Here is a 72,089-nt window from a genome sequence, read left to right on the forward strand (position 1 = left end):
CTGCATCAAAGGTGTAGAAACTGTTTATGGGAGCTGCGGGGATTAATGTGCCATTAGTGCAAGTGAAGCAAGTGATAAGGAAATGGTGGAATGTAAAATGTTGTTCAAAGCTAAAACCATTATTTCAGGCAGCTCCAGCCATCATTACATGGGAGTTATGGAAAAAAAGGAACACGGGCAAGAATGGGGGAATTGTCTCTGCTATTAGAGTCATTCATGAAGTCAACAAGACATTGCATTACTTCGCAAGGGTTAGATATCCATTGTTATATTATATACCTTTGTTGTGGCTAGATATGATCCAATTCTTCGAAGCTTATAAACCAATATTAATCACTAGGAGAGTTATTTGGCAGCTCCCATATCAAGGATGGTACAAGTGTAACACTGATAGAGCTTCAAAAGAACACCCTGTGCTTAGTTCACTTGGATTTTGTGTGAGAAATGATGCTGGAGATCTAGTGTATGCAAGGGCAGTGGACTTAGGAGTGACCACAAATGTTGTAGCTGAGGAAAAAGCAATTCTGCAAGGTTTGGAGTATTGTGTGGAGCATGATCTTCATCCACTCATATTGGAGACTGACTCTTTGGTACTAAAAAAGGTTATTGAATAGGAATGGGATCCACCTTGGTCTATAGTACCAGATGTGCAGAAGATTAAGGAGATGAGGGATCACTTTAATGTGATCTTTTAACATTTGTTCAGAGAAGGTAACTCAGTTGCAGATTTTATAGCTAACATTGTTTTTTTCTTTTACAGGTACAATTCAGTTTCAATCCTTTTTTGAACTGCCTAGTGCAGGGAAGAGACTGATCAATCTTGACAAATCACAAATTCCTAATCTTAGGGTTAGGATTACCAAATGAAGAGCTCCAGATTGATGATGACTCAAGGTCTGTTATTCCAATTGCCTACTTGTCACTTGATTAAGCTTAAAGTCTACACACTATTAGAGTATTTTCCAGTAGTATTAGCATGTTATCATGCTCATTCTGGAGGTGCTTTAATAGTGAATGGATGTTTATATACAAGCAAGTTGTGGAAAGTTCATTATATAAGGTTTCTGTCTATTCTAATGTCTAACCATAAGTCCCAATATGCATTTGGCATTGGCTTCTGGTTATGTGTTAAGTTGGAACATATTCTTGTCCAATGGATCAGGATTTTCAAAAGCTGGGATCAAATGATATTCACAGAACTGGTAGGGGTTCGTATGTATATGTGTATTGCTAGGACAATAGCTAGTGGTATTGGTATGTTCTCATGCCCAATCTGGCAGTGTAATGGTAGTATACATAGTAACTTTGAATGGTGTATCCACTGGCTACTTCTGATTGTATACAGTTTATTACTTTTAGCCTAGACTACATATGCAGGAGAGAAAAAATGGATACCTACATTGTTCACGGATTTGGAAACTTACATGGACTCTTGGTCACTTCCAATTGATGGAGTTGGTTGGAGATTCACATTTGCCTTGTCTTTTGGAACGCAAAACTTGGCACCTGGTGAGAGCATTAGGGGTGCTACATTGAGGTTTTGCACTTGGCTTGTGGATACACACACTATCATATGTGGGGAGTTGGCTATGACACATTTTGTAATAGTTAGCACTTCATTTTTCATTAGCTTTAGCTATATATTAGCTTTTTTGAGATTTGCTTGGACAAATTGTAAACTTTGGATACTGGTTTTTGTGTTTTATATATATTAACCACTAGACAACCTGCCTAGTGGTATATTTTCTAAAACCAATTTTAAAAGTCTTAGTATGGAAGGACTTCTTGCAAGCTGCATGTGTGATCGTGAACTTGGTGTAGATTCATCAGGTGATTAGGGCATGGTGGAGTGTTGATTCTTGTTTAAGCTCAAGCCACTGTTCCAAGCTGCCCCAGCCATTATTTCTTGGCAACTTTGGAAGAGGAGGAATACTATGAAGCACGGAGGAGGTGTTGTCTCTTTTAATAGGGTGGTGCATGAAGTTAATAAAACACTACATTACCTTGCTAGAGTAAGGTATCCTTGGTTGCCAAATATCCCTCTACTTCGGCTAGATATGGTTAGATTTTTTGAAGGCTATAAGCCTTATGTTGTTACTAAAAGAGTTACCTGGCAGCTGCTTTATGAGAGATAGTTCAAGTGCAATACTGATGATGCTTCTAGAGGGAATCCTGGGCCAAGCTCATATGGTTTTTGTGTGAGGGATGATGCTGGAGATGTGGTGTTTGCGAAAGCAGAAGAGATAGACCTTTCAACTAATATAGTAGCAGAGGCAAAAGCAATAGTGGAAGGGCTTTCATATTGTGTTCAAATACATTTGCATCCTCTCATCGTTGAGACTGATTCACTGGTGATGAAGAAGATTATTACGGGTGAATGGGAGGTACCTTGGAGTATTGGGAAAGAAGTGAAGAAGATTAAAGAGATGAAGGAGCATTTCAATGTGATTTTTCACCATGTTCTAAGGGAGGGAAATGTTATGGCAGAATGTTTAGCTAACCTTGTGTTTTCTTTTGCAGGTACAATATCATTTCAATCATTCTATGAATTCCCTAATGCGGGAAAGACACTAATTAACCAAGACAAGGCCCAAATCCCTAATCTTAGGGTTAGAGTTGCAAGAAAAAGAGCACCTGATTGATGATTGTTATCATGTGTATACTACCTGCCTATGAGGCTTCAAAGTTGGTTTCTTCTGTATAGCGTCAAGCTATCATCCAGTGGTATTAGCATGGAAACATACTCAACCTGGAGGTGGTTGGACATTGTATGGAATCTCTACTGCAGGCAGGCAACTCTTTAGGTTATACACAATCCTACAAGGTGAAGTATTCTTAACATATAGGTACAGTTGGGTGATTATCTTTGGACACGGTTGTATATAGGTGCTATCATAGGCTTGTACTAAGGTATTCAACCATGAAAGACTAATTGACCTGGACTGGTTTGCACAATTTAAGTACCGTATGGGGCTATATCATTTCTCATTGGTATTAGCATTCTATAATGTTCATTCTGGGATGGTATATCACCATATGGGAAGGTATTATCCGGCTTGTTCTGGATTATAAATAACCTGATGTGTCAACTATTTGGTTGTTTGAATTTGACTATGCACGACTAGGTTACAAACTATATTGGATCCTGTTGGTGTGTACTGTCTCATGCCTATTTCTGAGGTTCCTATTTATTGCATTGAAGATGTCCTATATGTTGTGGTGTAGCTGTTGTGTATTCATCCATGCCTTCTCCTTTGGATTGCAAAAACTGGCGCCTGGTGAGAGCTTTTTAGGTGTTACTTGGAGTTTTTTGCAACTGGTGTGTGGATACATATGCATCATTATCATCTAGAAGTCTTTGGTTACATCGTCTGTAATAGTTAGCTTTCCTTTGTTTATTTCTACAATTGTAACAGTTAGCTCTAGCAGGATGCTCTCTTCTATTATTTGGACAAATTGTAAGACTTGGAATCAGAAAGGAATTTATATATATATATATATATATATATATATATATATATATATATATATATATATATATATATATAGTAGCTACTAGGTGCATAGCCTAGTAGTATATTTGCCCAAAAAAAAATCTTGAATCCATTAGAACTTTCGCGAGAGTCATCTACCCTGCTTAAATCTCAATTGCACCGCCCAGATGGGCCGAACGACCCCGTGCCCCATTAGCACAACAACACCCAAAGAAGTAACCCCGCCTTAATGCAATCGAGTAAATTCCTACTCCATGAGCACTACATCCGTCATGAATAACCTGTATCCGGAAATTCCCTTACGCGAGTCATCCTCGATCTCAACCTCTGCAAGTCATAACTGATCCACAAGTATGCCTCAAATCGAAACCAGTACAACATATAACCATGCAATCAAATTGTCGATAGCAGGCTCCCCCACTTGGCTCAAAGCCATAGATCAAACACTTGATAACGCACAATACCCATACCCTATTACTACCATAATACCGCAGGGAGATTCAACTAAATCCTTCAAAAGCTCACATAACACAAACCATATAGTACCTCAAATCATCTACTAAGCTCGCATGCATCCACGTGACGGTCAGATCAACTATTACAACCGATCCAAACTCTAATCGCACAAATATAACCCACTGGCAGAAAAGAAGGCCTCCACACAACATCATAAGGATCATACATCTGTAGATTACCCCGCATGTGATAACCCACCCGTTTAGCTTCAAACTGACATTTCTCTATAACCTTTCACAGCCACAACTACTACGCCATCACTTAATCTTCCTGAGTCTAAACTCACAACAAGACATGAAAATCTACTTCGTCCCATAATTAAACAACATGAAAAATCTTCCAACACACTCATAACTTGAAACTATACGTTACATCAAGACAAAAATCAAGCACCTAATAGTCCTTTTCACATCCCAAGAAAACTCTTCCCGTCACATTCAAACCATCTGAACACATCCCCCAGTCACATCATACTCATCATATGGTCATCCAACAACTCATTGAGTCACAAATTCCACTAATAGGTACACTTCCATACTTATAAGTCCAAAATCATGTGCTCACACAACCGAAATCCCCGTGCTCGAGCTACAGTCAAAACCCGGCCTCATGTCCTCTAAACTAGCCCATCATCAGCATACAGAAATTATATCTCGCACCTCATCCATGGAATCACAAGCCGCCGATGCATAGATGATACCGAGCACTTACATGCGCATACGAATGCGTGGAAGGAATTCAAAGAGTTACGCTTCAAGTTGAATCAATGTCGCACGATAAGGAAAGAAAGATGGGAAGTTTATCCTAAATGCCCTGTAACCTCTCGAAGATAGGTATGGACGTCATCCTACCAATCCGCACGACTCTACTAGACACTTGCTCATGACTCATAGAACCTATGAACCTAGAGCTCTGATACCAACTTGTCACGATCCAAAATCCAACTAGCCGTGATGGCACCTAACCCAACCCGCTAGGTAAGCCAGTTAACAATAAACCAATTCAAATGAGATTTATTGAGACAAATAAATGATAAAATAACTAAATCTTTATACATTCCCCAAGGACTGGTAGTACAAATCATGAGCTTCTAAGATTTAGAATTTACAAATCTGGTATGAAATAAGATACATCATCTGTTTGAAATGTACATAAAGAGATTTTCATAAGTCTAAAGCTACCATGAGCAAGAGGTAGCTAAAACCGGAATGTAGGTACGTCTTCAATGTTAGCTCCCCCCATACACAGCGACATCAGCATCAAAAATATGCACGCAAGGTGCAGAAGTGTAGTATGAGTACAACCAGCCATGTACTCAATAAGTAATAAACCTAACCTTAGGTTGAAAGTAGTGATGAGCTTGAACAAACGGTCAGAGTCAATAGCCAATATCACTCACAACAAGATAATGAAAGTAGTACAAGAATCAACTCAAAGATGTGATGCTCAACTCGTTCACAGTTACGGAAAAAGTAGGCATGCTTTTCAAGTATAACAGTAAAATCCAAATCCTTCACCGAAATCACCAAAATATGAGTAAGTGTGAAACCTTTGATTTTTCCCAAAAAATTTCAACAACAGGTAAGATGAATCAATCTCAGATAGCATGAGAAAAATACATCTCTATGCCTACATGTCAATGTGCATGTGAAGTCATAACTGTCACAAAATCGTGTATCATGAGAAAATGCACCTTTATGCCTATATGTCAAGTATGCATGTTAGATGCAATGTGTCACAATGATGAACTCATGTACCACTCTCAGAGTACTCAATATCACAGTCTCACACTCCCACTCCTCATGCTCAATCACTCCGCACACTCAGTCACTCAGCATTGTATGATACCTGATGTGGCGTGCAGCCTGATCACATCATAAATCAACAGTAATTGTGCTCATTGTGGGTGTGCCAACTCTGGAGGGGGTGGATCCTGCCCAAGCGGTAATATAACCTGATGCGGCGTGCAGCCTGATCCATATATAGCCATAAGACCTATTGCGGCGTGCAACCCGATCCACATATAGCCATAATGCATGTTGCGACGTGAAACTCGACCCACATATCTTACTCGCAACATGGCTCTGAGGCCCTAACTCAGTCAACAATCTCTCAATTCTCTTTGGCTCACAAATCTCATGACAATCAGCCCAAACAATGATAACATATTATGACAACAAATGATAACAGAGACTGAGATATGATATGCAAATGAATGAATATGATTGAGTATGTAACTGCAATTAAAGCAAATATCTCAACAACAGAAATGACCTCAGCGGGCCCCCAACAGAATAAGTTTATAGCCTAAACATGGTTTCTAACATGGATCACAGCTCAATTACTCTATCACGTAGAAATTTCATAGATAAAGACAAGATTAAGTAACTACATAGTACCACAAAATTAACCGAGCCATAATTCACATGGAGCACGCCCACACGCCCGTCATCTAGCATGTGCGTCACCTCACACCAAACACATAACACGTATATTCGGGGATTCATACCCTTAGCACCAAGATAAAAAGTGTTACTTACCTCCAACAAGCCAAATCCAATATCGAGCAAGCCAAACGATACTCCAAAAATGCCATCTTGTGCGAACTGACCTCCGAACGGCTCGAAACTAGCCAAAAACAACTCAAATACATCAAATGAAGCCCAGGGAAACAATTCCAAATGATAAAGGTCGAATTTTTTATCAAAATACCAAAGTCAACCAAAAAGTCAAACCCGGGTCCGCACCTCGAAACCCTATAAAACTCACAAAATCCACAACCTATTCAATTACGAGTCCAACCATACTAGTTTCTCTCAAATCCGACTCTGAATCGATGTTCAAAACTTAAGAATTCTCTCTATGAAACCTTTGTCAAAAACCCCCAACTTTCTCTTTTGAAATCATCAACCAAATGCTAAAAATGAAGATAGATTCATGAAATATAAATAAAACCGAGTAGAAAGCACTTACCCCAATCCATATGATGAAAATCGCTTCAATCCGAGCTTCATAGCTCCAAATATGTAAAAATGGCTGAAACCTCCAAAATAGAGTACTTTATAATCGCTGGGCAAATTAATGAATCGCGATCGTGGAACAACCTTCACGATCACAATGAATAACCTACACTGCCTCCATAAATATGTTACGTGATCGCGAACCAAGTCATGCAAATGCGAAGCACACAGGTGCCCACACTCCACGACTGCCTTTCCTCATACGTGAAGGCGATGAACAAGCTCCAAACTCTGACTCTCAACTCAGCCCTATGTGAACGTGATGGCTCTTATGTGAACGCAATGCCCAATCTCCAGAAACCAACGCGAATGAGAACATCTACTCGCGAATGCGAAGAAGGAACTACACAACTCCAGATTTTTCATCTATGCGATTGCACCTCTAACTTCGCGATCACGAAGAAGATTTGGTGCACCAGACACCAGCAAGAACCAGCAAGGCCAAAATGAAGGAAACTGATCTGAAACACGTTCGCAACTCACCCGAGCCCCTCGGGACCCCGTCCGAGCATACCAACAAGTCCCATAACCTAACATGGACCTACTTGAGGACTCAAATCATGCATAACAACATCGAAATGACGAATCAAACCTAAATGAACTTTGAACTTTCAAATTTCCAATTTTTGCCAATTAGCGTCGAAACCTTCTAGAATTATCCAAATGCAAATCCGGGTATACGCCCGAGTCAAAAATCACCATCCAAACCTAACAGAACCATCAAAACTCTGTTCTGGGGTCTAATAAACAAAAGTCAAACTTGGTCAACTCTTCCAACTTAAAGCTTCAAATACAAAATTTATTCTTCCAAATCAGTTACGAGTAACCTGAAAACTAAAACCGGCAATTCACACAAGCCATAATACATCATACGGATCTAGTCATGCACTCAAACTACCGAGCGAAGTGCAAATGCTCAAAATGACCGGTCGGGTCGTTATAATATGTCATATATATGGATGATTGTATGGCCTTATTGGCCTATATTTTAAGTGTACAAATGATCATTTCGGTTGTATAGGCCCGTATGTCATATGTATAAGTTTCTATATCGTGTTGGGTCGTCCTATGTCTAGTATTCCCTTATATTTTATTCTGGTTATCTCATGACTGCCCTTTTGGCCCACTTACCCATGATGGTATGATAAGAAAGATATGTTACATTGGTACTCGGTTGAGAAAGGCACAGGGTGCCCATCGCTGCCCTACGGTTTGGGTCGTGAAAAAAGTGGTTTCAGAGCAGTTCTTTCCAAGGGAGTCTACAAGCCGTGTCTAGTAGAGTCTTGTTTATGGGCGTGTTGTGCACCACACTTATAAGAAGGAGGCTACAAGGCATTTAGGACTATCACTCTTTCTTCTTACTCTAGATCGTGTGGTAGAGCTCAGTTGTAAGAATTCAAACTCCTAAATTCTACTTTATTCATAATACAACGATACCTACATCCACAAAGACAGTTGGTAAGAGATTAAATGTGGATGTGGAAGAGTCTCCTAGAGATCTCCACTACCTGGTGGTATGCGATGTCCATATCTAGCTCTCGGTCCATGCTAAATCTGATATCAGGGTTGAGCCCCTCGATAAATCGACGGACTCGCTCTCTAACAGTAGCAACCAAGGCTAGTGCATGCCTGGACAAGTCACTGAGCCAGACTTCATACTCCTATACGATCATAGAACCCTGGAAACTGCTCAAACACTACGCGCCATGCATCCGTGAAACTCTGGGGAACAAAATCCCTCAAGAACATATTTGAGAACTAATCCCAGGTAAGTCTAGCCGCCTCAGCCGGACTACCCAATACGCTCGCCACCATTGATAAGCCAATCCCTTAAGCTGGAACATAGTGAAAGCAACCTTACTAGACTCCATAATGGTACGGAGGATACTGTGGCACTCCTCAAGAAAACCCTGGGCATCCTCTGATGCTAAATCGCTGAAAGTAGGAGGGTGGTACTTCTTGTACCTCTCGAGCCTGATCTGCTCCCCCTCAGAAGCTGTTACCCTAAGCTCAGGCTGAAATGGACTACCGGCAATACCGATATGACCTCTGGGACCTAGTCAACTTGTTCCCACTGCTCTAGGGTACGGGCAGTGGGAGTTTGTGCTCCTCCCCGGCCTGAGATGTAGCAGGAGCAAGTAGGATCAACCCTTCCTCAGCCAGAGTGTCAAACATGCTCAGAAACTGGGCGAGGGTCTCCAGAAATGCTGGGGCAGTAACAGGCATCTCAGGTGCCTGCTCTCCAACTGGAGCTACTGGTGGCTCCTCTGTAGCAGCTCGGGCAGGTGCTCTGGCTGCACCACGTGGACGTCTTCGGCCTCTACCCTGGCCACAACCTCTCTCGCCTCTAGTAGGGGGCGCGGGTGTCTGGTCATCCGATCCAGTTGTATGTGTCCTCTCCATCTGTGAGAGAATAGAAAGACAGAAATTTAGAATCCCGAAGTCAATAATTTTGCACGATAAGGAATCAAAGAAGTGAAGCTTTTCCTAACAGTTCCATAGCCTCCCGAAAATAAGTACAGACATCTCTGTACCGATCCGCGAGACTCTACTAAACCTGCTTGTGACTCATAACACCTATGAACCTAGAGCTCTGATACCAACTTCTCACGACCTTAATTTTCCTCCATAGGACGTCGTGACAGCACTTAGTCTCTAAGACGAGGTAAGCCCAACAACATGCAGAATTATTGAAATAACAATAGATATAAGTCTCAAACTCAATAGCTATATAAAAACAACGTTACAACTCATCATACACAAATCCCGAGACCCAACATAATACAAGTCACAAGCTCTAAGTGTGAATACTGGATAATCCTATACAGTGTGTCTACATATGAAGGATAATGAAATAAGAGATCTATAGAGAGGGGGACTCCGAGGCCTGCGGATGCCGGCATGTATACCTTGAAGTCTCCGCAGTAGAATCCCAACTAATGCCTGGGCTGGTAAAAAGTACTTGAATCTGCACAAAAAGATGTACTGAATAGTAGCATGAGTACACCACAATGGTACCCAGTAAGTGCCAAGCCTAACCTCGGTAGAGTAGTGACGAGGTCATATCAGGATCCTACTAGAAATAATAAAAGACTAAACAAATGTAGACAGTGTATAAATACAATAAGGAAAATGAAACAATGAATAGTACAATAAGATTAGCTACACAGAACTAAGCAAATAGTGCAATACGGAGAAGGAAAATTAATAGTATGTTAAGGAAACAACGATCAAAGACAAGTACAAAAGAATGGGAAAATGTCAAAAAGAGTCACTATCGAGGTACCACCTCGTACTCTCAAATTACAAAAATAAATCACAATCTTTCCTTATATCACCGCGGGAGCCTTTACATTTAGTTTTGAAAATCATTTTTTACCGAAATAGCATCTCGCGTTTAGCCCACCTTATCACACCGCATGACTTCTAGTAGTTCTCCTACTAGTCACGCATATCAAGCTAACCTTATCTCACCGCACGTGTTTCAATACCCAGACCTTATACCACCACATGCATATCAATATCATAATGTATCAAAAATCGTACCTCAAGTGCCCAATATCACAGATTGCTATAGAAACCAAACAATAACAGTTTTTCACAATAAGGAGCCCACGGCTCAACCACAATGTACACAAAGTCTCCACAATAATAACCAGAAGAATAACTCAATCGAATAATATTTCATAACTTAACACTTTGCCTCAATAGGAATCAGGGCTTTTGCAACTCAATACCAATTTAAACAACAAGATATTCCAAGAAATAGCAATTTCAAGTAAGAATTCAACAGTTAAATAATGAATTTGAAATAAGGAAACAAGAATCTTAACTAAACATGTATAGAAATTAGCAAGTCAAAGACAAGACAAGTAGACATGCGAAATTAGACCAAATATGATGACTATGACATGTTAAAGTATCTCAATTAAAGCTAGAAAGGAATCTACATAGCTAAAAATCGACAATTTTCACATTTAATCCGTGTACACACTCGTCACCTTGCATACACGGCTTACAGATAGCACAATTATCACAACACCAAATGCTAAGGGGTAATTTTCCCATACAAGGTTAGGCAATCTACTTGCCTCAAACCACGCTAAATCAATCAACTAGAAGGTCTTTCCCTCGATTATCCAACTGCGAACGACTTGAATCTAGCAACTATAGGAAACAAATTCAAAAAATAAAAATTACGATCATTGTGAAGAATTAAAAATTCAACCCAAAAGTCAAACCTAGGCCCGCGTCTTAGAATCCAACCAAAATTATAAAATCTGAACACCCATTCGATATCGAGTCCAACGGACAAGAATTATTGAAATCCGACCTCATTTCATCTTTCAAAAACTTAGACTAAGAAGTTCTACCACTTTTTCCTAATTTTTTCAACTCCAATCCCTAATTACATGATAAAAACAATGATAGATTCGAGTAATTTAACCAAAATCGAGTTAGAAATTCTTACCCCCAATGTTCTCTCTGAAAATCCCTTGATATTTCGCCTCAAACCGAGTTTTCGATGTCCAAAGTGTGAAATATGAAATAAACCCTCGATTTTGAAACTTAAGTCTGCTGCCAAATGATTTACACATCGCGATCGCGTAACACAATTTCTGCCCAGCTGAAATTTACTCTCCGCGATCGCGTGAAAGTAACCGCGAACGCAATTAACAAGTTGCCTCAACTTCGCGATCGCATCCTAGGCCACGCGATCGCGTAGCTCAATCTGCCTCAGCCGCAACCTCGCCTTTCCTTCTTCGGTAACGCGACTTACACGCGTTCGCGATTCACTGTAAACCAACCTTCTGCGATCGCATACACCACCTCACGATCGTATAAAGCAAACTCCCTCCAGTGCCACACTACTTTTCGCTATCATATTTTTCCACTTGCTATCGCGTATAAGGAAATCAGAAGCACCAGATTCAGCAATCTTCAATGTTCTGAAATGCGCCGAACATGATCTGAATTACACCCGAGGCCCCCGGGACCTCAACCAAGCATACCAACAAGTCCTAAAACATCATACCAACACTCTCAAAGCCTCAAATCACATCAAACAATACTAGAATCATGAATCGCGCATCGATTCAAGCCTAGGAACTTATGAACTTCCGAATTCTAAAACTAATGTCGATTCATACCAAAACAACTCCGATTGACTTCAAATTTTACACACAAGTCATAAATAACTTACGGGCCTATTCCAACTTCCGGAATCGAGATCCGACCCCTATATAAATAAAGTCAACTTCTGGTCAAACTTCCCAAACCTTTCAAACCTTAATTTTCCTAACTTCGCCAAATCGCGCCGAAACCACCTACGGGCCTCCAAATCTACATCATATCGTGCTCCTAAGTCTAAAATTACCATACGGAGCTATTGAAACCGTCAAAACTCTATTCTGGAGTCGGCTCCACCAAAGTCAAATTACGATCAACTCTAACAACTTAAACCTCCAACTTAGGAACTATGTGTCCCATTTCACTCTAAAACTTTCCCGACCCCGAAACCAAGCACCCCGGCAAGTCATGTAACTACAATATAATACAGAGGAAGCAATAAATAGGGGATCGGGGCTAATACACTCAAAACGACAAGTCGGGTCGTTACACCCCCCCCCCCCCCCAAATACCCAACGTTTTTATGACTCTATTTTCTTCAACAATTTAATTATTCTTCTAAAATTCACACAAACCCAAAGGAACTAATGTGTTACTTTAATTCTTTATGCAAAATATCATTGAAATTTATGCTCCATAACTAAAAAGAAAATACTCTTTTTTGGTTGAAAAAAAAGTACTCTTTCTACAACATGAAAATAAAATAATCATTTTATTGAAATAAAAGAAAATACTTTTTCTACATCATGAAAAGAAAATACTTATTTTGTTGAAATAAAAAAATTATTTTTTCTAAATCATGAAAAGAAAATACTTTTTTATATCGGGAAAAGAAAATACTCATTTGTTGAAATGAAAAAATAATCTATCTATAACATGAAAAGAAAGTATAATTAATAATATTTTTATTAAGGGTGGGGTGGGGGTTGGGGTGGGGTAGGGTAGGGTGGGTGGGGTAGGTGGGGGTGTAGGGGTAGGTTAGTGGGGATGGGGAATAGGATGGGGAAGGTAGAAAAAGTATTTTGGGAAATGTTTTCCCTTCTCTTGATAGGGAAAACATTTGGAGGGAAATGGGGTCATGAGGAAAATATTTTTCAAAACATTTAAGCCAACCAAACATGGAAAAATTGAAAAATATTTTCCGAAAAATATTTTTTTTCATCCCAAACATGCCCATAAGGGTAGTAGAATTTCCAAAGGCCAAATTGGTGCAATGAATAAAAAGAAATAATCATCAAGCCGAAGGGTTTGAACTTTGAACTCTTCTATAAAAATAGAGATCTTCTATAAAACCAAATGACACATAAAAATGCACAAGAAAAGCAAGAGAATACTCTGAAGAACAAAGTGTTTGAACTTTGAACTCTTCTTCAAATCCTTAAAATTAAGATTTGTATAGTCTGAAAAGCTAAAAAGATAGCTATAACTTTTTAGCATTTAAGAAAAGATATAGAAAGAAAATAATGAAACATATATAGTCCATTTTATAGTGAATTTGAACAAACCTTTTGTACACTTCAATCACATGCATCTAAGTCAAAGGACAAAGTGTTCTCTGAAGTATCAAAAGTTAATCCTACTGCTTGGAGTTGATTAGAGCCTATTAATGTTAATTATTTATCCCATCCCTTAAAATCTAGAAAATACTGATCACCTATGAGAAGTACAACTCGTTCTTGCGCCAGAAATAACTGTTTACCCGAAAATTCGGATAACGTTAAATTTATGTATGGTTCTAAGGATATGTGATACCCTTTGATACAAATCGTATAGAGAGATAGCAATACGAATATTCTTGACTATGACAGTGGGAATAATGAATCAGAAAAAATGAATAAAATGAAGTAAAACAAGCACAAGGAGGTATCTTTTGTTCCAGTGTATACAGTGTGTCCATAGCTTATAAGGATCCCCCTTTTATATTAGAAGGCCATTACTTTATTTATAACAAAAAATAATAAAATAAAGCATATAGTGGAGGACCCATGATGATTTGTCTCTTCCTCGATTCCCGCCAAGATTCTTTCTCTTGGTGCGGTTGCAACGGCTCTTGTCTGTGAGCTCGATACTGGGTCGAACTCGTTACTAGGTCGAGCCCTTTAGTCTTGGCTAGAGTTCAACCTTCGGGATGGGCGTCGCGTATTTGTGACCTCGAAGCAATACCTTGCGGATCGATTTGATCAAGGGCTCGATAATGTTATCGAGCCGACTCCTCGAGCAGCCTTCGGACTCAAGGCTCGTTAGTACTGTCTTCGGAGCTCACTCCCAAAATCCCACTCTGACTTCTTACCACTTGAACTCGATCGAACGTAAGAAGGCTGAAATCTATTTCGACCATATACAGATAGTCTCATCGTTTCTACGAAGGATGCGGTGAGAATCGATATGATTTTCGACGGTTCGATCGGGTTATAAGCTGACGTTTTAACAGGGATCGATTATGACATATGTGATAGTTTTCCCATCGATTTAGTCTTTCAAGGTATTTAATGCTTGTCAGATGGCGGTCGGCCACCTCTGATATTAAACCGTCATGATGCGAGCCTATAAATAACCCTTCCATATAACATTTACCACTTTTACGCATTCACTCCCCCAAATTTTCTTATCTTTTCTCTCTATCTCGTTGCTTGCAGAGCCATCTACACCAGAGTTTTGATGTCATCAATTTTTCACTTTCCTTTGCCTTTCTTCCTCTCATATCAATGGCCAGAACTTCGCAAACTGTACCTCAGAAGGAGAAAGCTTCTTCTTCACGGCCGTCCGGCGACAAGACACCGGTGGAGCCGTCCACCTATGACTATGTTCTCGGCCCGTGTACTCTGAAGATCGATTTTAAGGTTGAGAATCCTTCATCTGTTCCGAGTCGATGCGAGCACGTGTCGATGTGCATGTGCTCTATAACGGAGGGTCATCTCGAGGCCGTTAGGAAAGACTGCAACTGGGGTTCCGAGGTTGTGTTGCAAATTCCATCCCTCGAAGAGAGCGCCATCACCCATGTGGAGGGGTTTTTAAGTGTCTACACTTATCCCTTCACATTAGGTCCCGTCGACCCGGTGATCATTGATTTTTGCAAAAGATATCAGGTTACCCTCTGTCAAATTCATCCCTCTCTATGGCGTATAGTAATCCTACTTCGCTTCTTCTCCATCAAAGCCGGAGGGCTGGATTTTTCCCTGAATCACCTCATACGATTGTATCGGCCTCAAATCTTTTGAGGACTAATCAGACTTCATCGTCGGGCATCGAAGGCTTTGATGTCGAGCATCGACAAAGACAAGGATCGGGGTTGGATGGGCCATTATATTCGTGTGAGGACCCGTGACCTTATTCCGGAAGAGAAGATGCCGTTCCCTGAGGAATGGAATTTCGACCATAAGTGGTTTTCATAAGACGTTGCTTTTCATATCTTTTTCGGATGTCTTTCTTCGATATACAGCTGCCCCTTGGATGCCACAAGCGGTGCCCGACCTCAAGGATTGGGTTCATAAGTTAGCCTCGGCTTCCTCTTATGCCAAACGCGCTTGGCATGATTTGGCAAAAGGTATATGGGAGGCCAGGAATCATGGTAAGGTTTTACTTCTCGTTTCCTTCAAAGTGTTCTTTGTTCTCCATTCGTTACCGATTTCCTTTCATGCAGGTGTAACCAAGGATGCCTCTTTGAGGCCTTCGAGTGGTGAAGAAGGAACCAAGTCCCCGGTCCCGAAACCGGGGAAAGATAAGAAGTGAAAAGTTGCCTTTCGGTCAGAGGACCCTAAGCCCAAAATTTGAAGGGTGAGGAGGAAGGAAATTGCTCTTCCGATTGACTCAGTCCAACGACTGAGAGAAGAAGAAGAAATAGAAGAAGAAGAAGAAGAAGGTGCCTCGGCTTTGGTGATCCGATTTACGAGAGCTATCGAGGTCACCAAAGCTCCTGAGCCGATGGCGGTTGTACCGGTTGGGGTTGGCCCCGAGATCCCAAGTCTTGATTAGAGCGCCCCGAGTGATTCGCTTGGGGCTATGACAGTGGGTCATTTTCCTTCCCTTCCAACCTTTTCTGAGGAGGCATTAAAGGAAGCTCGAGAATTGAAGACCCCCGATGTGGGCGGAGGCTCTAGTGTAGGGGATCCCTTTTGGGATTGCTTTACTGGAGTCGATGATGCTTCCAATATTGGTGACACTTCTCTTCTACTAGAAGAGGCCCAAAGTTTCATTACTCAGGTAATGATTTTACTATACTTGGTTTCTTTGTTCTTTTCCAAACTTGACTTGTGTTCTTTCCCTACTGTGCAAGCCATTAGTAGGTTTAGAGTCGACCTTAGCTAGTGTGAGGTCGAGCTTCAGAAGGTCTCAGGGGATAGAGATGCCCTGTGGCTTCTATGCAGCCAAAAGGACGAGGATATAAAGGACCTCCAAGCGGATTTGGCTAAGGCTCGTGAAGAAGAGGCCGAACTCGATAAGCAGGTGAGCCTCATTCTGTTTAAGTATGGGTTTTACTCGACTGGGGAAGTTAACCCTTCGTTGTCTCAGCTGCAGCAAAAGGTTGAAAAGATCGGGTCACTTCGGGAAGAAGTTGATCAAATCAAAGCTGAATGTAATCGGTGGAAGGAGACAATCGACTGCCTGGCTACGGAAAAAGAGACCATTTTGACCAACTTATTATCGGCCGATGTTCATCTTTGAAATGTCAAGCAAAAGGGTTCGGCTCAAGCTAAGAGGATCGATGAGCTTGAAGCTCGGCTTGCTGAGGCCAAGGCGGAGGTTGAGTCATCAAAAATCTTGGCGGATAAGTCCATTTCCGTGTATCGGGCTGATGCCGAGGCTGCTCAGATGGAGGCACGAGAGGCGGCGGATACTTCCGACACTCGAGCACATTGGATTGCCGAACTTGCTAAATGTAGGTCTCAGAGGGAAACCCTTCTAGGATGTACACGCTCGAGGTTTCGACCTTACGGCAGAAATAAAAAAGGCTAAAGAGCTCGAAGCTGAAGCCTTGGCTTCTCATGGCGATTATGATGATGGTGACAGTAGCAAGAGAGGATCCGAGGACGGGGAAGAGCCTGACAGAGAAGCAAACACCCCTAAGGATGATCAGGAAGCTTAGTTCTTAATTTTTTATGTTTTGTAATCAATCATGTAGAAATTTTTGTATATAGACAACTTGGCCGACTTGTGAAGACTTTATACGTGCCTTACAGTTGTTTTCACAAGGATCTTAACAATTTAATCAAATTTGGACTCCGTAGTCTCTATGATTGATTGTTTTTTTTTCAGACTCGAAGTGACGTAGCCCTTAGGCTTACTAGTTGAGTCAATGATTCGAACTCGAAGAAATATAATCCACAGACGTAATAGTCGAGTGACTGCTTGCTTGAACTCAAAATAAAAGTAGCCCATAGGCTTTAGTCGTCGAGTGAATGATTCGAACTCAAAGTAATGTAGCCCATGGGCATAATGGTCGAGTGAGTGCTTGCTCGAACTCGAAATAGAAGTAGCCCGTAGGCTTAGTCGTCGAGTGAATGATTCGAACTCGAAGTAATGTAGCCCGTGGGCGTAATGGTCGAGCGAGTGCTTGCTCTAACTAAAAATAAAAGTAGCCCGTAGGCTTAGTCGTCGAGTGAATGATTCGAACTCAAAATAATGTAGCCCGTGGGCGTAATGGTCGAGTGAGTGCTTGCTCGAACTCGAAATAAAAGTAGCCAGTAGGCTTAGTCGTCGAGTGAATGATTCGAACTCGAAGTAATGTAGCCCGTAGGCGTAATGGTCGAGTGAGTGCTTGCTCAAACTCGAAATAAAAGTAGCTTGTAGGCTTTAGTCATTGAGCGAATGATTCAAACTCAAAGTAATGTAGCCCGTGGGCGTAATGGTCGAGTGAGTGCTTGCTCGAACTCGAAATAAAAGTAGCCCATAGGATTTAGTCGTCGAGTGAATGATTCGAACTCGAAGTAATGTAGCCCGTGGGCATAATGGTCGAGTGAGTGCTTGCTCGAACTCGAAATGAAAGTAGCCCGTAGGCTTTAGTCATCGAGTGAATGATTCGAACTCGTAGTAATCTAGCCCATGGGCGTAATGGTCGAGTGATTGCTTGCTTGAACTCGAAATAAAAGTAGCCCATAGGTATAATGGTCGAGTTTATCTTAATTCTGATTGCATAATAAATCTCCAAATAGAGGCCTCGTTGTTAGTTAACCTGGTAGTTTTAATACATTTCCTAATAGTGTTACTCGTGGGTGGTTTCAAAACTATGCCCAATCCGGACCCCTTCATGTTCGAAGCCCCATCCATAAAAAGGATCCATACTCCCGATGATGTACCCGATTTCAACAGGAGTCCGACTTTAGGTACGAGGGTTGGTGTGAAATCGGCCATGAAGTCTGCTAAAATTTGAGACTTGATGGCCGTACAGGGTTGATATTCGATAACGTACCCACTGAGTTTGACGGCCCATTTGTCCAATCAGCCTGATAGTTCGGGCTTGTGCAAAATATTACGAAGCGGGTAAGTAGTTAATACACATATGGGGTGACATTGAAAGTACGGTCTTAACTTTCTAGAGGCGTTTATCAGTGCAAGTGCCAATTTTTCTAGGTGCGGATATCTAGTTTCTACTTCTTCTAAGGTCTGACTTATATAATAAACGGGAAATTGCGTACCTTGCTCTTCTCGAACTAGGACACCACTTACGACGATTTCTGATACTGCCAAGTACAAACAAAGTTTTTCGTCCAGTTTTGGAGTGTGAAGTAGTGGTGGGCTCGATAAATATCGTTTTAGTTTCTCCAATGCTTGTTGGCATTCCGGGGTCTAAGCGAAATCGTTCTTCTTTTTGAGTAGAGAGAAAAATTTGTGACTTCGATCTGATGATCTCGAAATGAATCGGCATAAGGCTGCAATCCATCCCGTTAGTCTTTGTACAGCTTTCACGCTGTCCACGATGGTGATGTCTTTGATGGCCTTTATTTTATCGAGGTTAATCTTGATTCCCCGGTTTGACACCATGAAGCCGAGGAACTTGCCCGAACCAACCCCGAAAGCACATTTTTTGGGGTTGAGTTTCATGTTGTATTTCCTCAAAATCTCGAGCGTTTCCTGCAAATGGGTCAAATGGTCCTCTGCGCGCAGGGACTTAACTAGCATGTCGTCAATATAAACTTCGATTGATTTACCTATTTGTTCTTCGAATATTTTATTTACTAGGCGTTGGTAAGTAGCCCCTTGCATTTTTTAGCCCGAAGAGCATCACATTATAACAATATGTTCCATATTTGGTGACAAATGAAGTCTTTTCCTGGTCCCCCGGGTTCATCTGGATTTGATTATACCAGAATAGGCATCGAGAAAAGTGAGGATCTCGCGGCCGGCCGTGGCATCGATCATGCGATCGATGTTGGGCAGCGGAAAGGAATCTTTGGGGCATGCTTTGTTCAAATCCTTATAGTCCACACACATTCTAAGTTTGTTCCCTTTTATAGGCACTACAACTACGTTGTCTAACCATTCGGGATATTTCACCTCCCGAATGGACCCTATTTTGAGAAGTTTGGTTACCTCGTCCTTTATGAATACATGCTTTCCCTCGGACTCGGGTCTTCTCTTTTGCTTCGACGGTCTAAACCTAGGGTCCAAGCTTAGCCGATGCGTCGTTATGTCCGGTGGGATCCCTATTATATCTAAGTGGGACCAGGCAAAACAATCAATGTTATCGATAAGAAATTGAACAAGTTTCTTCCTGAGTTCGGGGCTCAACCTCGTTCCCAAGTATACCTTTCGCTCGGGCCAGTGCTCGATTAGTGTGATTTGCTCTAGTTCCTCAATTGTTGATTTGGTGGTTTCGGAGTCATCGGGAATCATGAAAGATCGAGGGACCCTTTGACCATCATCTTCTTCGATCTTCTGGTTATCTGGCTGGGTCGAAGCCAACATATGTGATTCCTATTTGGTGTCTCGTTCTCCTTCTGATCCTGATCCCTTTATCGGCAAAGGCAAGGATATTGATTTCTCTTCCTCGACGGCGAACATTTTTTTTGTGGCCGGTTGTTCTCCGTACACTGTTTTGATATCTCTCGATGTTGGGAATTTGAGGACCTGGTGTAGGATCGAAGGTACAGCTCTCATGCTGTGGATCCGTGGCTTTCCGAAAAGGGCGTCGTACCTCATGTTGCCTTCGATCACGTGAAACTTCATTTCCTGGATGGTTCCATCCACATTTATTGGTAAGATTATCTCGCCTTTGGTGGTTTTACATGCCATATTGAATACGTTTAGAACTAGAGTTGCGGGTACGATCTGGTCCTACAGGCTGAGCTGTTTTACGACCTTCAATCTGATGATGTTGGCCGAGCTACCTGGATCGATTAACACACGCTTAATTTTAGTTTTATTCATGAGTACTGATATTACTAGTGCATCGTTATGAGGTTGGATGACTCTTTCTGCATCTTTATCATCAAAGGACAAAGTCTCTATGGGTGCGTAATCTTGAGTCCGAGATCGCTTTTCCCTCACAATTGATATTTTAGCGCGTTTAAGCATTGGTCCCTGACGGGTATCGGCGCCGCCGATGATCATGTGAATGACGTGTTGCGGTTCTTCTTGCTTGTTTTTCTTGCCGAAATCCCTGTTTTTAAAATGGTTCTTCGCCCTATCCCTCAGAAAATCCCGAAGGTGCCCTTTGTTAAATAAGCGGGCTACTTCCTCTCTTAGTTGCCTGCAATCTTCCGTTTTGTGATCATGGGTGCCATGATATTCGCACATTTGATTGGAATTCCTTTAGGCAGGATCGGTCTGCATGGGTCGAAGCCACTTGGTGTCTTTAATGTGTTCGATAGCCGACACGATGGCGGATGCACCAACGCTGAAGTTATACTCTGATAACCGAGGTGCTTCTATAGGATCGGCATATTTATCAAAGCCGCACTTGCTCATAAGTCCCCGAGAATTTTGCCCTCGATCAATCCTTCGATTGTTCCGAACTGTATTGCGTGTTGGACCATTGTTCATCCGATTTGTGACGTACGGTTGATATCGGTCTCTGTTCGACCTTTGTTCTCTGTCGATCTCCCTTTGGTTTTTAGTAGCTATCCTGTTCTGCTGCACGAGTCTATACGGAGCTGCCAACTGGTCATCTTCGGCCCTAATTTTTGATTGATATCAGTTGTGTATATCTGCCCAAGTTATTGCTGGATACTCGATCAAATTTTGCTTCAGCTGACGTGATGCTGTCGAACTCAGCTCATTCAACCCTTGGATGAAAGCTTGTACAGCCCAATCGTCTGTGACCGGTGGCAATTCCATGCGTTCCATTTAAAATTGGGATATGAATTCCCTCAGTATTTCATTGCCCCCTTGCTCTACTTTGAAGAGGTCTGATTTTCTTGTTGCAACCTTTATGGCACCAGCATATGCCTTTACGAACGAATCTGCTAACATGGTAATAGAATCGATGGAATTTGGCGGTAAATTGTGATACTAGATCATTGCTCCCTTTGAGAGGGTCTCCCCGAACGTTTTCAACAACACGGATTCGATCTCATCGTCCTCCAAATCATTACCTTTGATGGCACATGTGTAAGAGGTAACGTGTTCGTAAGGATCGGTCGTACCATTATATTTGGGAATTTCGGGCATACGGAATTTTTTGGGGATTAGTTTTTGGGCCGCACTCGAGGGAAAAGGCTTTTGTATGAATTGTTTTGAATCAATCCCTTTTATCATTGGTGGAGCCCCGGGATTTGATCGAACCTGGCATTGTATGTTTCCACTCTCTTATTGTTGGCTTTGACTCATTTTGTGAGTTCCTCGAGCAATTTAGTAATTTCGGGAGTGGTCCCTGATTCTTGCTCGTTTGATTTCACTATGGCGGGCTCCGTTCTGGGGGTGATTTCTCGAAGCGGATTGGGATCCGGCCTGCTTTGTATATGAATTTGGCTCTGTAACTGGGCTATCACTACTTGTTGGGCTTGTAGCATCTCGAAGATCATGCGTAAGCTGGCCCCGATTTCCCCCGCGTTATGGGTATCTTGGGCTACGGATCGAGTACCGCCCTGAATGCTTTGTCCGGTTTAGAACGCTGATTCGCCTCCAGAGATATTCGTGAATTGACATCCAATGGTACTTCGGCTCGAATTTCGGGTACTTCGATTCGAGCCTCAGTGCCATCGTCAAGTGGCCTTCCGCCCCCGGGTGCCAAGTTGTTGGTTTCATCTTGAAGGCCGGCTTCGTGGTCGATAGGTAAAGCCTTTGCTGATTTGAAGTTGTAAATTGGTGTGTACTGCAGATTTATGTCAAACAATCACTGTTATCCTTAGCCCCACGGTGGACGCCAAACTGTTTACCCGAAAAATCGGATAACGTTAAATTTATGTATGGTTCTAAGGATACGTGATACCCTTTGATACAAATCGTATAGAGAGATAGCAATACAAATATTCTTGATTATGACAGTGGGAATAATGAATCAGAAAAAATGAATAAAATGAAGTAAAACAAGCACAAGGAGGTATCTTTTGTTCCAGTGTATTTAGTGTGTCCATAGCTTACAAGGATCCCCCTTTTATAGTAGAGGGCCATTACTTTATTTATAACAAAAAATAATAAAATAAAGCATATAGTGGAGGACCCATGATGATTTGTCTCTTCCTCGATTCCCGCCAAGATTTTCTCTCTTGGTGTGGTTGCAACGGCTCTTGTATGTGAGATCGATACTGGCTCGAACTCGTTACTAGGTCGAGCCCTTCAGTCTTGGCTCGAGTTCGACCCTCGGGATGGGCGTCACGCATTTCCGACCTCGAAGCAATGCCTTGCGGATCGATTTGGTCACGAGCTCGATAAGGTTATCGAGCCGACTCCTCGAGCAGCCTTCGGACTCGAGGCTCGTTAGTACTGTCTTCGGAGCTCACTCCCAAAATCCCACTCCGACTTCTTACCACTTGAACTCGATCGAACATAGGAAGGCCGAAATCTATTTCGACCATATACAACAACATTGAACCCGGACTTTTGCTGCCAAAGTACAACTTCACAACAGGAAAGTACACTTCACTACCATCCATGTCTTTGTAGCAAGTGTCGAAATCTTCGATTGGATTATCAACCATTGGAATATCTTCTACCTCAGATCTAAATATATCGCGAAATAAGATGTAGAAATCTTCAGGAAAATGTGTAATGGTGGTCCCTGTATCCTCAACGACTCCACCATTGAACCTTTTACCAAATTGCCACCATGACGGTTTCATTGGAACTTCCTTATCATTAATAAAGATTTTATAAAGATTGACAAAATGCAATTGAGGTAACTTGTAATTTGGTACTAATTTTGCCATTGTTGCTCCTGGCCATGGGGCTTTATTGAAATTGAGTGTAGATGATTCTCCTGAATCAAAACTTGGTAGACAAAAAGCAAATAACGTCGCGTTAAATTGTGATGGTAAAGAATATCCACCTGGATAATTCGGGTTTACTCTACGTCCAAGGCCAACGATCCCAGAATATCCACCACTAAACCTAACTTTCCCACCAATTTGATTTTTTCCACATCCAAACATAATCCTTTGTAATTTATGGTCTAAAGTAAAAGTAATCACCTCAGATGCCATGAAACCTACTGATCTGATACCACTTTCGTATGGTACATCATAGCGACAATAACGCATTTCTTCAATACATTCAAAACCTGGATCCTCAGTAATGCAACTCGAATTATCTTTAGTGCAATCAACATTTTGGAAAGTTTTTGATGCAGTAGAATTATAAATAGGATGATATATTTGCTTGTAGCATTGCCCACATGGTCCACATTGCCACCAAACCAAATCAGTGCCAGTGTCTACTAGCAAATAAGTTCTGCTGAATTCGCTACCAATTAAAAAAGACGCGACAAGCTCACCTTCTGCACTGTGTGTAGTTGTTAACCCTATGGCTCGTCCACGAACCATCCCTTATTTAACATTGTTACCATTTTCAAAAACCGAAGCCAAATAACTTGCTCTAGTATGCCCTCGAGCAAGACGAGCTCTGAGCATGGAGTCGTAGTCTTTGAAGTTTGATTTTTCAAATACATCGCGATGGTAAAGAGTAAAAGTATAAGATGGCATTGGAGGATCTGGAAGATTGGATGAATCAATATACATAAATTCTTTTCTAGTTTGCATAATGGAAGTGTAGTTAAGGGGTATTAAAATTGATTTTTCATTGCCAGAAACTACTAAAAGAATTGAGAAAATCATTGACATCAAAAGATGAATATAGATGAAGTTTTCCATTGGCATAAAAAGAAAGATGTTGTGCTTATTTTTCTTGATTTGGGTTGATATTTGTGCACTACTCCTAATTACAGTCATCTATATATAAATTTAATACAGATTAAAAGAGATTTGATTGATTTGTTTGGTATTTACTTGATTTTGGTTAAACATTAATTATTTTTCCATGAAATAATCTGAAATACAGCATGAAATCTCATAAGATATTTCAAAATAATAACTAGATCTAGCATCTATATTATTTGGGATTACTTATTAATGTAGCCATCACAATAAGAATTTGTGTTGTATTAAACATCAATTAGCTAATTAAGGAGCAGAAAATTACGCTTGATGGACCTTTCTTTTTTCTTTTTCTTTTTTCTCATAAGCTATCATATTTCTCAAGAAAGGTTCCAATGTATCCTTTTGTTTTTTTAATCTTAAGCCATTAACCTCCGGCAGGGTGCCTTTGGTTATGGGGGGTTTGGGTTGACCCCTACCATGTCAATATGTACCAAAAAAGTACAAAGCTAGAGGAGGACATGGACCTAACCTCCAACACAAAAGAAAGGAAGAGTTACATCTATACTTATGCTCTTCCATTAGAAAAGTATATACAAAATCAACTAACAAAAAAATTAGTCTTGTCATATCTTCTTCTAATGTTGGGAAGTTGTCATTTGTCTAGTTGAAATGGTCCTTTTTCCTCTTTAGGAAGTTGATTAAAAGAGGTATAGAAAGTACTATTTCCACTTGACGAGGCTAACTTAGCCAAGTAGTCGGCCACTTGATTGGCTTCCCTGAAACAATGTAGAATTTGTGCATATGCAATTTCAGTCATCTGCACAATTTCTCTGATCATCTTCCTTAGCTTTATATTGTTGGTGTCTCCACTTCTAATCATGTTGGCAATGTCTAAAGAATCCATTTCCAGGTCATATCTCGTGTACCCATTTTGGTTGCACCATCTAAAACCATACAATGCTGCAAATGCTTCAGCTTAATTGTTAGAAAAGCATTGAGTTGTGATAGAGAAAGCCATAATTAGCTCTCTTGTATTATCTCTAACAGTGCCGCCAATTCCTTCTTTACCGTTCTCACTCAAGAAACTACCATCTGTATTTATTTTGACTCTATCCGCATCGGGTTTGCTCCATGTCACTTGCCTCCATAGAACTATAGGTTTCAGTCTTTCAATGGCATCACAAATCTGTAACCAAGTACCTTCTATTTTGCATTTTGGGAATGCAATATACAAGGCAGCTTTAATACTTCAATGAACCTATAACTCTATTTTTTAGAATGTCATTTTCTTTTGATCTCCAAATTTACAAGCATTCCAATTTTTCTAAATTTCCCAACATATGCATATTGGAGCAACTTGTAGAAGCATTTTGTGGACATTATTCATAGGCTTAACATCCCCCTATTCCTTAAAAACTCTTCTTGTAGGCAAGTTTTGGTGCCTAATTCCCAGTGGAGCTCCAAATTTCCTCCAAGTACGACTAGCAACTTCTCCCTCGACAAAAACATGATGGATGGTTTCACATTTTGGTCTCTGACAGCAAGTGCATCTAGAAACCAATTGGTTCCCAAAGTTTGATATTATCTCATCAAAAGGTAATTTCTTTTTATACAACCTCCAGAACAAGAAAGACATTTTAAAAGGAATAGAATTATGCCATACCTTGCTTAGTTCAAGAGATTACTGTTTAGAGACTCTAATGCATTGCCAAGCAGACTTGTTAGTTGCATATTCCTCTTGATTAGAATGTCCTATGCCAATGTTATTAATCTGTTGTACTAGTTGTTCCGGCATCATGCTTCTCAGTTTGTCCAGATTCCATGCTCCATTCCTAATGTAATCCTTCACTTTGACCTTGGAACTTCTAGTAGAGCCTGAGACCATTCTGGCTAGAGCACCACTCTCAAACCAGTTATCCCACCAAAAACTACAATCTCCTCTATTAATTTTTCATATCATATTCGTCTCTGCTCTATCCCTTACTTTCATAAGATGTCTCCATGCCTGTGAGCAATTTGAAGTTCCAATCTTAGCTACTGGATGTACATTTTGACAATATTTTGCTTGCATAAACTCTGCCCATAGAGAATCTTGAGTTCTCAATCTCTACCATCTCTTAATAGCTAAGGTAGAGGATATATCTTCCATGCTTCTAATGCCTATACCACATTCATCGTTTGGAAGACATAGGTTCTTCCAAGAGCTCCAGTGATATTTGCCCTTGTCCCCATTGGTTCCCCAATAAAACCTGGCAAAATATCTTTCTAATAAGTCCAGAGTGGTTTTTGGGGGATTGAATGCACTGAGAGTATATGTAGGAATAAACTACAATACACTTTTAATTAGCACTGCTCTGCCTCCATAAGTTAGCATCTTGCCTAGCCATCCTCCGAGTCTCTTGACTTCTTTGGTAACCATGTTGTTGAAATAAGATATCTTTTTCCTTCTCACATATATAGGACACCCCAAGTAAGTGAAAGGGAAGTTCTTCTCCATAAAGCCAGTACATTCCCTCAGCCTATTGATTCTATATGCACAATTATTTGTATCTGTAAGGAAGAAGCTTCTGTCTTTGTTAACTTTTTGCCCAAAAGCCTTTTCATATGCCCTCAATTGTTTCATGATGAGTTTGACTGATTTCCTGTTTCCACTGCTGAAAATGACAATGTCGTCTGCATATGATGAGTGATTTATAAGTGGACCCCTGCGATTTATAGAAAAAGGAACAAAGTTTTCGTTAGTAAGTAAATTGTTTAAAGACCTAGAAAGAACCTAAGCTGCCAAAATAAAAAGAGAAGTAGAAAGAGGATCTCCCTGTTTGAGCCCATGTGATGATGTAAAGAATCCATTCCTAGATCCATTTATGATAACAGAGTACCATACATTATATATTAATCTCCAAACATGATTAGTCCACTCTTCTGAGAAGCCAAAATTCTTCAGTACTTGAACTAGGAATTCCCATGACAACCTATCATAAGCCTTTTCCATGTCAAGTTTTAGAACAATATGACCTCCAGAATTCTACTTGGAAATTCCATGAATAATCTCTTGAGCAAGCATCACATTTTCAGTGATGAGTCTACCAGTAACAAAACCACTTTGGTTCTCGAAAATTAGCTTGGCCAACATTGGGTTAAGTCTTCTAACCAGAATTTTGGAAATGATTTTGTTAGTAAAATTACTAAGGCTAATTGGCCTTAGATTAGAAAAAACAAGTAGGAGACTCCACTTTAGGAATTAAGGCAAGACAAGTGTGAGTATAAAATTTGGTCAGATTCTTTCCTTTGAAGAAATCAGAGACAAAGGCAATCACATCCTCTTTAATAATATCCCAACAGTTTTAAAAAAAATTACCATTATAGCCATCAGGTCCAGCGCTACTGTCAGCACTCAAACTGAAAATTTCTTCCCTAATCTCAAGACAATCAGGCATTCTGTTCAAAATCTCATTATCTTCCTCAGTAATTTTCCTAGGAATACAATCCAACAATCTATCATTCATAGTAGCTTGAATCATGTTGAATATCTGTTTTAAATGCTTAACTGCATCCCTAGCAATTTTATCATCCACTTGAATCCATCTATTCCTTTGGTTCTTGATTCTGTATAAGTGAAGTTTCTTCCTTTTGTTCCTTAGGACACTATGAAAATACTTGCTATTGCAGTCACCATCTTTAAACCATCGTATCTGAGTTTTTTGTCTCAATAGGGATTCTTGCATACCAAGCCATTTAATATATTCAGCATGTCCCTTATTGAGTTCTTCTCTTCCTTGCTCTGTATTGTTGTCCTGATCAATATCTTCCAGTAGCTGCATTTTAGCCTCCCAAATCAGAACTTGCTCGTTGACATCACCTATGATATCTCTGGACCACTTACTAAGCCTCTTACTTAAAGCCTTCAACTTGCTCTGAAGCCTCCACATTGCATTCCCATCTACCTTCATATCCTATACTTCCTATACTACCTCATGAAAGCCATGTTGATCAGTCCAAAAATTTAAAAATCTGAAGTACTTAATGTTATCCACCTGCTCATTGTGATATTTCATAAGCAGAGGCCTATGATCTGATCCAGTCCTGCTCAAGTGTTTGACAACAGTAGATTGAAATTTCTGAGCCCATTAATCATTGATCAATACCCTATCAAGTCTTTTCCAAATATTATTACATCATGTGAACTTTGGACCAATAAAGCCAATATCAGCTAGCCCGCAATTCTCCATCGTGCTGATGAAATCAAAGCTCCTATGATCTTTATGAGGTCTTATCCCCAACTTTTTCATCTGAATCCATAATCACATTGTAATCACCTCCCACGCACCAAGGTCCATCAATGATATCATTCAAATATTCAAAGTTGCTCCAAAGATCTCTTCTCTCCACAGAAGTGCATTTAGCATATACCGTGGTGATCACAGTTCCTTTGTCTTGTGCAGTCTCTTTAAAGTTGATACTCAGTTGTTGTTCTTCATTAGCAATTATCTCAAATTGATCAATGTAACTCCAAAAGCACCAGGTCTTGCCATTTATATTTGCCTTGCGATATTGAAAGCCAAGAAATTTCTTATAGCCTTCAATCTTATTCATATCAACAAAAGGTTCAATAATAGCAGCAAACGTTATTTTGTTGATGTTGATAAGATGCTTAAGTCTGTGAATAGCCTTTTTGGATCTTACCCCCTTATATTCTAAAGAATTATACTAATCATGGAATATAAGGTTGGGTGTAGACTGTTTTTGTGTTGTTCCTTTGTTTAAGGAAGTTTTCTTTTCATTTGTCTTCTTTCCTTTCCTTCCCTATTAAGATATTCCTTTTATTTCTTGGGGATTGTCTTGTTTGTCTTCATTTCCTGTATGTTGTGTTTGTTGACATTCTTCAATTTTGGTGCCGCTCAAAGTTTCTGTTTGGGAAGAATCTGCAGATTCACTTTGGTGTGCTACTTGTTTCTCAATTTTGTCGGGTGGTTGTGCAGGTATTCCTTCTAATTGATCACCAAATAACTCCACCACTAACTGAATTGTTGGTTGATTCTTGACTCTTGAGGATAGACTAGTGGATATTCTATCTTCATTCAAATCGTCTCGTCTCTTGTCTTGGTATTCCTTGTTTGTTGACGAATTTTGATCATTGATTTTGTCTTCATCAATATTATGAATATGATCAGTATTATTGTTGCTCATACTTTCTGTCATCACCTTGTCCCCATTGTTCTTTTCCATTCCATTCTTCACCTTGTTGTTGGACTTATTTGTATTAACATCATTATCTTTATTTTGTTGGCTTCCTTGCAGACTGAATGCTATGAAATTCTGTGGAGGTATGTATTCTCTGAAATATTTTTTTGCTCCAAAATTATTTTGGAAAAGGACTGGTTTGAAAATAACTTTACTCTTCTTTTTGGGCATGCTTTTCCTTTTGCTTTTCTTCTTCTTTTTCCTGTTGAATCTAGTTGTAGTTGTTTATTGTTCATCTGGCGGATCCTTTTTTTCCTCCATAACCTCTTTTGCCTGCACATGATAGAGCACCTCCTGATTTTTCATCTTTTTTGTTTTGTTATGATTCTTTTGTATGTTGATTTCTTGATTGACAACCTGTTTCTCCATGTTTTTTACCCAGGTTCCTTGGCATTATCTTTTGGCTCATGATTGATAATCTTCTCATTTTTATTACTCTTTGTCGTGTTTTTTTCCTCAACACCAGTTGACTCAAAAATCAATATTTCTTGCTTATCATTATCATTCCTAACATCCTCCTTGCTTCTACTACTCCCTTCCCCTGCTTGTAATTGTGTCTCCTTCATCTCATTGTCGTTCACCATAGTAGTTTCTGCGATTCTCTTTTTTTCAAGTACTCTGCAATTAATCATATTGTGACCAAGTTTCCTACAATGTTTGCAATACTTCGGAATGTTCTCATACTCTATCTTTTGCGTGTAACCTTTCAAAGGAGATTTCTCATCTTCCGAACCTACCCAAACACTATCTGGTAGAGGTTTTGTTAGATCTATTTCAACTCTAATTTTAGCCATGATAGGCCTAGTTTTACCAAAAGTAGCAGCGTCTAGAGCTAAAGGAGTCCCAAAATTGCTAACAACGTGTTTGACATAATGCCATGTATGCATATTGAATGGAATACCTGGTAAAAGCACCCATACTGGTACAATAGGAATGTCTTCATCCGGTTTGAAATCCGGTGACCATTTTTATAACCACATTTGTAGCCCTTGAATTTCAATCACCCTTCTGAACCATAAAGAGTTGAAATCGTCTTCATTAGTAAAGTCAATAAACACATTGTATTTGTCGTAGACTCCAATCTTGGCGGAACCCTTGATCGAAAAAAGTTCTCTGAAGGTTGATCTAATTCTTTCAATTTGGGGACGGGGCTTCAAGAATCTGCCCACAATTGTTAGCTTACATTCACCAGCCATAATTCCGTAATAATCCGAGGCCTTAAAAATCACCGCTGGGATCCCATTGTTGGTAGTCTGTCTCGCTATTACCGATTCTCTAGGATGTCGGGCGTTGGTTGTCTGAGTTGTGGTGGCAGTGGTTATAGTGGTTGCGTAGGTTTGTTTTTATGGAGTTCCTTCAGTAGGTGGAATCTCCATTGCAGGTGGGTTAATTTGGTTACTGGTACGCGCCGATTGGACTCCGTCCGACGGCGCCATAGGGTGGAGCGTGACAGTGACGCGCGTAAAAGGTTACCGTTATGACTGAAAAGTGCTTTTTAGACCTTTCATCAGCCAATGGACCTTTTTAGAACGGCCATTTAAAATTTTTTCCCGCTAAGAAAAGTCTTTGTGAAAGTAGCATCCGGGTAGAATTTGGGAAGTGCTCCTGGCGATCGCCAGAACTTTCCATATAACAAATTTAGAGTTTGCCATGTTTTGTGGCAAATCTTGGTGATCAATATTTGAAAAATTCTGGCGATTGTTTACACCACACCAATAGATGTATGTCATGTATTTGTACATTCATTTCTATCACTTAACCACAGTCAATTAATGCATATTTTTACTTCATGAAATCATTTGACCGTGGCAAATAAAATTGGTTTGGTGTAAGCATCTCGCGCGGATAAATATTTACCTATAAAGAGTTCTAGATGTATCACTAGGATTGTCAAGAATGAAATTCCAATTTAATGTCATTTTTTATTTTAAATAAGTTTTAATTATCTCGTATAATTAATACACATATTTTTCATTCCACATTATATCCCGTATTAACAATAAAAAATAAAATAAAAATAAAAAAATTTATATCCCGTATTAAATAATACAAAAATTACAAATATGTTATACCACTATATTGGTAATACACATTTGGTTTGTCGTATAGATCCCTGCATAACTTTTGCGAGTTTAATAGTAAAAGGGAAAAAACGCAAAGTTAGCTATGCAAATATCATATTAATCATACAAGATATTACACTAATAAAATATTGGATATATTATTTTGGGCAAATTTAGATAACAACCTTAGAATGTAAAGATTCTAAAATTTCTCTACATCAATCACAAGCATCTACACTGAAAGTTAGAACATTATTTTTAGTATCAAAAGTTAATCCTGTCCCTTGAAGTTGATTGGTGCCTATAATTGAAAAGTTGTGATTCCAACCAAAAAAACCTAAGCAATAATACCCTGCATTTTCTATTACAGCTCGTTCTTGTACTAACATCAGCTCTTGACTTGGAGAAAAGTTGCCAAAGTAAAACCTCACAACTGGGAAATATAATTCAGCACCAAATGGATCATCTTTGTAACATGTATCAAATGGACCAACTCCATCTTCAACTATTTCATAATCTTTAACCTCAAGTCTAAAAACGTCGCGAAATATAATGTAAAAATCATGAGGAAAACGAGTAATCAGTGTCCCTGTATCGACGATAACTCCTTGATTATCATTATTCCACCACGAAGGATCCACTGGAACAACTTTATCGTTAATCACAATCTTGAAAATATTGACGTTGTAAAAATGAGGGTTTAATTTATTTCTTACTAATTTCACCTCGGTTCCATATGACAACGGAGCTTTATTAAACGTGAGAACAGATGGTTGTACCGAAGTAGAACTTGGTAGACATAATGCAAATATTGACGACCCTAATTGAGATGGTAAAGAATATCCACCTATGGCTTTTGACTAACTCTTCGACCAAGTCCAGCAATTCCAGAAAATGTACCACTGAAATCTTGAGCACCACTTTTTTGGTCAATACTACAACCAAAATTAATCCTAGCTTGTGTATTGTCTGAAGGAAAAGTAATAACCTCGGATTGCATAAAACCTTTTGTTGTTTGTCCACTTCCATATGTTGTCTCATAAAAACATAAACTGCTACTTAAAGCACAATGAAAATGTGGATCTCCAGATATACAAACTGAACTATCCTCAACACAATAAAGTCTTTTGAAAGTTTTCGACGTGGTACGATTGTATATAGTATTAAAAACTTGTTTGAAACACTTATCTGCAACACAAGGTGCACATTGCCACCAAACTAAGTAACTTCCAGTGTCTATTAGTAAGTAATTTCTTATTCTTTCACTCCCAAGCATAAATAGGGCAACATAATGACTTTGATAGTAGGAAGTAGGTGCTACCTTTAGGACTTGGTTATGGATTTTACTCCAATTATGCATGTATTTCTCTTGAAAATCGGTCTCTTTTTTTATTTCAGTATCGCGGTATTTGAACTTTGATGCCAAGTATGTAGCTCGAGCATGATCTTGAGCAAGACGATTAGTAAGAAGAGACTCATAGTCTTTGAATTTTGATTTTTCAAAGATGTCGAGATGGTAAACACTAAAAGAATAAGACGGCATTGGAGGATCTTGAAGTCTGGATATATCAAAAGACATGAAAGCTTTTCTAGCTTGTTTAATGGAAGAAGAATTAATCTTGAAATATGATTTTTCATTGCTTAAACTAGCAAAGGATTTCCAATGAAGGATTGACACAAGAAGAAGAAGAATAAGGAGGAGGTTTTCCATTGGTAATTAGTTTAATTTTACTATTGATTTGGTTTGGAATTTGTGTTGACATCTTCAATTATTTATAGTATTAGTATGCAAATTACACGAAATCCCATTAATTAAACATGAAATCCCGTTAAATATATTTACGTATTTGCAATCTATATATTAATTAGGCTACTAATTCTAGGGTCAATAATCAAATTTAATTCTAGGGTCAAATAATCAAATTTATATCTCATTATGTCTAGCAATATCATAGATAAATCTTGTACTTCCCTTTTTGGTTCCATACTTCCATTCTCCTAAAATTGCACTATTGGTTTCCGTAATTATTTCACAAAAATAGTTTGAATGATTTTCTTTACACGTAATGAGATATGCTTTTTATCATTTGAGCCTAGTATTGGTATCCTACTTCATATATAGATTGCAAAAAAAAAAAAAAAAATACCTTAATCGCGATTGGTGCAAAATAAAGTTTCCAAATAGTATAAATTTCATATTTAATTCTTGTTAAGTAATGTTACAAGATTTTATGCTTTGTTTGGACATTACCAAACAAGCATAGGTATATTTTAATGATTTAACAAAAATAAGTGTGAAATGATTCAAACTTGTATTTACATTAAATTCTCTTTTTTTTATCCAAATTTGTACACAAAAGTTGGAAATATTTTAAAGATAAAACATAAACCAATGTTATAAATGATTGAAGCAGTTTGCTCAAGCTTCAAACCAAATTAATACTAAATCAAAATTACCAATGGAAAACCCCCTCCTTCTTCTTCTTCTTATATCAATCCTTCATTGGAATTCATTTGCTAGTTTAACCAATGAAAAATCATATTTCAAGATTAATTCTTCTTCCATTAAACAAGCTAGAAAAGCTTTCATGTCTTTTGATATATCCAAGCTTCGAGATCCTCCAACGCCGTCTAGTTCTGTTAGTGTTTACCATATCGACGTCTTTGAAAAATCAAAATTCAAAGACTATGAGTCTCTTCTTACTAATCGTCTTGCTCAAGATCATGCTCGAGCTATATACTTGGCATCAAAGTTCAGATACCGCGATACTGAAATAAAAAAAGAGACCGATTTTCAAGAGAAGTACGCGCATAATTGGAGTAAGATACATGATCAAGTCCTAAAGGCAGCACCTACTAACTACTTTAAAGGTCACTATGTTGCCCTTTTGTTGCTTGGTAGTGAAAGAACAAGAAATTACTTGCTAATAGACAGTGGAAGTTACTTAGTTTGGTGGCAATGTGCACCTTGTGTTGCATATAAGTGCTTCAAACCGCTTTATAATACTATATACGATTCTACCACTTCCAAAACTTTCACAGAACTTGATTGCGTTAAAAACAGTTCAACTTGCATAAGTGCAGATCATGATTTTCATTGCGCTTTAGGCAGCAAACGATGTTTTTATATGGAACAATATATAACTGGAGAAACAACAAAAGGTTTTATGGCATCTGAGGTGATCACTTTTCCTTCAGACAATACACAAGCCAAGATAATATTTGGTTGTAGTATAGATCAAAAAGGTGGTCCAAATTTCAGTGGTACATTTTCTGGGATTCTTGGCCTTAGTAAAAGAGTAAGCTTGACAACTACTGGTGGATATTCTTTACCATCTCAATTAGGTTCATCAATATTTGCATTATGTCTACCAACTGCTACTTCAGTACACCCATCTTTCCTCACCTTTAATAAAGCTCCGTGGTCATATGGGACAGAGGCAAAACTAATAAAAAATCGATTAAGTCCTCATTGGTACTACGTCAATCTTTTCAAGATTGTGATTAATAATAAGGAAGTTCCGGTGGATCCCTCGTGGTGGAATGGTCAAAAAGTAACTCATGGAGTTATAATAGATACAGGCACATTAATTACTCGTTTTCCTCATGATTATTATATTATATTTCGCGACATTTTCAGAGAAGAAGTAAAAGATTATACAATGATCGAAGATGGATTTATTATATTTGACACTTGCTATGAAGATGATCCAGATGGTGCTGAAGTATACTTCCCAGTTATCAAATTTTACTTTGGCAATTATTCTGAAAGGCAAGAGGTGCTGCTAGTAGACGGACGAGTTGTAGTAAGTATTGGGGGCTACTATTGCCTAGCTTTTATGCCATGGGATGATAAATCTACACTTATAGGCACTAATCAGCTTCAAGGCATAGGTTTAACTTTTGATACTAAAAATAATGCTTTAACTTTCAGTGTTGATGCTTGTGATTGAGATAATAAAAGTTGAACCTATACATTCTAAGGTTGTTATTATGGTCTTTTATTTTTTGGTTTCCCGCCCGGTGTCCGGTACTCGCATTGGAGCCCGACTATATTTGGATTCGCGCTACTTAGGGGCCCATTCGGGGGGAAGCGCTTCCTACCAAGGATTTTTCCATACCCAGGACTCGAACACGAGACTTCTGGTCAAAGGAAAAGCAGCCACATCCCGTGCACTACATCGATGACCACAAGATGGTTCTACACGGCATCTTGTGTAGAGGGATCTTTGGGAAGTTTATTATATAATATATATATATATATATATATATATATATATGCCTTTTATTCTTTTCATAAAATTATTTATATCTCTTTTGATTACTAGTTACTAGCAAAAAGTATAAGCTAATGGTGGAAATATTGAATTTTCTTCTTGAGGTATGGTGAAATGAGGTAAACCTAACTTGTTCTAGTTGAACCGTTTAGTTCGACTTTATTTTTCCGTTACTTATAAAAGATATTAAGTCTGTTAGAATAGAAGTTAAAGAAGATATTTATACTCATTATCTTGGATCCTCTGAATATTGGGTAAATGTTGTTAAATTGGGTCAAGTATTTCATGAAATTAAATGGAGTAACAGAAAACATAGCCAGAAGGCTGGCTACTCTACTAACAACATCCAAAATTTTGACTATTCTATGCCTCATTCGTACCAAAACAACCGACGAAGCTACATCAATCAAGAATGACCGCAACCTATAAGCATTAATAGCCACAAAAGTGTTTTGTGGCACGTTTAAGACCATAACTTTCAAAAGTATTCTTATCTTCTTAAACTATGTGCCAGTCAAACTATGTCCCATAAATTGAATTGGATGAGATACTACTGAATCAAACTTTGATTATAGAGAAGAAAAATAATGTTCTAATGGTAGATATGTTATTTTCCTCAGATTTTAAAGCTGGAAAAGATTGTTACAAGAATGAGTTTTATGGAACTATCAAAAGTGACTTCATACTTCAGCCAATACAATGAAATTGGGAAGGGAATGCTAGGAAAAGTGTACAAAGCAATGGTCCCAAAGTATTGGAAACCTTTTTTAACTGGTACTATGCTTCAGCTATGATCTTTGTTCTGATTGCTATGACCGGTATTGTATATCTTCAAGATCACATGGGATGGAAAGTTGGCTTTGGAGTTCCTGCTATTATTATGTTCTTCTCTAGTCTGCTGTTTTTTGTTGCTTCTCCACTTTATATCAAGCAAAAGGCTAGCAAAAACTTGTTTACCATATTAGTACAAGTAATTGTGGTTGCTTATAAGAATAGGAAAGTTGCTTGTCCTTCTGAGAATTCTGGTTACCATCACAACAAAGGTTCAGAATTTTCCGTGCCAACAAACAAATTGAGGTGTGACAAAACTCTCCCGTTTATCCTAGGATTTATTATCTTTTTGTTTTTCCTATTTAGGAGAGTCTTGGCGTAACTGGTAAAGTTGCTGTCATATGACCATGAGGTCATGTGTTCGAGTCTTGCAGAAATGCTGGGTAAAATTGTGTACAATAAACCCTTATAGCCCGGCCCTTCCCCGGACCTCGACCATAGCGGAATCTTAGTGTACCGGACTTTCCTTTTTTGGTTTTTCCACAAAGAGGCTCCAAGTTTCAGAAAATTTGGAGGAAGAATTTGTTTCTGAGATTACAACTCTGTGTAGTCTAAGGCAACATAATACTCTTAACATGATGTGATATTGTCTGTTTTGGGCCAATTTTTCACGGTTTTCTCCAAAAGACTCACACCATTAAAAAGAGATTCTTACATCATATATGTATATTCTCAATCATTTTAGCTAGCAATGTAGGACTTTATTCGCATACCCATGCCTAAATAGAAACTTATATGAGTGGTTGCATTCAACCGACGACAAGGCAAAACTCTTAGACTTTCCACTAAGGGTTAAAAATGTTGTTGGCGTCGCGAATGCCCTGGATTGGCTTCATCACGATGGAAATTTCCATGTTGTGCGTAGTAAAATAAGCATACAATGCATCTTGCTTGATGCAAATTTCGATCCCAAGATATCCAATTTTTAGGAGGCGACGCTTGCAAAACTAAATGACAGAGTTCAAATTTGAGTCTATTGCCAATAGTTGAATCTTTAGACTTTACAAATTATAATAGTTGAATGAATCATTACTGATCAAATGCCAATAATGCTACAAGTGTATAGACTGTAGCTGTGATTGCTTGAATCCATGACCAAACAGGACACCCTGAAATAAAGTTGAACTGATGTCTAGAATGCAATTTGCTGATAAACCATAATCTTAATCACTTAGCATAACCGCCTCCAAGTTTGTCTGTGTCAGCCTTTTTTTGCGAAATAAATCAAGTACTAGAATATATCAACTATGCTGCTTAAGTTAAAACCAATTTTGAATATACTACTACAACTATAATTACCCGTAAAATAGTTCAGTTGAATTTGTAACGTGATTTATAGATAAGCGAATCAATTTGATCCTAAAATAATAAATAAATTAAATAAAATGTAAGACTTAGCCTTGAAATCGAGATAAGACGGTAAATAGCTTGGTTCATGTAGTAGAGCTTCCGAAGGCAGTAATACGAATATCAATAGACAAGAAATAAAGTATTATTGAGCTTTTGAATAGTATATAGCATAAGTTTGTCAGAAAATTCATTTTCCCTACAATGATTGTTGAAGTCACTATTTATAGCTGCACCTAAGGAACAAGGTCCTAGGATCAAGCCCCTCTTAAATGACATTATGGGGGAACATTGATGAATGTGTAATGGCAGGCTATGAATGACAAAATTTTCTATAACGGACTGTGTATTTAATACTACAGAATATTCTTCATTGAATGCTATCGGGTGGCAGCCATTCGTTTGTCTTCATTAACATTGTTCCCTTCGGGGTCTTCCTGGTGACAATCAAAACTGCTGCCCCCACTCATGGTTTCCACTTTCCTCGTTTTTTGTCTGTCTCCAGTTCTACATGTCGCTCAATTATACGAGTATTTAATACGAACATATTTTACCCTATACAGATAGTCCCCCTGCTTTCCGGTAGAATATCTTTGTGTCATCATAAATTGGTGAAGATACCTTTCTCGGCAGAAATTTTCTGATCTCCTCTGAAAAGATTATGATGCTTGATTAGACACACGTCTCTCCGCATTTAATGTCCAGAACACGTGTCACTCCACGATTTAGCAATACTTTCGCCAGTTTTCGAGGTAATCTTGGCCACGATTTTAGCCGACTATTCCTTTACTTATACGCCTTATTTTTATTCTTTTACACTTCACAATTTTTCGAACTCTCTCAACTACTCTTACTGAACTCTTTCTTGCTTTCACTCTTCCTTAAACTTCTTCTTCAAAGAATTCTTACTTCCTCGTACTAACCATGGCCTCCTCCTCCAAGTACTCAATCTCTTCAAAAAACAAAGAAAGCACCGATGATGCTGCCTCTCCTATGGTGAGCACCATTATTCCCGTGAGGCTCAGTACAACCAAGAATTTGGAAGAGCAGATTCCTTCTGCTAACTCCCGCACATGGTTTGTGCCCTTCTTTCATCCGTCCTTCTACCATTCCTGCTATGAATGAGGATTGTGATTTACATGATTTGAACATCATCGCTATGCCGATCTGGAGGAGCGAGTAACCTTCCCTAAGAAGGGTTTTACGTACGTTTACAGTTGCCTCTTCACTTTGGGCCCATTATCATTGAGCGGGGGACTTGACCCCGTAATCTTGAAATTTTGCTACTGGTATCAAGTTTTCTTGGCACAGGTGTTCCCTCTGTGTGGCGGACAGTAGCTTGTCTACGGCGGCTATGCCAGGAGACGGGGGAAGACCTCTCCTTCACCCGCATGATGAATCTTTACTCCCCCAAGATTTTTCGTGGGGGAATAATAAACTTTAGCAAACGTGGTCACCATGCTTTGCTCACCAGCATGGATGATGAAAATGACCGTGGATGGATGAAGTTGTTCATTGTAGTTGTGACCAGGGACATCATCACGGCCACAACTCCATCTTTCCTCGAGTCATAGACTCGTACACGTAAGTTCAACATCTGTTTTTTCCATGATTAAAGGTTGTTTCATGTTATTACTGATCCTTCTCTTTACACTATTCAAGCAACTCGGTGGACACCACTAAGTGTCGAAGGTTTGGACTAGTAGGTCCAGAATATTTTGGATATTACCACGCTTGAGACCCGCCGGTGGAAAGAACTGGCTCTCAAATAATGGTAGAAAGCCAAAAATCATGGTAAGTTGATTCTCGAACTAATCTTGTTTTTACCTCACGTATAAGAAAATTGGCTAACTTCTCTTTCCATTGAATTCAGGTCCTCTTTATCGTCCCCGAGGAGGAAGTTTTGGATGATCCTACAGATGCGACGAGGTTGTTGCAGGAGGCCTTCATTCGAACAGGCGCTATCGGACCTGCTTCCGGTTTAGGTGCTTACTCTCGGAGTCCTTAGCCGGAGAACAAGAAATAAAAAAGGTGGAGGGAAAAATAAAAGGGTGAAAAATGTCGCGCTCGAGCCAGCCACAAATACTATGGTGATTGATATTGATGGGGAAGCCAATGAAGAAGAGGCTTCTCTACAGAGAAGACAACGATCTTCATCAGCTCAACATAATGCTCAATCAGAAGAGCTTATAACGCCAATCGAGAATAACGTTCAAGCGCTCTGGGGAGAGTGTGACTTAGTGTAGAATGCCAATTCTCGCTTTCGAGTCCCATTCACTGCTCCCGGTACAGTGAGGCTGGGTATCAGGACTCTTCCTTCTTTAGTTGATGAGCAACCAATAACTAGAACCATTTTTTCCGCAGCTGCTTCTCAACCCACAATGCGATCGGCTTCATATCCTTCTACGCAAACCATAGCTTCATCACCAGCAACTGATACATCACCTCCACCGGTCGCAGCCACCGGAGATGAGGATGTCCCTAATTTCCAGTCCCCAGACCATAAGGAATTTGGGTCACAACTATTCGCCCCCTTCTGCAGATCCCTAAAGGAGGAGGATCGTCTCCCTCTTGGTTTCCACCGAGGGCTATATATTGTCCTGGCCAGTAAAAATCGCCAATTATCTAAAGTCACTGGCTTCAGTTAAAGATAATAAGAAAATACACTCTCTTTCGGGGAAGTGTATGGTAAACAATTCCATGCACAACGCAGCAGCAATACGATATTTGTTCCTTTTACTGTTACTTCAAGTCTTGTAATGACAGGATTTTTGATTTGAATTTTCGCTTTGCAGGCTAACGTCCTTGCTTCTGAGGGCCTGTAGAAGTTGATCCTCAATAAAGAAAAACTCACATCAAAGCGGGATCCACTATTGGCCGAGCGGGATCAAATTGATGCTCGCTCCCGGCACTAGAAGCACAAGCTACCGAAGCCGGTGAGTTAAAGGCTCAGTTGCAGTAGAGCGAGCAAGAGGTGATGGCCCTTAGCTAAGCGGTCGTCCTATTAAATGTACAATTTTAAGAGGCTAAGTCTAAATGGTCTGAGGTCCAAAATGATGTTCTTACTGCTGCCGAGCGCGAGGCTGCCTTTACTGAGAGACTGTATAATTTGGAAGCGGCCTTGAACTCCAAAGCTGAAAAGGTTGTTGCTGCTGAGGAGATGCACGCCCAGATGGAAGAGAAGTATAAGAGGGTCATGGAGGATAATAATGTTCAAATCTGCCTACTTCTCTTGGGGACGTAGACACTTCTCTTTCCCCAAGTTCTGGGGACGCAGTAGTTTAGTTTTTTGCTTTCCTTTCCCTTTGTTTTCCTTTTCATACTTTTGTACTCATGTTGCTTGGCACATTTTTTATATAAAAGTGCTTTTTCATTTAAGCATTGCACAAATTTTACTTTTTTGTGTCGAGTTAGCAAGACTTCGGGTGCATTTTTCTCTAATGGCATTTGGATTACGGGCATAAATTCTTTCGAAACCAACCCTTTACTGTGAAGGTTTCATAATAGAGGGCCCTATTATGTTTACGGTGCTCTTGAAGAGGACGTCTCATATTCATTCCGGCTCTAGCATTTGAAGTACTTGATTAACTTTCAAATGATAAAATTAATTCATCATTCGGGCAAGAAAAAAGATAAAAATAAAAGGACTTTATTTTATTCCTTCCATTTTCAAAAGTACATAAGCATTCGTTGTGCTGAAAAGAAATTGCCATTACTTGTGACTAATTTGTACAACATGTTTCTACGGGGCTGGCCTCGCAGTCCCCGGCCCCGATGATACATCTCTGTTCCTGAATTTCGTAGTCCCGGTTTGTGTAGCAGTCAGGTTGTCGTTTTCTCATATCATTCCCCCAGTGTTCGAATGCGAAGAATACGATTTTGAACATTGGAAGTCTTGTTCCTTTGATGATTCTATTAGTGAATGGTCGGATAGCTATTGGTCCGATATCAAGCTTTGTTTCCCGTCAGGAAGCCAAACACTATCTAACTATCCCGTAGTGGTTTGTTGTTTCCATGCCTTGTTGTTTAAAGGTATTATTTCTGCTGATGGCGTTCCTTTGTAGTATGCTTTTCGTTACAGCACATACTTTCAGTATAAGGGGTTCTTCAACCCACTTAAAGAATAGTTACTTAAAATCAAAAAAAGTCTTACGTTACCGGGAGTCAGCGGCAGCAGACTGACTATGTCCATGCCCCATTTCATGAATGGCCAAGGCGACAACACCGAATGCAATAGTTCTGCTGGTTGATACACCAACGACGTGTGGCTTTGACACTTATCGCATTTTCGAATAAATGCCTTAGCGTCTTGCTCCATTCGGGGGCAGTAATATCCTGCCCTAATTAGCTTTAATACTAATGAGTCCGCACTCGAGTGATTTTCACATATTCCTTCGTGAACTTCTCTCATGACGTAATTAGCCTCGGAGGATCCTAAACATCATGCCAACGGGTATTGAAAAGACTTTCTATACAACAGGCCTCCCCTGAAGCAGTAACGAGTTGTTTAGTTCGGAGTTCCCGGGATACCTTAGGATCTTCGGGTAGTTTGTCGGGCTCAAGATAGTCGATGATCTCATTTCTCCAGTCCCAGACCAAATTTATAATAACCGTCCACATCCAATACTAAATGCATGAGCTGTATGACCGTACCACAGTCAGATCCCTTTATTTCTATGGACGAGCCCAGGCTGGCAAGTGCGTCTACTTTCGTGTTTTCTTCCCTCGGGATGTGGGTGATTGACCATTCCCTGAACCGTGCAAGCAAAGTCTATACTTTCACTATATATTGCTGCATGCGTTCCTCTTTGGTGTCGAAGATCCCATATACCTGATTTACTATCAGTTGGGAATCGCATTTGATTTCAATGACCTCAGAGTCTAGTCCCCGATCCAGTTAAAGTCCTGTAATCAAAGCCTCATACTCGGCCTCATTGTTAGTCAAGGGAACAGTTCTTATGGCCTACCTCAGGATTTATCCCGAGGGAGTAATTAGTACTACCCCGAGCACGGACCCTTTCACGTTGGAGGCTTCGTCCGTGAACAAGGTGCAGACTACCGATATCATTTCTAACACCATCACCGCCTTTTTGGTGGCCAAAGGAAGCAGTCTGGGACTGAAATCGGCCATGAAGTTGGCCAAAACTTGTGACTTGATCGCAGACCTGGGTTTATACTCTATGTCAAATTCACTCATTTTGACTGCCCATTTGGCCAGTCGACCTGAAAGTTCAGGTTTGTGAAGGTTATTCCACAGGGGAAAGGTGTTCACCATGGCTATCGGGTGGCATTGAAAATAATGCCCAAGCTTTTGAGAGGCAACTACGATAGCAAAGGCCAATTTTTCGAGATGTGGGTAGCGAGTTTCCGCTCCCGTTAAAAATTTACTAACATAATAAATAGGATATTGCATACCTTCGTCTTCACGGACTAAAACGGTACTTACCGCTACCTCTAAGTCCGCTAAGTAAACCAACAATTGTTCTCCTTCATCCGGTTTCGATAGTAGCGGAGGAATCGATAAATACCCTTTCAAATCCTTCAAGGCTTGCTGGCATTTTGGAGTCCATTCGAAGTTATTCTTCTTTTTCAGAAGTTATAAGAAGCGATGACATTTTTCTGAAGACCGGAAAATAAACCTGCTTAAAGCGGCTAGTCTTCCCGTTAACCACTGAACCTCTTTCACATTTGATAGCTGGATGGGAATGTCCTCGATGGATTTAATTGTATCGGGATTGACTTCGATCCCCCTTTGTGGCACCAGGAAATCCAAGAACTTCCCGAAGCTGACTCCGAATGTACACTTTTCAGGGTTAAGCTTCATGTTGTGCTTCCTAAGAATGTCAAAGGTTTCTTGGATGTGTTCAAGATGATCACATGCATTCAAAGACTTCACCAGCATATCATCTATGTAAACTTCCATTGTTTTCCCTATTTGTTTTTCAAACATTTTATTCACAAGCCTCTGATAAGTGGATCCGGCATTCTTAAGACTAAAAGGCATCACATTATAGGAATATGTGCCAAAGTTCGTTATGAACGAAGTTTTTTCCTGATCCTTCACGTTCATTTTGATTTGGTTGTACCCGGAATAGGCATCAAGGAAACTCATCAACTCGTGCCCGGCCGTCGTATCAATCATTTGATCAATGTTTGACAATGGGAACGAGTCTTAAGGAGACGCCTTATTTAGATCCTTATAATCTACGCAAATGCGAAATTTACTATTCATTTTTGGAACTACTACTACATTAGCTAGCCAGTCAGGATACTTTACCTCCCTAATTGAACCGATATTAAGCAATCGAGTTACGTTTTCTTTGACAAACCTATTTCTGACCTCGGCAATAGGGAGTTTCTTCTGCCTTACTAGAGTGATGTTGGTATCCAGGCTTAATTTGTGCACGGCCACCTCTAGTGAGATACATGTCATATCCGCATGCGACCACACGAAACAGTCAACATTAAATTAAAGAAATTCTATAAATCTTAACCTGAGTTTGAGGTTTAGTCCTGTCCCCAAGTGAAATTTTATTTCCAAGAACTTCTCGATTAATGCGACTTGTTCGAGTTCTTCTACTGTGGATTTGGTTGCGTCAATTTCTTCTGGTACCTGGAAATACCTTGGTACCTGATAGTATTCCGATGACTCCCCCCCCCCTGTCGACTTCGTTTGGCTCAGGAGCATGCGTCGGTTCCTATAATTGCTATACCGCATGTTCCTTCCCTTTGCTACTGAAAATCGAGATTGTGTTCATCTCCCCAGCTGCTAGTTAATCTCCTCTTATTTGTTTAATTCCTTTTGGAGTTGGGAATTTCAGAATTGGATGGTATGTTGACGGCACATACTTTATTTTTATAGCCATGGTATTCCAAGAATAATGTTATAGCCCATGTCGTTGTCTACTACTTTAAATAGGATTGTCTTCATTACCCCTTGGCATTCGTGGGCAGCAGAATCTCCCCTCGGGTTGTCACACTTTCTAGGTTGAACTCGGCGATGAGCATTGTGGCCGGAATGATGCTTCCAGTTAGCTTGGGTTGTTCCATCACTCTCCATTGGATAATATTGGCTGAACTCCCTAGGTTCACCAAAACATGTTTAATTTTAAAATCAAAAACAGTAAGTGAAATTACCAGGGCATCGTTATGCGGTAGTTGGATTCCATCAGTGTCTTCTTCCTTGAAGGTGATATCATCATCGGTGACTTCTCAGAGTCTTTTGCTATGGGTTACTGTCTTTTGTTTTGCGGCTGATAAGGTTACACCATTTATCTCGTTGCCTCCGAAAATCATGTTGATCGTTAGACGAGGAGGATCTTCTCCCGTTTTCGAGGGTTTCGCGTTATCCTGGTCGCGATCGTAGTTATTTTTACCCCGGTCGCTTAAGAACTCTCTGAGATGGCCGTTTCTTAGCAATGTCGCCACCTTCTCCCGCAAATGTTGATAGTCCCCAGTCCGGTAGCCATTAGTCCCGTGATACTCACACCATAGGTTAGGATCTCTCTGATTGGGGTCGGATCTCATAGGCCTAAAACAATGTGCTTCCTTAATGTTCCTCATCGCCGATACCAGTTCCACTATGCTGACATTGAAGTTATACTCGGACAATCTGGGGTAGGTGGCTTCCCGGGAGCCCGATACCTCTTTGTCCTGCAATGATCTATTATTTCGGTTACGATCAACTCTCCTATCGGTAGCGAACCTGTTCATCGACTCGAAACCTCTGTGGCGTCCTTCGGCCCTTTCGTTGGGCAAAAATCGACCTTTAGAAGACCGTCGATCCACGTTAAAATCATTCTTCAACCTTTCCTTATTCTTCTCTCTGTCCCATCTATTTATTGATGCCGGAAAAACGAATTGGTCATACTCTATTCTTATCTTCGATTCGCAACTGTTGTGGGCATCCTCCCATGTTGTTGTGTGGAACTCCAGAAGAATTTCTTTCAGTTTCCAGGAAGCGTCAGATCTCCTCGGATTCAGTCCTTTAGTGAATGCCTCAGCTGCCCATTCATCTGGCTCGGTCGGTAGTAGCATCTTTTTCTTTTGAAATCTGGTCACGAACTCTTACAGCAGTTCGGACTCTCCTTGCGCAAATCCCGAATATGTTGGCCTTTCGGTCCTGCACCTTTCTGGCCCCGGCATGGGCCTTGATAAAAGAATCCGTGAGCATTTCGAAGGAATTTATTGAGTACTCGGGTAAAAGTGAATACCATGTTAGGACCCCATTTATGAGAGTCTCACCAAACCTCTTCAACAAGACTGACTCAATCTCATGCAGAGCTAAGTCGTTACCTTTCACCGCCATTATATAGGTGGTGATATTCTCCCGAGGATCCGAGGTCCCATCATATTTTGGCACGTATAGCATTTTGAACCGCTTCGGGATTAACTCTGGTTCCTCGCTTGGTTTAATCGATAATTGGGTGTATTTCTTTGAGTCCGGTCCTTTCAACACTGGCGGTGCGCCCGGGATTTGATCCATTCGTGCGTTTATTTCCCTCATAAACTGTATGCGTTCGGTTTTAAAGGGATCATTCTTGTTATTGTTACTAGATTCACAGTCATTCCCCTCGGCCCCATCGAAGCTAACCTCACCCCTTGGGGTGTTGTTATTAACCCTTTGTGTTGTTTGGTTTGCCGGAGGAGCTGGAGCTCTTCCATTCACTTTGTTGGAAGCACCCGACAATGCTTGCCTCAATTCTATCATGACCTAATCTTTTCGCGCGACATGGCCCATAATAGCCTTTTGTTGTTCTCTCACAACGTATTTGTCTTCAATATCATCAAGAGTTGCCTCCCGAACTTGTCATGGATATTGCCCGCCATGGACCGGCATCGATTCATCCCCCCGTTGTGGGTATCGCTGAACAAATGTTCATGTTGAGGATGATTTCCTTAGGCCTCAACATTGAGCATGATATTGACATCGTTATCTTCCATTTTTTACGATTTTTTGCAAAAAAACAAAGAATTAAACATGTTAGTAATAGATGCAAGGATCAACTCAATTACTCAACTGTCTAAGCCCCACGGTGGGAGCCAAACTGTTACCCGTATAATAGTACAGTTGAATTTGTAACGTGGTTTATAGACAAACGAATCGATTTGATCCCAAAATGATAAATAAATTATATAAAATACAAGACTTAATGTTAAAATCGAGATAATACGGTAAATAGCTTGGTTCCGGGAGCAGAGCTTCCGAAGGAAGTAATATGAATATCAATAGACAAGAAATAAAGTATTATTGAGCTTTTGAATAGTATATAGCATAAGTTTGTCAGAAAATTCATTTTCCCTACAATGATTGTTGAAGTCACTATTTATAGCTGCACCTAAGGAACAAGGTTCTAGGATCAAGCCCCTCTTAAATGACAATTATGGAGGCCACTGATGAATGTGTAACGGCAGACTATGAATGCCAAAATTTTCTATAACGGACTATGTATTTAATATTGCAGAATATTTTTCATTGAAAGATATCGAGTGACAAACATTCGTTTGTCTTCATTAACAATGTTCCCTTTGGGGTCTTCCCGGTGCCAATCAAAGATGCTGACCCCGGTCTTGATTTCCATTTGTCTCGCTTTCCGTCTGTCTCTGGTTTCACGTGTCGCTCTATTATACGGGTATTTAATACAAACCGATTTTACCCTATACAAACTGCGGCTTAATCCCAATGTAGTTGGGGTCGGCCGCATGAATTCTCATTATTACAAATGCTCCGTTTGAATCCATAATATTTCCATATTCCGAGTTTTGAATACGTATACCCACTTATCTTGAAGAAACAGGAAAAAGTATTTCAACTCCTGATTTCCATGTATTTGAAAGCCAACAGGTTTATGGCATAAATATGAGGTTTTTTAAGTCATGATTAAGTAAAAAGAGTAATGTCGCAAAATGATCAATATTTCTACTTTAACAGGTTGCACTCAACCGATTATGAAGCTGTATTAAAAGTTAATTATACTTGTTTTACTGGATTACACCATCAAGTGGATGCCAATTGCAATATGCTAGCTGCAAATGGAAGATTCTCACTAGAAAAAAAAAAATAGTGTAGCTTTGTTTTATGATTGAGTCATGAAAAGAAAGAAATAAAGAAGAAGACATACTAGCTGTAGTCGTAGTGAATTTTCATCTAACTTTAGATTTAAGACCCAAAAATTTTATATGTATCTCAATCGCATGCATCTACGTCAAAGGACAAAGTGTTTGCTGAAGTATCAAAAGTTAATGCTACACCTTGGAGTTGATTACTTCCTAATATTGAGTAGTCATTATTCCATCCCTTATAAGCCAAGCAGTAGAGTCCCCGATAGTTCACAACGACTTGTTCTTGTGCCAGAAACAACATGGTACTCGGGTTTTACGATGCCAAAGTACAACTTCACAACAAGAAAGTATAAGTCACGACCATTTGGATCTTCCTTATAGCAAGTGTCAAAAGCTCCGACTGGACTTTCAACCATAGTAATATCTCGTACTTCACTTCTAAATATGTAGCGAAATACTATATAAAAATCATGAGGAAAATCGTCTTGCTCAAGATCATGCTCAAGCTACATACTTGGCATCAAAGTTCAAATACCGTCATACTGAAATAAAAAAATGTGACCGATTTTCATGAGAAGTACGCGCATAATTGGGAGTAAGACTCATGACCAAGTCCTAAAGGCAGCACTTACTAACCACTTTAAAAGTCAGTATGTTGCCCTTTTGTTGCTTGGTTGTGAAAGAACAAGAAATTAGTTGCTAATAGACAGTGGAAGTTACTTAGTTTGGTGGCAATGTGCACCTTGTGTTCCAGATAAGTGTTTCAAACCACGTTATAATACATACGATTCTACCCCCTCTAAAACATTCGCAGAACTTGATTGCGTTGAAAACAGTTCAACTTGCATAAGTGCAGATCATGATTTTCATTGCGCTTTAGGCAGCAAGCGATTTATTTATATGGAACAATATATGACCCGAGAAACAACAAAAGGTTTTATGGCATCTGATCGATGTGATCACTTTTCCTTCAGATAAGGAAGTTCCAGTGGATCCCTCGTGGTGGAATGGTAAAAAAGAAACTCATAGAGTAACGGTAGAATGTACGCGGACCTTACTCTTACTCCGGAGGGGTAAAGAGGCTGTTTCCGAGAAACCCTCAGCACAAGAAGACGAAAATAGACAATAGAATCTGTGACAACAACCAGGTACGGCCCGATGAATTTTGTGGCCTAAAGCCTAACATTAATTAGGGGCCTTAACTTTTATAAAAAAATATTATTATTTTTAATTTGAAGTCTATTTTTTTCGCTTTTTAAAATGCAATGTTATTAATAATCTTCTTATAATCAATTTCTTCTAATAAGTCTTTCTCAATTGATAATATAGCTAATCCATTTAATCTCTGTTGAGACATTGTTAATCTTAGATAATATTTTATCCATTCTAATTTTAAAAAACTTCTTTCCATTGATGCAACAGTAACAGTTGTTTTACATTATTCTATATGCAATATAGACATTTGAAAAAAAAAATCAAATCTTTTTATTTGATTGAGCCTTATAATTAAAGTGTTATCTTCTATTTGTACTATTTCCTTTAACACTTTCAATTCAAAAAATAAATCTAAACCATCAATATAGGCTCTCTGTGTCAAAAGCAGGCCTCATCATCAACACTACATCAAATTTGTTTTTCCTTTCCGTGCAACTTTCCACATAATGATATTTTTCAACTTCACAAAACTTTTTTTAAACTTATATATAACCTATTAGGTGTAACAAAATATGAGGCCTCCACAAATGTGGGACCTAAAGCGGTTGCTTTACTTGCTTTAGGGAAGGGCCATCCCTGGCAGCAATAAAAATAAGAAAAAAAATATAAGCATTGTAGGAAACAAAAAATAGATGAAAAAGCAATTACAACAACCAATAATAATGCCACAGTACTATAAAAAAAACAGAAAAATGGTATGGACACAACATACACCAATAATAATCCAAGACAATACCCTAACAGACTAGCCCCACTCCCGGTACAAAGGAAGAAAAACGCTCGGCTCCCTCCTAACCTTCAACTCTAATATTCGACCTCCATGTCTTCCTATCAAGAGCCATGTCCTCGAAAGTCTGAAGTCGCGGCATTTCCTTCCTGATCACCTCACCCCAATACTTCTTAGGCCGCCCTCTATCTCTTCTCATACCCGTCAAAGCCAACCGCTCATACCTCCTTACCGGGGCATCATGGTAGATACAAAGACACTAATTACTCATTTTCCTCATGATTATTACATTATATTTCGCAACATTTTTAGAGAAGAAGTAAAAGATTATACAATGATCGAAGATGGATTTGGTATATTTGACACTTGCTGTGAAGATGATTGTAATGACCCGATCGATTGTTTTGAGCATTTGCACTACGCCTGATATTTTGAGAAAATGAGTAGCTCCGTATGATGTATTATAACTTGTGTGAATCATCGGTTTTGGTTTTCAGGTTATTCGGAATCGATTTGGAAGAATGAATTTCATGATTGAAACTTTAAGTTAGAAAAGTTGACCAAGTTTGACTTTTTAGTATTTGACCTTGGATTGGAGTTTTGATGGTTCAGCTAGGTCCGGATGGTGATTTTTGACTCGAGCATATGCCCGGATTTACATTTGGATATTTCTAGAAGGTTTCAGCGCAAATTGACGAAAGTTGAAAATTTGAAGGTTTGAAAAGTTCATAAGTTTGACCGAGAGTTGACTTTGATGATCTCGTATTCGAATTGTGGTTCTGAGAATTGGAATAGCTTCGTTATATCATTTGGGACTTGTTTGCAAAATTTGGGTTCATTCCGGGTTGATTTGATATGTTTCGGCGCGAGTTTTGGAAGTTGAAAGTCGAAAGTTTAGTTAAGTTTGAATTGGGGTGCGATTCGTCATTTCGATATTGTTATGTGTGATTTGAGGCCTTGAGTAAGTCCATGTTATGTTATGGGACTTGTTGGTATGTTCAGACGGGGTCCTGAGGGGCTCGGGTGAGTTTCAGATAGGTTTAGGTTATGTTGCGGGTCCTGAGGGGCTCGGGTGAGTTTCAGATAGGTTTGGGTTATGTTGCGCTCGTTTTTTTATGTTTCAACGTTGTTTCTTCATGCATAAATGGTACCACATTAAGCAAATAAGCTCCAATTTTTGTTTTGATTGAAGCATTAAATCTGTATCGTAATTTTGGAACTATAACAACTGGAATAATCAAGTTTCGACATCTTGTGAGGAATTAGTGGTCATTTTACTAAGAATTGCGTTGCCAGATTTTTCAGATTAATTATGACATTGCTACTGAATTCGTATTAAAAATCTTCACTATTTGCAAATATTGAAACCAACATATCTCCTTCATTATAAGGTCAAATGGAGTGATTCAAATGCCCAACTTGACTGGAAATTCACAAGAAATCCATTGCATGCATCAAAAGTGAGTTTCGGGATCATTTGGCATGAGAAACGAGGCAGAACAGCTGGGCGGAAGCATATAAATCAAGGGTTTGTTCATTTGATCATATTTTGAGTTGAAGAGCTTAGATTTGAATGATTTTTGAAGTGTTCTCTACTCATTTTTTATTATTTTTCATGAATCTATTTTCATTTTTGGCAATTGGTTGATGATTTCAAAAGTGAAATTTGGGAATGTTTGTCTAAAATTTCATAAAGTGAATTGTTTAGTTTTGAAAATCGATTTGGAGTCGGATTAGAGTGAAATTAGTATGGTTGGACTCGTAATTGAATGGGTTATCATATTTCATTAGTTTCGTCGAGATCCGAGGCGCGGGCCCAAGTTGGACTTTTTGGTTGATTTTTGGCTTTTGAGTAAAGATTCGACCTTTATCAATTGAAATTGTTCCCTTAGGCTTTATTTGATGTATTTGAGTTGCTTTTGCCTAGTTTCAAGCCGTTCGGAGGTCGGTACGCTTGGAGCATCGTTTGGCTTGTTCGATGTTGGATTTGGCTGGTTTGAGGTAAGTAACACTTCTAAACTTGGTGCTGAGGGTAAGAACCCTGAATTTACGTGATATGTGTTTGGTATTGAGGTGACGCACATGCTAGGTGACGGGCATATGGGCTTGCACCATGTGAATTGTGACTCTGTTATTTCTGTGGTGCTGTGTAGTTATCCGATCTTATCTGTAACCATGAAATCTCTACGTACTAGAGCTATTGAGCTGTGATCCATGTTAGAAACCATGTCTATGCTACATGCTTATTCTGTTGAGACCCACCGAGATCATTTATGTTGTTGAGTTATTTTCTTACATTGCAACTACATACTCAATCGTACGCATTCATATGCATATCATATCTCAGTCTCTAATACCATTTATTGATACATCACATCATTATATTTTGGGCTGATTTTTATGACATTGTGAGCCCGAGAGACTGGAGAGATTGATGACTGAGTGAGGCTGATGGCCTGATTGTGAGGACATTGATGGGTTCGGGCTGCACGCCGCAACGAGTATTATTGATTCATGATAGGATCGGGATGCACGCCGCAACATATTTTTTTGATTTATTCCATGATTGGCTTATTATAGCGCTTGGACTGAAGGAGCCCCTCCGGAGTCCGTACATACCCCCAGTTAGCGCAGGTATCTACTGAGTGCGAGTGTCGAGCGATTGGGAGGATTGAGTGACTGTGAGGACTGAGTGGCTGTGAGGACTGAGTGATTGTGAGGATTGAGTGATTGGGAGGACTGAGTGCATTGAAACACCGAGAGTATGCATATGATTTTATTAATGCATTGTATTACAGTTGGCATGCATACATTGACATGTAGGCATAGAAAGTACTTTCCTCATGCCACTTGATAATGGAACATCTTACATGTTGTTGGAATTTTTAGGAAAAATCACAGTTTTCAAACTTACTCATATTTTTTGGTGATTACGGTAAAATAATTGAGTTTTCACCGATATACTTGAAAAGCATGCCTATTTTTCCGGAACTGTGAACGAGTTGAGCATCTTATATCTAAGTTTGTTTCTAGTACCATTATGATTATTTTATTATGAACTGTTATTGGCTACTGGTGTTGGGCTCCTACCACTGTTCCAGCTCGTCACTACTTTCAATCTAAGGTTAGGTTTGTTACTTATTGAGTACATGGGGTCAGTTGTACTCATACTACACTTCTGCACCTTGCGTGTAGATTTGGGTGCTGATGTTGCTATGCATGATGGGAACTATCATTGAAGACGTAAATGCGTTCCGGTCATAGCTGTCTCTTATTCATGGTAACTCTAGACTTATGTGAAATTCATTTATGTATTATTTGGACAGATGATGTATTTATTTTTCACTAGCTTTGTAAATTCTAAATCTTAGAAGCTCATGATTTGTACTACCAGTCCTTGGAAAATGTATAAGATTCATATATTTTCTTTTATTTATTTGTCTCATTAGGTTTCATTGGAATTTGATAGTTATTAATTGCCTTACCTAGCAAGTTGGGTTAGGCGCCATCACGACCAGATAGATTTGGGGTCGTGACAATAATCCAGATGGTGCTGAAGTATACTTCCCAGTTATCAAGTTTTACTTTGGCAATTATTCTGAAAGGCAAGAGGTGTTGCTAGTAGATGAACGAGTTGTAGTTAGTATTGGGGGCTACAATTGCCTAGCTTTTATGCCATGGGATGATAAATCTACACTTATAGGCATTATTCAGCTTCAAGGCATAGGTTTAACTTTTGATACTAAAAATAATGCTTTGACTTTCAGTGTTGATGCTTGTGATTGAAGTAAAAAAAATTGAACCTTCACATTCTAAGGTTGTTATCCAGTTATGTCAAATCTATATGTATGCCTTTTCTTCATTTCAAATTGTTTTTCTCTCTTTTGATTACTAGCAAAAAGTACAAGCTAATGGTGGAGATATTGATTTTTGGGCTTTTTTCACTTTTTGCCCGCGCCCGAAACTATTTACATTCGATAGGCGAGATAAAGTATAATTTTTGTGTGTGTGTGTGTATATATATATATTCCCTTGATTTTGATTTTTCTTTCTCGAGGTATGGTGAAATGACGTAAACCTAGCTTGTTCTAGTTGAACTGTTTAGTTCGACTTTATTTTTGGATTACTTATAAAAGACATTAAGTCCGTTAGAATAGTAGTTAAAATAAGATCTTTATGTTCATCGTTTTGGATCCTCTGAATATTGGGCAAATGCTGTTATATAGGGGCAAGTACTTCATGAAATAAAATAGAGTAATAGAAAACATAGCCAAAATGCTGGCTACTCCACTAACAACATCCAAAATTTTGACTATTTTATGCAGGGATGACAATTTAACCCCAAACCTATTTGATTCGTACGACCCACCCAAGGTTGGGTTGGTCATTGACCCGCCTATTTGTTGAACTCAGCCCATATTGATCTAACCTATTTTAGTACATTTAAAGTTGGGTTGATTTTTAGCCCAAATTGATCCATGAGTAACTTTGCTAGAATATCTTTAAAATAATTTTTTTAATTTGATATGTTATATATGACCATAATAAAAGATTTGTTTTTGATAATTAAACGATTCATAAGAAAATAATATACATTAATTAAAGCTTGGTAATTAATAGTTAGGCGAGTTGGGCTATGACCCAAATTTTAGCCCAACTTGACCCAGACTATCTCAACCCAAGTTACTTTTGGACGAGTCATTGACCCGACAAAAATTAACTTAACCTGCCCATTTGACACCTCTAATTCTATGTCTCATTCGTACTAAACCAAATGCCGAAGCTACATCAATATTGAATGATCGCAACCTACAAGCTTCAAAACCAGAAAAGTGTTGTGGTACATTTAAGACTACAACTTTTAAAAGTATTCTTATCTTTTTAAACTAAATGCCAGTTAAATTATGTCACATAAATAAAAATTGATGAGGTACTACTTGATCAAATATTTGTTATAGAGAAGAAAAATAATATGCTAATGATAGATATGCTATTTTCCTCAGATTTTTAAGCTCGAGAAGATTGTCACAAGAATAAGTTTTATGGAAGTATGAAAGCAACTTCAAATTTTAGCCAAGACAATGAAACTAGGAAGGGAATGCTGGGAAAAGTATACAAAGCGATGGTCCCAAATGGAGGACTGTTGCCATAAAGAGGCTCCCAGTTTCAAAGAATTTAGAGAAAGAGTTTGTTTATGAGATTACTACTATGTGTAATCTAAGGCATCAGAATTTAGTACATCTAATCACTTTTTGTTATGAGAGGCATGAGCGACTTCTGGATCTGGTTGGTTTTTGTTATGAGAGGCACGAGCGACTTCTGATTTACAAATGTATGTGTTGAGTTCAGCTGGCTCATTGATACTCTTAACATGATGTGATATTGTTCGTTTTAAGTCAAGCCTACACTGTTTTCTCCAAAAGGCTTATATAATTAAGAGATTCATATGTTAATTATGAGTTTCAATGATGAAAAATGATATATCACATGTGGTGCAGGATCACAAGGAATAAATCAAAGGAATCAAGAAGCAATACCATTCAAGAATAGATTGAGGAGACAATCTATTACCGGATCAATGCAAGGGAAAGAATCAATAATAAGAGATGAAAAAGGAAGAAGAAGTGGAGATACAGAAGAAGAATCAATCAATGATTCGATAAATGATTCACGGAAGATATTACAGGAAGGTCCCAAATCAAAGGGAAACAAGATCGCAAAGGGTTGCACTGGAGATTGTTGAATCCAGAAATCAAGAGATTTATCATAAATCACTCAAGTAACAAAAAGATATGCCTAGCGGATGAAAAGCTTGTCAAATCAAGGAAGATCAACGAAAACTTGACTTTATTCTTGGAAAGAATCAATCTATGATTCCGTTCAAGGATCAACTCCCATGGGTTTGCAATCTCTCAAGATTCATGTCATTCAAAAGTCAAGAAGGCCTCACGAAGTATATATATACATATGTTACAGACTTGAAGCGAATATACTTTGATCAAACTAACTTCGATCTCTTTGTTCTACTTCAAACAAAACACTATAGTCTGCTTTAGATTTCTTGTGTATTAAAGAAGTAAAGAGAGAGAGAGAGAGAGAGAGAGAGAGAGAGAGAGAAAAGAACACTGGTGAGGCATTGTATCAATTATAGAGAAAAGAACGAGTGACAGAAGTTGTTGGTATATAACAACATCAACTCATCTGTACTAAGCCACTTCATACTTGAAAGAGATCACCCTTGAAACCCAAGGGGAATGGATGTATGATTCACTCTGAATTTGAACCAGTATAAAAACATACTATATCATTTATTTTCTACAATATATCTTTTTCATTGGATTCCTGAAAAGCCAAGTCGACTAGAACTCAAATTAGTCGACTACTACGAAAAAGAAAAGAAAAATCACAATTCACCCCCTCTTGCACAATCAATTGGTATCAGAACTAGTCTCACACTTTTCGCTTAACAGCTTGTGAGAAAAGATCATGGCAAATCAAGTAATTGTTAGAGCATTCTTTCAAGAAGAAACATCGCAAGTTAGGCCACCATATTTCAATGGACAACACTTTTCTCACTAGAGAGTGCGTATGGAAATATATGCAAAATCTTATGATGTCAAAGTATGGCGCGTTATCAAAAAGGGGAACTATCCACTACCAGCAACAACTAATCCATCTGCTGATTGAGAAGATATAGATGAGTACATAGACGAGCAAGTGACAGTTGTTCAGGTTAATGCTAAGGCACGCAATTTACTCTATAATACTATAAGTGGAGAGGAATATGAGAAAATCTCAAGTTGTGATACAACTAAAAAATTTGGGACAAACTGGAAGTTACGTATGAAGGAACCAAAAAAGTTAAAGAAACTCACATTAACATATTGGTTCATGACTATGAACTCTTCCAGATGAAAGAAAGAGAATACACTGAGGAAATGTTTGCAAGGTTCAGCAGAATCATTAGCAATCTAAAAGCTTTTGGTAAACAATACTCAAGTGGTGATCAAGTTCGGAAAATTCTAAGGAGTCTACCTACCACTTGGCAGAAAAAGGTACTTGCACTCGAATCACAAGATCTAAACAAACTTTCATATGATGAGCTTCGAGGATATCTTATAGCATTTGAGAAAACTCACCTCAAGAAAACAAACCAGAAAGAAAACAAGAAAATAATTGCCTTCAAAGCTACAACTGAAGGACCAGAAAATAATATTGATGACGACCCAATAGCTCTTCAAGGAGATATTGCCATGGTATCAAGAAACATGGATGGTTTAATGAGAAGATACAGAAACACAAGAAGAGGTAGGATGCCCCCTAGGTGAACCCGGCAATACAATGAACAATAGAAGAATGATGAAAAATGTTATGAGTGTGGAAGATATGGGCATGTTCAAGCTGAATGCCCAGATCTTAAAATAAAGGTTTCTAGAGGATTTAATAAAAATAAATCTTTCGGAAGATGGAGTGATGAAGACAATTCGAAACACGAGGAAATAGAAACTCTATGCTTCATGACCATTCTGAAAAATGACATTAACAAATATTCGGGTTGTTGGACTGATGAAGATGCATGAGACGATGAATGCAAAGAAGATAATGAAAATTGTTTCATGGCATGAGGTGAAACAGGCGAGATAAGATCTTATAACTGTGATAGATGCAATGAATTGCAGGATATTCTTGACCTTACCCTGAAAGAGTCTCAAAAAATGATGAACGAACTAAGGAGACTAAATAGGAAAAAGAAAGACGAGGAAATCAAGCTTGAAGTATGTGAAACTAAACGAGATGTACTTCAAGATGAAGTTTAGGAATTACAAATGCAACATAATGCCATGCGTAATTCCACCAGTCACAGTTCTGTCAAGTCTAACCAGGCGACTTACAAGTCAACTGAAAAAGGACCGGTTAGAACTGAGTCCACAAGTACTAACACAAGTGATATATCAAAAATTGGATCAACCCCTATGTGTCACTACTGTAACAAAAGTGGACATAAATATTCTTTATATCGATTTCGTAAATCTAATATTTCAGGATGGATTTGGAAACCCAAAAACAATCCTGATCTTAGTAGAACTAACCATCAAGGACCCAAGCAAGCTTGGGTACCTAAAAGAAAGTGATAATTCTGTTTTACAGGAAAACCGCAGAAAGATCCGCAGAGAAAAATAGTACTTAGATAGTGCATGTTTCAGTCACATGACAAGTGAAAAAAACATGCTAAAAAATGTTAAGTGTCAAATTTGGCGATGAACACTGGTGAGGCATTGTATCAATTATAGAGAAAAGAACGAGTAATAGAAGTTGTTGGTGTATAACAATATCAACTCATCTGTACTAAGCCACTTCATACTTGAAAGAGATCACCCTTGAAACCCAAGGGGAATGGATGTATGATTCACTCTGAATTTGAACCTGTATAAAAACATACTATATCATTTATTTTCTACAATATATCTTTTTCATTGGATTCCTGAAAAGCCAAGTCGAATAGAACTCAAATTAGTCGACTACTACGAAAAAGAAAAGAAAAATCACAATTCACCCCCTCTTGCACTTTCAATTGGTATTAGAACTAGTCTCACACTTTTCACTTAACAACTTGTAAGAAATGATCATGGCAAATCAATTAATTGTTAGAGCATTCTTTCAAGAAGAAACATCGCAAGTTATGCCACCATATTTCAATGGACAATACTTTTCTCACTGGAGAGTGCGTATGGAAATATATGCAAAATCTTATGAGGTCAAAGTATGGTGCGTTATCAAAAAGGGGAACTATCCACTACCAGCAACAACTCAATAACCTGCTGATCGAGAAGATATAGATGAGTACACATACGAGCAAGTGGCAGTTGTTTAGGTTAATGCTAAGGAACATAATTTACTCTATAATGCTATATGTCGAGAGGAATATGAGAAAATCTCAAGTTGTCATACAACTAAAGAAATGTGGGATAAACTGGAAGTTACGTATGAAGGAACCAGAAAAGTTAAAGAAACTCACATTAACATGTTGGTTCATGACTATGAACTCTTCCAGATGAAAGAAAGAGAATCCACTGAGGAAATGTTTGCAAGGTTCAATAAAATCATTAGAAATCTAAAAGCTTTTGGTAAACCATACTCAAGTGGTGATCAAGTTCGAAAAATTCTAAGGACTCTACTTACCACTTGGCAGAAAAAGGTACTTGCACTCGAATCACAAGATCTAAACAAACTTTCATATGATGAGCTTCGAGGATATCTTATAGCATTTGAGAAAACTTACCTCAAGAAAACAAACCAGGAAGAAAAGAAGAAAATAGTTGCCTTCAAAGCTACAACTGAAGGACCAGAAAATGATATTGATGACGACCCAAAAGCTCTTCAAGGAGATATTTCCATGGTATCAAGAAACATGGATGGTTTAATGAGAAAATACAGAAACACAAGAAGAGGTAGGATGCCACCTAGGCAAACCCAGCAATACAATGAACAAGAGAAGAATGATGGAAAATGTTATGAGTGTGGAAGATATGGGCATGTTCAAGCTGAATGCCCAGATCTTAAAATAAAGGTTTCTAGAGGATTTAATAAAAATAAATCTTTCTGAAGATGGAGTGATGAAGACAATTCGGAACACGAGGAAATAAAAACTCTATGCTTCATGACCATTCTGAAAAATGACACTAACAAATATTCGGGTTGTTGGACTGATGAAGATGCATTAAATGATGAATGCAAAAAAGATAATAATTGTTTCTTAGGACTAGGTGAAACAAGCGAGGTAAGATCTTATAACTGTGATATATGCAATGAATTACAGGATATTCTTGACCTTACCCTGAAAGAGTCTCAAAAAATGATGAACGAACTAAGGAGACTAAATAGGGAAAAGAAATACCAGGAACTCAAGATTGAAGTATGTGAAACTAAACGAGATGTAGTTTAAGATGAAGTTTAGGAATTACAAATGCAACATAATGCCATGCGTAATTCCACCAGTCACAGTTCTGTCAAGTCTAACTAGGTGACTTACAAGTCAACTGAAAAAGAACTGGTTAGAACTGAGTCCACAAGTGCTAACACAACTGATATATCAAAAATTGGATCAACCCTTATGTGTCACTACTGTAACAAAAGTGGACATAAATATTCTTTATGTCGATTTCGTACATCTAATGTTTCAGGATGGATTTGGAAACCCAAAAACAATCCTGATCTTAGTAGAACTAACCATCAAGGACCCAAGCAAGCTTGCGTACCTAAAAGAAAGTGATAATTCTATTTTGCAGGAAAACCACAGAAAGATCCGCAGAGGAAAATGGTGCTTAGACAGTGCATGTTCCAGTCACATGACAAGTGAAAAAAACATGCTAAAAAAAGTTGCAAAGAAAAATGAAGTGTCAAATTTGGCGATGATTCAAAAGGAAAGATAGTTGGCACTAGTACAGTTCCATTCAATAACAACCATGATATTACTGAAGTGTATCTTGTAGAAAGACTCAACTAAAATCTCCTGAGTATAAGTCAGCTTCAGGGTACGAAGTTAAATTCAAGAAAACAAGCTGCACTATTGAAGATGAGACAGGTAAACTAATACTCCTAGGAAAAAGGTATGGAAATGTTTACATTCTTGATGGCATTGAAAATCTAGATAGTCATATCTTCTTAGCATCTATATATGATGATCCATGGTTGTAGCACAAGAAACTTGGTCATGCAAGCATGCATCTTATTGAGAAACTCTCCAAGCATGATTTAGTTATTGGTCTCCCTAAACTATATTTTTCTAGAAATCATATATGCGATGCATGTCAAATTGGCAAACAAACCAGAAACTCCTTCAAAAGCAAAGACATTGTATCTACCACAAAGCCTTTACAATTGCTCCACATAAATTTGTTTGGACCCACCATAACTGCTAGCATAGAAGGAAAATGATATGCTTTTGTTATTGTTGATGATTACTCACGTTTTACATGGGTGATTTTCTTATCTCACAAAGATGAAGCATTGAAATACTTTGAGATTTTCTCTAAGAAAGTTGAAAGAGAAAAGGGGTACCTTATTACAACCATGCAAAGTGACCATGGAGGATAATTCGAAAGTAGAGCATTTGAAGATTTCTACAATGATCAAAGATATACTCACGACTTCTCAGTTCCAAGACCACCTCAACAGAATGGAGTAGTTGAACGGAAAAATAGAACTCTACAAGATATGGCCAAAAAAATGATATCGGAATATTCTCTGCCAAACCATTTTTGTGGAGAAGGAGTAGCACAACCTTCCACATTCTCAACAGATGTCTTATAAGACCTATCCTGAAGAAAACTCCACTTGAATTATGGAAAGGTAAATGACCCAACATAGGTTATTTTCATCCTTTTGACAACATGTGTTTTATCCACAACAATGGTAAGGACAATCTTGGAAAATTTGATCCAAGAAGTGATGAAGGTATTTTTCTAAGCTATTCCGTAAATAGTAGATCTTTTAGAGTTTATAATAAATGCACTTTATCTATAGAAGAATCAGTACATGTCATATTTGATGCAAATAACACTACGACCGAGAAAGGAATTATTGCAGGTGATGAAGATATCAGTCAAGAAACATCACAGTCAAGAAAATCTCAAAAGTCGACCGATACGATAGACGGTGTCACAAAATCAACTAGTCAGCCTATCAACAGTCAACTAGAATCACAGAAGGAGTCAACTACTCATACAATTGCAACACGTCCAAATGAGTGGAGAAGTGAACCGGAATATCCTAAAAAGTATATCATAGGAGATTCAAGTGAAGGAATGAAAACAAAAGGAGTTCGCAAGAAAAAGGCAAATGTAGCACTCATCTCTCAGATTGAGCCAAAGATGGTTGAGGAAGCCTTAGAAGACTCCAGCTGGGTACAAGCAATGCAGGAAGAACTCGATGAATTTGATAAAAGTCAAGTCTAGAAACTGCTACCTAAGTCTAGAAATGCTACTATAGTTTGAACAAAATGAGTTTTCAGAAATAACTTAATGAAGATGGAAAGGTCATGAGAAACAAAGCCAGATTATTAGCCCAAGGCTACTCACAGCAGGAAGGAGTCGACTATGATGAGACCTTTGCACCAGTAGCTCGACTAGAGTCGATACAGATTCTTCTTGCATATGCATCATTCAAACAATTTAGACTCTTTCAGATGGATGTCAAAAGTGCCCTTTTAAATGGCTTTATTGACAATGAGTTATATGTAAAACAACCTCCTAATTTTGAAGCCTCAAAATTCTCTTACCATGTGAATAAGTTGACTAAATCTTTGTATGGACTTAAACAAGCTCCACGAGCCTGGTACAAAAGGCTTAGTTCATTTTTAATTGATCATGGCTTTATAAGAGGTAAAGTAGATACTACCTTATTTATCAAAAGATCATCAGGAGGTAATCTTATTGTTCAAGTTTATGTTGATGATATTATCTTTGGAAGTGCTAACCCTCTTTTGTGCAAAGAATTCGCTAGTCTTATGCAAATTGAGTTTGAAAAGAGCATGATGGAAGAGCTTACATTTTTCCGTGGACTACAAATTCAACAATCTGAAGAAAGAACGTTCGTGTGCCAGACAAAATATACAAAGAAATTTATTCAAAAGTTTGGCATGAGCAGTGCTAAAGAAATTGGTATACTAATGAGCCCGTCAACAAGTCTCGACAAGGACAAAAATGGAAATCTAGTTGATGAAACTAAATATCGAGGAATGATCGCTTCTTTGCTTTACTTGACTGCCAATCGACCAGATATTATTTTTAGTGTGTGTAAATGTGCCAGGTTTTAGCCAGCTCCTAAGGAATCACATCTGATTGCAGTAAAGAGAATAATTTATTACCTCATCGGAACTATTTCTTATGGATTATGGTATCCACGTTCTAACAATTTTAAGCTGGATGGTTTTTCAAATGCTGATCTTGCAAGTTATAAGGAATACATAAAAAGCACTAGCGGAACATGTCAATTACTGGGAAAGGCATTAATTTCATGGAACAGTAAGAAACAATACTCAGTTTCATTATCTACAACGGAGGCAGATTATATTGCCATTGGGCAATGATGTGCATAGTTACTATGGATGTCTCACCAACTGGGTGACTATGAACTATTTTTAAACCTATTCAAATATTTTGTGATAATTCTAGTACTATATGCCTCTCAAAGAATCCCGTGCATCATTCTAGGGCTAAGCATATAGACATCAAATATCATTTCATTAGAGATAATGTGCTCAAGGGAGATATAGAATTATCATTTGTTGGCACCACTAATCAATTAGCTGAAATTTTTACTAAGCCTTTACTTGAAGATAGATTTTTCTCCTTAAGAGAAATACTTGGTATTATTTTGCTTGATCATAAAAATTTGGACCTATGTGTTACTTTTTAATTCTTATGTGTCTAATATTTTTAATTTTGTTTTATCTGTAAGTATGCATTAATTTAGTGCCTTCGATTTCCATCTCTTTTCCCATCATTCGCAACTTTCAAGAAAGGAAAATCAATCATCATGACCCTTCCTAACACCTTTTACTTTCCTGCACTCAACCGACAAAATCCCTTCCTTTTAATCCCCTAAACAAGTAGACCTAGGGTCTGACCACCCAGAAGGGTTTGCCTCTTCTCACGCAGGACTATTAGACCATTTTGACCCAATAGGAGAAAAAGCTCTTGAAAAAAAGCCTATGGAAGACCCCATGAATCTTTTACCCCCAAGAAATCCAAAGTAGACCTCTCGAGTTCTCTAGAGTCCGACATCAAATTCTGGGATACCCCAATTGTAAGGTAAAAGATCTGTTTGTTTTTCAAGAATGGTCTAAATTCTTCTCTGTACCCTTCCCGAAGTCTATGAACCTTTAGTGAGAATGTTTTATGCAAATATTTTCTCTAGAAATCATGATAAGTTAGAATCCCTAGTTCTAGGAAAACACATTGTCCTTGATTGTTCCATGTTTGACTTAATTTTTCAGTGTAAGTTCTCCGATTTTCCTATGCTTTTCAAGAATACTTGGCATGATGATTTTGAATTTTTTTTTTCTAGCAAAACGTTGTATTGCTGAGTGTCCATATGATTTCCTTCCTAACTAGTTAGGTCTCAGTGATGTTAGTTTTAAAACCCGAGTTCTGGTCCACATTGTTACAACTACTCTTTTTCCTCGTACTGGATCATTCTATACCTTCTCTCAACGAGATACCTTTCTTGTCTACTGCCTTGTAACCAAACTTAAGGTTAAACTATCTTCATGGGTCATAAACTTTATGATTGAGAGTGCTGATGATACCACTAGTTTACCCTATGGTATGGCTATCACCCCCATTTTGGAAGCCCACAATATCTCTATCCCAGAATACCCATTTGTCTCTGTTTCCAAGTCCTACAACTTTAGAGCCTTCACCAGTATAGGGTATGTGTGTGCTAAAGGTTCCTGGGTGAAGAAACAGGAAGGAGAAGTCAAGAACGTTCAGCTTGATCCACAGACCAAAGCCTTTGTTTCCCATCATAGTGTAGGTCATCTTGATCTTATGGAGAAACTGTCTGCTATTGACAACAAGTTGACCATCATCAAGGACCTTTTTGCCGCAACTCAATCCACTGTTGGGGACATCCATGAAATATCCAAAGAGACTTGGTCCGATATTTCAAAGATAAGGGTCAAAATTCTCAACGTGTGAAGGCGGCGATTTGCAACACTCTTACTTATTTCTTGCGTTGTTAGTTGTGGAAGTTTCAAACACTCTCTTTCTGCTATTTTGCTGTTTTGGACTGGATAACCAGTCGTTGGATAAGTTTCTTTATTTTTGCTATACCCTGCGAGTATTTGCCTATGATGTGTCTTTTTCTACTTAATTTGAACTGTATATATGCATATCCCCTCTTTGCTGATGTCAAAAAGGGGGAGAAAGAAGTTGTACTTTGCAGAACAGATAGCAACTCCTGTTGAGGGGGAGTCGGCTGAAGTATATGCATATGGTGCAGGATGAAAAATATATTTGCTAATTATGAGTTTCAATGATAAAAAATAATATATTACATGTGGTGTAGGATCACAAAGAATAAAATAAAGGAAACTGTTATATTACATATGGTGCAGGATCACAAAGTATATGCAGTACCTATTAAGGGAGAGTCGACTATAGCTGAAGTAAACTGTTATATATATATATATATATATATATATATATATATATATATATATATATATTACTTCTATCATCATCAAAAAGGGGGAGATTGCTAATTATGAGTTTCAATGATGAAAAATAATATATTACATGTGGTGCAGGATCACAAAGAATAAAATAAAGGAATCAAGAAGCAATATCATTCAAGAATAGAATAAGGAAACAATCTATTACCGGAGCAATGCAAGGGAAAGAATCAATAATTAGAGATTAAAAAGGAAGAAGCAGTGGAGATACAGAAGAAGAATCAATCAATGATTCGATAAATGATTGACGGAAGCTATTACAGGAAGGTCCCAAATCAAAGGGAAGCAAGATCGCAAAGAGCTGCACTGGAGATTGTTGAAGCCAGAAATCAAGGGATCTGTCGCAAATCACTCATGTAACGAAAAGATATGTCTAGCGGATGAAAAACTTTTCAAATCAAGGAAGATCAACAAAAATTTGACTTTATTCTTCGAAAGAATCAATCTATGATCCCGTTCAAGGATCAACTCCCTTGGGTTTTCAATCTTTCAAGATTCACGTCATTTAAAAGTCAAGAAGGCCTCACGAAGTATCGTTCCAGACTTGAAGCGAATATACTTTGATCAAACCAACTTCAATCTCTTTGGTCTACTTGAAACAAAACACTGTAGTCTGCTCTAGATTTTTTGTGTAACAAAGAAGAGAAGAGAGAGAAAAAAGAACATTGGTGACGCATTGTATCAATTATAGAGGGAAGAACGAGTGAAAAAAGATGTTGGTGTATAACAACATCAACTCATATGTACTAAGCCACTTCATACTTGAAAGAGATCACCCTTGAAACCCAAGGGGACTGGATGTAGGATTTACTCTAAATCCGAACCAGTATAAAAATATACTGTGTCATTTACTTTCTGCAATTTATCTTTTTCTTTCAATTAATGAAAAGCTCAGTTGACTAGAACACAAATTAGTGGACTACTACGAAAAAGAAAAGAAAAGAAAAATCACAATTCACCCCCCGTGCTCTTGCACTTTCACTATATACCTTATATGTAGATTCTCAATCTTCTCAGCTACCAATGTGGGATTTTATTCGCACAACCAACAAAATGCCTAAATAAAAACGGTCACGACCCCAATTTTCCTCCGTAGGATGTGGTGATGGCACCTAGTCTCTAAGACTAGGTAAGCCTAACACTTACTGAATTGAATGATAGAATTTAACAAAAGCACTAGTAAACATAAACCATATATTTCTATATAAAGCCAATAATCACAACATGATACAGTATCCCAAACTCGGTAGTACACGTCATAATCTCTACTAAGTTCACAGGAAATTTCTAAGCACAAATATTACGGAATAGAAATAACTGTAAAAAATAACTCTAGAAGGTGACTTCGAGGCCTGCGAACGCGAAGACATTTATACCTTGAGTATCCGTAGCAATATCTGATCTGCGAACGCGAAGACATTTATACCTAAGTACCTGGATCTGCACAAAAGTGTATAGAAAATGTAGTCTGAGTACACCACAACGATACCTAGTAAGTATCAAGAGTAACCTCGGTGGAGTAGTGACAGGAAATAGTCAAGACACCTGCTAGACATAATAACTTGTGCAAGTATAAATGTGAGACAAACAGAAAACAATATCAATATAAAGCTAAGCATGATAAAACAACAACAATACTTTCAATAGAAAACTAGAAGCAACAATTAGCAACAAGAAACAAATGGAGAATAACGCCGTAGAGTAAGCTGAATACAGTCAAGGTACGGTGCAACCATGTAAGGAAAAATAGGTAGCAACCCAATAAACAACAGCTTTAATACAAGATTTATACAATAACTTTCTCGAGGTACCACACCTCATCACCACAATTCGTGGGTCCCAAGTCACGAACCCTAATCACTTGGTATTTTGTGCCCACAATAATATTCACAACTGCACGAAAAACTCATGTGCTATACGGATAACTCACGTGTCAATACCATTAGTACCTAATATCTACACGGACAACTCACGTACTAAGGGAGTGATAATACCTTATATCCGCACGGACAACTCACTTACCAACACTAGCCATAACTCAAAACCACATGAACAACTCACGTGCCAATAGTACAACTCTCACACCGAAGGCAAGTAAACGAGAATACATGTAAATGATCAATGAACATCAAGATTCATCTTCTTAAACTGATATGAGTGATTAATTACGTGTATGCTTGTGTAAGTGTTCTATCACAACTCGAGTCAACAAGTATGAGTAGATACAATGAATGGTACATAGAAAACAACACAACAAAACATAAAATGCATAACTCACACAAGGTAGGCACACCACGACACAAATATCATCAATAACAATGCCCCAAGCCATCACAACTCATCACAAATAATCCCCGACATATCCCCCCTTGTCTTGCCACGTGCGCAACAATAAAGTAAATGACCGCCTTGTCTCACCACACGTGCATAATAATATTCCCACATTGTCTTGCCACATGCGCAACCCCCCACATATATATATATAGCCCGCCTTGTCACGCCGCATGTGTAACTATCAATAATAATAGCACGGACAACTCACGTGCGAATACCCCGACAATCCTCTCAACAATATCACATGTGCCAATAACATAGCAACACAATATAATGACTTCCACTACATGTGCCCATATGCCACAATATTTCCACAAAATAATTCAAATACCATAATCACACATAGCCCTCGGCTCAAGAACACTGAGTACAACAATAACAACAATGATAACACGAGAGTACGACAAGTAAATCAACACAAGAATTACAAAACACAAAGAAACGGAAGAACGAGCACACAATGAAAGACATAACAAGTAATAATGGTTGCAAACAAGAAAAATTCAACAATGGGAGAGATAATGTGTAACAACGATATCCAATAAGAGTAACTCAACAATTAAAGGGATAACATGTAACAATGTTTCCAAATAAGTACAAGTCAACGATAAGAGAGATAATATGTAACAATGATTCCAAATAGGTATGACTCAACGACAAGGGAGATACCATGTAACAATGATTCCAAATAGGTACAACTCAATGATAAGAGAGATAACATGTAACAATAATTCCAAATAAGAATAAGTCAACAATGGAAGGAATAACAGTAACTTCAATTAAGGTTAAGCAGTTACGGAAGAGATAACATGGCAATAAAAGAAGCAACACCTCCAATTAAGGCATATAAGAGTGTATTTGGAAACAAGGGTAGAACATGAATCAATCAACTTCAAATAAGGCACGTAAGGGTAAATTTAGCAATGGAGGATTTAACATGATAATACAACTTCATTTTAATGTGCATAAGAACCATAAAGTCTAAGCCGGTCAAATTTCTATATATAGGCCGTGTACATACTCGTTACCTCATGTATACGTCTTTCGGCTAGTTCAAATAGTACAACAAATTAATCCCTATGGGATAGTTCCCCCCCACATCGTTAGGAACGATACTCACCTCAAAAGCCCTCAATCAATTTTCAAAAATAGCTTTTCCTTTACAATTCACCTCCGCTCGGCACAAATCTTACCAAAATCGGCTTAATAACATCAAATAATGCAAGAGAAATCAGTTTCAATAATTAAAGCTAAGATCTTTGCACAATTGCTCAAAAGTCAACAAACGTCAACCCGGAACTCGCCCGGTCAAAACCCGGGTCCAATGGTAGATTTTGACTACCTATGACCCCACGAGTTCATATATGTGATTTGTTAAATTCGAGTCCAAATCGACTCTCAAAACTCAAATTCTTATTTTTCAAAAACTTGATTAAGTTTCACAAATTTTCACTTTGATTCACATGATTTTGATGTTAAAATCTAAGATATATTGATGGAATATGATTAGAAATAGATTAGAATCACTTACCCAAAGTTTGTAGATGAAAATCCCTCTTCAAAATCGCCTCCTACCGAGTTTAGGGCTCCAAAATATGAAAATGAGATAAAAAATCCCGTCTCTTAGCTTTTTGTCCAGTCGCATTTGCGAACGCAATTACGATTTGCTAACCCCGCAAATGCGAGGAATCTATCGCAAAAGCGAAGATCTCACAACTTTTCTTTCATCGCAAATGCGATGATTTGTTCGCAAATCGAACATGGTCAATTCGCAAAAGCGATCACAGTGATCCCAAATGTGACCAATGCCCAGCCCAGGCAAGTATCGCAAATGCGATGGGGAGTTCGCAATTGCGAACTCTTCAGGCGACTGTTCTCTTCGCAAATACGATGATGAAGCTCACAAATGCGAGAGTCACAAATGCGACCTATTTCTGGCCAATGCGAGATCTGAGCACCAGAAAAAATCTGAACCTCGTATGAACTCTCCGAAACGCGTTCGAAACTCACCCGAGTCCTCGAGGATCCAAACCAAACATCAACACAAGTCTAAAAACATAACGCGAACTCGCTCATGCGATCAAATAATCACAATAACATCCAAAACCAAGAATCGTACCTCAATACACATGAATTCAACATGAAACTCAAGAACTTCTAAAAACACAACCGCGTGTCCGATTCCTAGCAAATCAACTAGGAATTACGCCAAACTTTGCAGACAAGTTCCATATGACAAAACATACTTATTCCAAGTCCTGAAATAGAAATTCAAACATGATAGTTATGAAGTCAAACAATGGTCAAACTTATAAAAATTATAGGCCTTCAAATTGCCAACTTTCGTAAAACAACACAAATTAACCTACGGACCTCCGAAATTGATTCCGGGCATACGCTCAAGTCCAAAATCACAATACGAACTTATCAGAGCCATCAAAATACCGTTCCGGAATCGTTTTCACAAAAGTCAAACCTGGATCAATATTTTCAATTTAAACTTCTAAAGTGAAAACCACTTATCCAAATTAACTCCGAATCATCCGAAAATCGAATCTGAGCATGCACGCAAGTCATAATACACAATAGGAAGCTACTCAAGATCTCGAACCACTAAATGAAACCTTAAATCTTAAAACGACCAGTCGGGTCTTTACATTCTCCCCCTCTTAAACAAGTGTTCGTCCTCGAACGTACCAAGACTCTTTCCCAAGCCATCAAATTACTGTATAACTCACCATGCACATACACACGGGTGATACCACGTCATCCCCAAACCACATGAAACCGACAATACCATCTTAACCACAAATTATTCCTTCCCCTCATGCCGATAAGACTTAGAATCACATTTTCACATCTACCAAGGGCCCTATTAACACACAAACACACTTTAAACCCCTTAACTAGATACAACGACTCATGCATACACCCACAAGGTACAACCACATGACATAACACATCATCCATATGCCTATAGCAACAACTCTGACCACAATAGCCGCCCATTACCAAACCCGGTACCGGTAAACAGACTCAATCGACTAGAACCTTGTTCCAAACCTTCGCAACGCTGAAAATAATGCAAGAAATATGTGAAATTCATAACTACTCATCCGATCAACAAGCCACCTCAAGTGCCACCTGGGAACATACATCGTAATCCAAACCCAACAAGCACAACTCGAATATGAAAAGAGGAACACATGAGAGAACCATCAAACATGCCAAACAAGCATAACTCCCCACTGATACTGTGCTACGGATCAAATCCTCAAGGAAAAAACAAGATACATGCAACTACCAAAACAAATCTTACCTTAATATGACCTCTCTGCGGTGCATAGCCCGGTACCAAGACACCTATTCGCAAAGAACACCAAGTCCCCATCCTCCACTAGGAATCACAAGTAAGGTAAACATTTCAGCAACTAAAAGATCCTACTAACTAACCCCGTAGAACCAAAACTGCAACACGAAATAACTCCCCATACCTATAGAGTAGCCAAACCACAAGTCAGGCTAAACCATCTAGAGATCATGTCAAATCCTACCATATTTAACTAACAGAAAGTCCACCCAAGTCTCATGACCTGCAATAGAAACCAAACCAGAACGACAGACAAGGCCTATCATAATAAAATTCTCAAGTGGCATGAACATATGAATAGAGTACAAGAATCACAGAACACAACCATATCTGAAGCAAGGTAGGATGAATCTCACCAATAAACGGGACCGGATTGAAGTAACACAAATGCATCTATGTACTCAACTGAAACCATACAGGTACGGACATCATCTGGTGCATCGGCTTTTACCCCTAGCTGGAGGTGCAGGTATAGCAATAACTGGAGCAGAACTCATAGCCTGAATACCCCGTTATGACACATCTGTCCGGAGTCTGGGACAATCTTTCACTTAGTGGATGGTATCTCCATACTCAAAGAAACCTCTCCGCTGACGTGGCTGTGGAAGCTGTCCGATATGGGTAATCTAAGACCACGGATATTTGAAATACCATATGAAGCTTAAAGTACAAACTGAACTGGCTGACACACAAAACCTCTACCATGACGTACCTTCCCTCCAAAATAGGGATCAATAAGTCCTCCCAGTCCACGAGGCCTCTTTGCCCCTTGTCCTTTCTGTCCTGACCCCACATACCCTCTAATATACCAGCGATCTCTACCACCTATTTAAACGGAACATCCATATCCAACTCTCGAGACATGCTAAATCAGATACCATAATGGAGCCCCTCGATGAACTTGCAGACTCGCTCTCTAACTATAAAAACCAAAGTAGGTGCATGCCTAGACAAATCACTGAATCTAACAACATACTCT

General features: G+C 38.8%; 3 protein-coding genes across 3 annotated transcripts; 1 reads left to right on the top strand and 2 right to left on the bottom strand.

Annotated features, from left to right (window-relative positions):
* Positions 1 to 2,744: 2,744 nt before the first annotated feature.
* On the bottom strand, positions 2,745 to 24,075 carry LOC107820879 (protein ASPARTIC PROTEASE IN GUARD CELL 1-like). The gene is made up of 2 exons (XM_075237604.1): positions 23,153 to 24,075; positions 2,745 to 2,817 (listed from the first exon to the last, which is right to left on the bottom strand). The coding sequence occupies exons 1-2, from the start codon at positions 24,073 to 24,075 to the stop codon at positions 2,745 to 2,747; spliced, it is 996 nt and encodes a 331-aa protein (XP_075093705.1).
* A 7,855-nt stretch (positions 24,076 to 31,930) lies between these two features.
* LOC107820878 (protein ASPARTIC PROTEASE IN GUARD CELL 1-like) lies at positions 31,931 to 33,423 on the bottom strand. Its single transcript, XM_016647232.2, has 2 exons — positions 32,578 to 33,423; positions 31,931 to 32,380 (listed from the first exon to the last, which is right to left on the bottom strand). The coding sequence occupies exons 1-2, from the start codon at positions 33,421 to 33,423 to the stop codon at positions 31,931 to 31,933; spliced, it is 1,296 nt and encodes a 431-aa protein (XP_016502718.2).
* Positions 33,424 to 34,171: 748 nt separating this feature from the next.
* Positions 34,172 to 35,665, top strand: LOC107820877 (protein ASPARTIC PROTEASE IN GUARD CELL 1-like). Its single transcript, XM_016647231.1, has one exon. It carries the CDS (start codon positions 34,172 to 34,174, stop codon positions 35,663 to 35,665), a length of 1,494 nt encoding a protein of 497 aa, XP_016502717.1.
* Positions 35,666 to 72,089: the final 36,424 nt, after the last annotated feature.

Source organism: Nicotiana tabacum, chromosome 18, assembly GCF_000715075.1.
Source record: "Nicotiana tabacum cultivar K326 chromosome 18, ASM71507v2, whole genome shotgun sequence".
Lineage (NCBI taxonomy): Eukaryota > Viridiplantae > Streptophyta > Magnoliopsida > Solanales > Solanaceae > Nicotiana > Nicotiana tabacum.

Coding starts and splice junctions, on each gene's coding strand:
- LOC107820879 (XM_075237604.1), bottom strand. CDS start 24,075: ATGGTTCGTGGACGAGCCATAGGGTTAACAACTACACACAGTGCAGAA. Junction 2,818..23,152: donor TACTTTCCTGTTGTGAAGTT/GTACTTTGGCAG, acceptor TTCACCTTGTAG/GATTGTGTATAACCTAAAGA.
- LOC107820878 (XM_016647232.2), bottom strand. CDS start 33,423: ATGGAAAACCTCCTCCTTATTCTTCTTCTTCTTGTGTCAATCCTTCAT. Junction 32,381..32,577: donor TTGCTGGACTTGGTCGAAGA/GTTAGTCAAAAG, acceptor AATATTTTCAAG/ATTGTGATTAACGATAAAGT.
- LOC107820877 (XM_016647231.1), top strand. CDS start 34,172: ATGGAAAACCCCCTCCTTCTTCTTCTTCTTATATCAATCCTTCATTGG.